Source organism: Camellia sinensis, chromosome 1, assembly GCF_055761805.1.
Source record: "Camellia sinensis isolate YWXY chromosome 1, ASM5576180v1, whole genome shotgun sequence".
Classification (NCBI taxonomy): domain Eukaryota; kingdom Viridiplantae; phylum Streptophyta; class Magnoliopsida; order Ericales; family Theaceae; genus Camellia; species Camellia sinensis.
The window spans coordinates 103,043,444-103,115,532 of NC_138961.1; positions in this window are offsets into that span (position 1 = coordinate 103,043,444).

The following is a 72,089-nucleotide window of genomic DNA, read 5'->3' on the forward strand; positions in this document are numbered from 1 at the left end:
CACCGCCTCTCCACAAGTGCTCCTAGAAGAGGACGGCTAGCGATGACCCGCGTCAGGTTGCAGCAAAAGAGGCCGAAGCCAGTCTCATCCATAATGTCGCGAACTCCAACAGGGAGCTCGTTGAACCAATCTCGTGCAGTCGTGGCTCCGTAACCCCTGAAGGCACGAGACTCGTCCTGTGGCAAAGAACAAATGAATCAGATAAGGCAGTGATGAAAGTACAATCAGATAAAAGGCAGTGCAAGAAATGCAAGTAAAGAAAAGCAGGAATGCATGAAAACGGAGCTCATACCTCAACGGCAATGGATGAAATGTGAGAAGTCGAATTCCTCAGCAGAAGGTCCTCTGGTATACTGAGAACGAAGTCGTTAAAGCACCTAATGCCACAAGCTGGCAAGATATGTATCCGAGGATGGTACCTCACTGGATCATAAGGACGTGCCCTCAATGGTGGTGGCTTCAGCTCAAGCTTAGGCTCAAACTCCGCCTCGAGGTCAGCCTCAATACCCTGAGCCACCTCGCCAGCCTCGGTAGCGATCGACTCCTTCGCCTCAGCAACAGGTGGAAATATGATGGGAATCTCTAGAGGAGCCCCCTTGTGGGTTATATCATCTGCCACCTGGAAAATGGTTGAAAAGTGGGTGAAAAATGAAGAAAATGGAAGAAAGAGGGTAAACTTGAAAAAAGTCAACCCTAGGAGAGAGAAAATGGAAGAAAAGACAAGGCCCAGAAAAGTTCACGAAACCCGAGAGAAACTCGAGGGGAACAAGCCTAGAAGGGTGAAAATGGGAAAAAAGTGTCGAAACAAAAATCCAATCAGTTCAAAATGAAGAGAATGAAGAGGGTTTAGCGAATAAAGTTTGCATGGGGCGTTGGAAAATGCATAAAAAGCTTGGATCTAGAGAGAAGAAGTGTCTAGAGAGAGAGAGAGAGGGAAGAATTTCGACCTTGGAGAAGTGAAGAAACGAGCCCTTGTCATTTATACTTAAAGACCCGAGAGTGAAATCCTCAAATTGCCCTGAACTGCCATCAGTGGCTGGCAAGGCATTTTCATGGCTGGCAGGTGGCCGGTAGCCTCCTACTGTGGCCAACAAGTGGCTGATGGCCTTCCTCTGAGTTCTGATGTTATATTGTGTCCTTATTTCCTAAGAAGTGCAAGGAAGGTCCACTGTTGGGTCCCGATTGTCTCTACGGAAGCTTAAAACTGTGTTTTGGCGCACGATGGTCATCGCTTGTCAACATGAACGAGGTGTATCCTTTTTAAACATATTGCAATCCTTCCGAGTGGTAACTTGGAGGTGCCACCGAGTTTACTCGATTTAGGCTTTTGTTTTTTTCTGTTGCATAGATTGTGCATCACATATTGCATGCGTGTCTCGCATCATTTATATTTCGCATGGAATATGCTTTAGTTGATCATTTTTCATGGAACATGCGTTCTCACTATTTCAATTTATGATCTTATTCACTTTGTGTATCTATCACACTTATTCATTTTGTGCATCTATGGCACTTATTCATTTTATGCATCTATCGCACTTATTCATTTTGTGCATCTATCGCACGCATTCACTTTGTGCATCTATCGCCCTTATTCATTTCGTGCATCTATTGCACTTGTTCACTTTGTGCATCTATCGCATTTGTTCAATTTATCTATGACCACTAAGTAAAGCTTTCACTAACAGGTAACAATATTGTATGTATGGTTCATTCAAAGGAATTCTAGGCATTCGTGTCTCAGTATGAGAACCTGCACGGCTTGGTATGTGAGATTGTTCGTGCATCTATCGCATGCCTTTCTTGTTTCGCGGGACACATGAAACGTGGCCCTGGGTTTGTTGTTACTCAGGACATGTGAAACGTGAGCCCAAGCGGTTTTCTTGGATCTTAGGGCGCGTGAAACGCGGCCCTGGCCGTGTTGTTTCTTGGGACGTACGAAGCGTGGGCCCGAGAAATTTTATCTTAGGACGCGTAAAACACAGCCCTGGGCGAATTGTTTCTCAAGACGTGCGAAGCGCGAGCCCAAGCGGTTTTATCTTCGGACGCGTGACGCGCGGCCTTGGGCGGGTTTCATCTCGGGACGTACGAAACGCGAGTATGAGCGATTTTATCTCAGGATGCGTGACGCGCGGCCCTGGACGGGTTTCATCTCAGGATGCCTGAAGCGCGAGCCCGAGCGATTTTCTTTCATCTCGGGACACGTGAAACGCAAATCCAAGCAGGTTCTCTTATATTTTGGAATGCGTGTGTAGACGCGCCCGCGTGAGGCCCTCGCTATAGTTCGGACTCAATTTGTGTCACGGTTCTTAATCTGAACCAAAGAGTCCAAATCCGGCAAATCATTTTGAGAAACAGATTTTTTGAAAAGAAGTGCCAAACATGGACTACTTTGCCAGATACAGAGTCGCCACCTAAATATTTTATTTTGGGGAATTTAGGAAACCCTGACTCGGTGCCAAAGGCCACGTGTCCGTCATCACAAAAGTTGCCTCGGCTCGGGAACTTGGGTACGATTGGGGAAGGTCAGCTATGAGCACCCCCTCTCACCCGATCCGAAGATCGGCCCCTACTAACCGTGATATCCGTTTTTGAAAACATTATGTGTTCTTATTCCAGTTATTAGCCTAGAATTACTATGTTATGCGCACAGCACAAAAGTATAGACTAGATTGCCTAATTTGGGAATAAGCATTGCATATCCGTTTGTTTTGGAAAAATGTTTTGGAATTTGCTACTCGCAAGTAGGCTAAAACACGGATTTCAATGAGCTATTCCAACTCAGACAATCCAACCTTCACCCACAAGCATTTCAAGCAGTTATATCACATAAGCAGCTAACCTCATGGTAATCATGCTATCGTGGCAACACTCACACGCATGCAAGGATGCTAAAGCATAAATACTTACATCGTACTCTGTGCCAAAACAAAGAACTTGTTAGCAATCAATGCATGATCCAAGCCCAGGTTTAAATGCCTAATGCAACGCATGCTGAATGTCACTAGAGTAGGCTCGGCTAGTCTATGAATGACATGTGAAAATGCACAAGTAGCATGTATTCAAGTTAGATTTAAAATATTAATGCAGTTAGCATGATGCGCTGAGCCCGGTGCATGCAATACTGATGAATTATGCTCGCATGCATAGCATAAGGTATGCTAATTTAAACATGTCCTATTACTAACCATCAAAGCAGGTAAGTAAAAGGGAGAAAGAAGTGGGGGGTGGAAGACATGCACATACTCACCCACACTTATTAAAAATTCGCCCTCGCTCGGAGGGACCAAAAGAATAATACAATTCGAATAATGAATTAACTAACCTAGCTAATTAATTATTACAGACCAACTAAATTAATTAGACAAATTAATCAACTTAAGAAAGCAAGGAAAAGGGCCTCGGGAAGAGGGCTCAATGCATGCGTGCTCGGGTCTTGCTCGGAAGTCTACTGCCATGCGCAAGCTGCCTCTGTTTTCCCTGCTCTGCCCCTCTGAAAACTTCCAAAGTCTCAGAATTGCTTCCCTGGACATTGGGAGACACCACCGGCTGAGGAGAATGGCCACCTGCAGTAATATGTGATCATCGGCTATTGATGAAGTTATCGGCCACGGATGGATTGCCGGTCGGCACTATGTGCAGTCGATCGGCAAAAAGTTCCTGCAGAATCTGTTTGACAGCAGCAAAGGACAGAGCTTTGCATGGCAATGCAATTCAAACAATGTATGCACCAACCATATTCCTTATCATGTTTATGACTCAAAGGGACATGGTCCTTGGTTCTCGGACCATCGATCGCGCATTTCAATGCGCGATGGCCCAAGAGACCAATTTATGCATGTTGATTTCAAATGCAATGCAAACCAACAAACAAAGGCCCAACTCCCATCACTAAATCAAAGAGCAAGGCATGCATGCTAGATGGAATGCAACCTAGGCATGTGAGCTAGCATGCAACATGGGCATACAATGCATTTATGCAAGTATGCAAGCAAACATGCAAGGTAAGCATGCAAACAAGCAAAGGATGGACTTAAGCATGGTTTAGGCAGCCCTTACTAGGTCTAAAACAGTGGCCAAGGTGCTCAAAAATGAAGGACTAATAGACACACAAACATGCATGCAAATGATCTCCAACACTTCAAGCATTAAAGAGCAATTCTCAAGCACTCTCAAGAGGATGCAATCATGGACATATAGCATGCATTAAGGTCTAAAATCATGTTACAAGATGATGCCAAATCAATTTAAACAAGACAAGCAAAACATGCCACAATGGCCTAAGTGCTTAAGACAAGCCAAGGAGGCTTAAACCAAGGTCAAGGCCACCAAACCTCACAAGGCTAAGGGGACTCAAAAAAAGTCAAATGCAAACTTAAACAAAGCCAAGGGTGCACTTAGATGGCATCTAGGTGGTCTAAAAGTGCAAGCATGCTCCGAGGCCTAAACAATGGGCATAAGGTAACAACCTTTAAACACATTGAAGGAGGATTAAATGCAAGCATATAAGCATGTCAAGTGGACTGAAATGACATGGAAAATAGTCCCAACTCACTAAATCAAAGCAAGTAATGCATGCTATACACTCACACCCTTAAGGCCAACAAACCCAAATGCAAATGGGCCATACAATGCATGCCAAAGTCGACCCAAACAACTAAGGACTGACCTTAAACATGGCAAAGTAAACACGAAAGCTTCACAAAGCTAGGCCTAAAGCATGCTTGAACAAGGGTTAAAACCTAGATCGATGTTAAGGCAACAAAATGGCATTACAAGGCATGTATGCTAAGCAAGCATGGTGTACCAAAACCAACTTAAAACAATGCTATTTCGTGGAAAAATAAGCATAAATAACAGCTAAGGCATGGTCAACAAGAGCCTAAGCTAGGTGCTCCCTCAAGAGGCAAAAAAGGTCCTTTTCAAGGACCACAAGGAGAGGGGGTGGCCCTCTCCTTCTTGAGACCTCAAGGCACCATCCTTACTACTGAAATCCCTCAAGATTTCAGTGGTGAGGAGGCCCGAACACCAAAGTCCCGGAGCTCACCCAAAATGGCACAAAATGGAGCCTTACAAGGCTTAAGTGGGGTCAAACAACCCCAAAGCTTGAAGAAACCTTAAACAACTATTTAGAGGGCCTAAAAACAGAACTTTTTTGTATTATACACTAAGCTCAAAAATAGATGCAAGATAGGCTAAAAAGCTATGCAAAAATGGGGTAAAAATGGACAAAAGTCTTACCCTTGTAGACCCTCTTCACAAATGGTGGACCAACAGTCTCCTTAGGTCCGAACCAGCCTCAAAACTCTGAAAACAATCCTTTAGAACCTCAATAGCCAAGGGAAGGTGTAATGGTAGGTGTTTGTGTGTAATACTATGAACAAACACACTTAGAACACTCAAGAGAGAGAGATATAGAGATGGAATATATATATATGCCCTAACCCTAATCCAAGACTCCCTCTGAAATTTTTTGCAACCCTAATGCCAAGAGAGGAGCCCTCTTCTTATAGGCAACTCCCTCTTGTAAGGCTTCCAAAACAAGCCATCCAAGAGGGGAATCCCTCCATACACGTGTATAGAGGGGAACAGAGTTGGTGCCAGCTTTCACAGCTGGCACAAAATATCTACTAAAAGTAGATGAACAGTGATCGGCCATTCAAAATTGCCATTTTGGCAAAATAAATGGCCGACCGGCAACAAAGAGTGCCGACCGGCAATATACATTGCCGATGGCGTAAAATCACTGGCCGGTGGCCTCAAGCCATGGCCGGTGATGTGTGGGGATGCCTCACAAGGCATTCCTTGCCCCTCCGAGGCAAAACACAAGTGTTTGGTGCAAAACCAGACACAACACGATTGAGTCGAGAGATCCTAAGGCAAGGCGCGCAACCGAGACCTCCGGGAACTCAAGATGAACACAAACAAGGGTAATCACCAAGTGTTCCAATGGTGACGTCTAAGTCTTGAGGACGGTAAAAAATGGGGTGTCTACAGTTGCCCCTCTTTGACAGAACTCGAAAGTCATAACAATGACGGGAGTGAATGTCAAAGCTCAGAGACGACCCATTTTTGACAAGGCCGAAGACTCAGACAAGCATGCAAGACAAACAAGATATGCGCCCGAAGGCGGGGGCAAGATGCAAGACAATGCACAGAGCCGGACATAACTTATGATCATGCAAAGAAAGCTATAATGAAGCACACATGCGACAGTTTTAAGCTAGCATACACTAATGCAACTATATTACAAATGCAGAAAGGATGTAAGAGAATTATGCAATTCTCGATACGTTTCACTCGGAGGATACAATACCTGTGCGGTTCGTCTGGTTGCACCAGCCTCAAATGAACCGTAAATACAATATCGTGCCTGCAAAGAAAACAAACTTAACAGGTACAATATCGTTAGCAACATGCATGACAATGCAAAAATGAATGCAAAATGATATGCAATATATACAAAACTATGTATGAACAATGCAAATGAAAATGCAATGCAATTGAATCATGATCCAACCATGAGTGGTTCGAAACCACACAAATGTCAAATAGATTGATGGAGGTAACAAGTCCGTCTACCATAGAACGATCAACTGAACTATGAGTAATGTAGATGGACATAAGAACAAGTATTGGGGGGGGGGATGGCATAAGTGGGGAAACGACCCGTTGAGAAAATGACAATGATCCTAATGCTGGATGCAAAAATTACACTACAATGTAATATATAATGAAAATGCTGGGGAAAATGGCAATGGATAAGGCACGCGGGCCAAACCAAATCTTGCCTAGGAAAGGCATGTATACATACAAGCCGTGTCTAACATAGAACGGTCTACTGAACTATGTTTCGACGTGAAAAGTATGGGCACATACCAGACCAAGCTCAACATGGAAAGGCGCAAGCCATAGGCGGAGGTGATGCAGTGGATGCATGCAAGCTACAATGCAATATACACTATATTACAATGATGCATGACAATGCAACTATTTACGATGATGCATGACAATGCAATTATATATTTTTGTTTGTTTTTGTTGAAATGCAAATGATGTATGAAATGCATGTTGCATGGAATGCGTGACAACACGCGGCTTTTGAGATGCACGTGAACTCGAATATGCGACGACGCGAGTCGCTTGAAATGCATGTATAATGCAACTTATCAAAAGTCGTTCGGGCACGACAAACACCGAAGGACTTGCACCTTCAGATCGTGGAAATTTTCGATATGGCTCACTCGGAGTATACCATACCTGTCAGGTTCGTCGGGTTGCACCGGCCTTAAATGAACCGTACATACAATATCATGCCTGCAAAGAAAACAAACTTAACAGGTACAATGTCGTTAGCAGCATGAATATTAAAGTACTTAGAAATGCGTGACAACGCAAAGCAAGTGGGAAGCATAACAATGCTGTGAAGGCACAAACATGTAAGTGGAGCACGCGGTCTACGTAGGCAACGAAATTGATCATAAGCATGCAGTCTACGCAAGTAATGAAATTGGTTTCAAACATGCGGTCAACGCAAGTAACGTAATTAATTATAAACATGCGGTCTACGCAAGCAAAACATGCGGTCTACGCAAGTAATGAAATTGGTTACAAACATGCGGTCTACGCAAGCAAAACATGCGGTCTACGCAAGTAATGAAATTGATTACAAACATGCGGTCTACGCAAGCAAAACATGCGGTCTACGCAAGTAGTGAATTTGAACATAAGAACGCGGTCCACGCAAGCAGAACATGCGGTCTACGCAGGCGAAACATGCGGTCTACGCAAGTAACGTAATTAATTATAAACATGCGGTCTACGCAAGCAAAACATGCGGTCTACGCAAGTAAAACATGCGGTCTACGCAAGCAATGAATTTGATTACAAACATGCGGTCTACGCAAGTAATGAAATTGATTACAAACATGCGGTCTACGCAAGCAAAACATGCGGTCTACGCAAGTAATGAAATTGATTACAAACATGCGATCTACGCAAGCAAAACATACGGTCTACGCAAGTAGTGAATTTGAACATAAGAACGCGATCCACGCAAGCAGAACATGCGGTCTACGCAGGCGAAACATGCGGTCTACGCAAGTAACGTAATTAATTATAAACATGCGGTCTACGCAAGCAAAACATGCGGTCTACGCAAGTAAAACATGCGGTCTACGCAAGCAATGAATTTGATTACAAACATGCGGTCTACGCAAGTAATGAAATTGATTACAAACATGCGGTCTACGCAAGCAAAACATGCGGTCTACGCAAGTAATGAAATTGATTACAAACATGCGATCTACGCAAGCAAAACATGCGGTCTACGCAAGTAGTGAATTTGAACATAAGAACGCGGTCCACGCAAGCAGAACATGCGGTCTACGCAGGCGAAACATGCGGTCTACGCAAGTAATGTAATTAATTATAAACATGTGGTCTACGCAAGCAAAACATGCGGTCTACGCAAGTAAAAACATGCGGTCTACGCAAGTAAAACATGCGGTCTACGCAAGTAGCGTGATTGAATGCATGCAAAATGCAATGAGATGCGCAAAATAGCGCGATGCGTTAGGCAACGAGAGTGCACAAGATAGTGCGATGGAATGCATGCAAAACGCAATGAGATACGCAAAATAGCGCGATGCGTTAGACAACGCGAGTGCACAAGACAGTGCGATGGAATGCATGCAAAAATGCAATAAGATGCGCAAAATAGTGCGATGCGTTTAGACAACGCGAGTGCACAAAGACAGTGCGATTGACATGTGATGCACATGGGACAACTTTTGAGTTTTGTAAAAGCTAAAAGGATATGGAAAGGATACACCTTGCACGAATTCGAGTGCCATGCACAGAAGACACGATCCGAGGTCAAAACGGAGGCCGGTTGAGCATCGGAAATGCACTGTTTTGCACTGTTTTGAGCACTAAAGGCCCTGGACCCCACAGATAACTCAAACAAGGGTGTAGGAGGCTCCAAAACCACTGTAGAAGACCACCGGATGTCCACCGGCCATCAAAATGTATCACCGGCTGTCCATCGGCCATCATACAATTTCCATCGGCACAATATTTTGCCGACCGGCAAAGAGTGTGGCCGACCGGCAAAAAGTCCCTGTATCGGGGCATTTCAGCCATTTGGCCACGGATCTTTTAAAATAAGGCTTCTAGCCCTATTTTCTTCACTTCCTCTTGCTCAAAATTTCTCCCCCTCTCTCTCTAGATCATTTTCCTCCTTTGATTTCCTCATTTTCTTGCGTTCTAGCCTCCATTTCGTCGTCCGATTCGCGAATACCTTTGCGTTTCGAACGTTTTGAACCGAACGAAACTTCGTTTCGGTGTCTTGTTTTTGATTTCTGCCACTCGGGGCTTGTTTCCCTCGAGTTTTTCTCGATATCTGTGCCTTTTCCGCACTTCGGCTTTTTCGGTCTTTTTCGACCCTCTCGGGGTTGACTTTTTGTTGACTTTTCACATTCTCGCCTAGTTTTTCGTCTTCTGGCCATTTTCACATCCTCTTCGAGATGGCGGACGATCTTCCCCAGGGTGGGACCCCTCCAGAGCTCGAGATGGATCCCGAGGCTGACCCCTTGCCACTTCATATCCGGCCGTTCGATCCGGAGACCTACAGGCCTGCGGTTCATGTGATGCTCCCCGATGGACTACGCCAGTTCCGGAGCTTCGAAAGGGGCGTGGCACCCGAGCTTCTCCTGCGTGAGCCTACCTCCCATCTGTCCTTCGGCGCTTCCGAGGTAACATTCTTTCTTCTGTTTTATTATTTTCCGCAATGTAGAACATAACTGCCATTAGTTGATTCTGTTCTCTAACTGCTTAGCCCGGATTCACCGATACACTGTACACTGTAGTTGATTGCAAACAAACTTACAACTGATATTTGTTTGAAACTTAGACGTGCACACATACTGCACTGACCCTGAATCACCCAAACACACGGCGCACACTGTATTTTACTGCATACACACTAGTACCCGGTATCTGCTTGAGTCTGAAAACATGCACACATGCCGTATTTGCCCTGAACCACTCAAACACGCTGACACATCACACGTTGTAGTTCACTGTAAGTACACCGGCACCCGATATCTGTTCGAATTTGAAAACATGCACGCATGCTGTGTACCTATATGCTTCTTAAAACTGTGTTTTGAATATTGCCTCGCAATTATTCTTTGATTACAGGGGGATTCCCATACCATCCGCGGGTATGGGAATGTCGTTGCTCGGGATTGGTACCTAGAACTTCTAGACGCGGTTCGTCATATCGTCGACGAGGCCGGTTTCGGCATCTTCTGCAGGGGGCTCTCCCGGCTTACGACCTACAGGCCCTTGCTTGCCGCTTTAGTGGAGAGGTGGTGGGATACCACCAACTCCTTCCACTTCTCCGTTGCGGGGGACATGACGATGACCCCTTATGATTTCTCGATGCTCACCGGCATCAGGGTAGGGGGTGATCCGATCCCCTTCGACACCGATATGGATGAGTGGGACGCCGCCCAGCTGTACCGGCTCGGCACTCAGCCTCCCCTCGCTCGAGCAGGGTTTGTCAGGTACTCTTGGTTTGAGAGCCATTTCCGGATTCAGCCAGCCTTGGCGAAGGAGGCGCAGATGACCCCAGAGGAGGTGGATCGGTATGCGCGGGGCTTCATCATGTTCCTCTTCGGGATGGCTCTTTTCGCCGACCGGGCGAACACCGTGCCTCTATGTCTGTTGAGCGCACTGGTGGATGTTAGGCGGATTCGGCACTATGACTGGGGTGGCGCCGGCTTGGCCACTTTGTATGGTTACATGAGCTCTTCTTCTCGCCTCAGCGGACAGCTTCTTGGCGGCTACTGGCGAGCTTGGGAGGTACATCTTCTCCCCCTTTTACATTTCTACTTCACGTTTTCTGTATTCTGTACACTGCACACACCACGGGCTGCCTCTCACTGACTATATACTGCACACGTGGCACACATATACTCTGCTTTACTTTGACTGTATACTGCACATACTGTATACTCTGTACAATACACTGCACAACACACGGCTCTGTCATTTCTGCTTTATTCTGTATTTTGCTTTATCTGATAGTCAGACTCATATCTGTTCTGTAGTTGTGAGTGTATGCCTACTTTCCCAGGCTTGCCCCAGTACCTGATGTGGAGACCCCACTCGGCGTTCCCTTTTCTCATCGCTTGGATGTGCGATGCGTGCGGAGACCACGGGAGTCTTTTATTTTCTTCCGCCGCTACTTCGACACCATCACCGTCGCGGAGGTATGTTCAACTTTAGAATTTGCTTAGGCTTCGCTTAGCACTGTATGTTTTCAATAACAGTAGATAACAAACTGCATTTCATTTTCAGATCACCTGGCGGCCTTGGGCTTCGTTGCCAGCCGTGGTGAGGGATCACTACGAGGGCGCAGAGGAGACTGCCCGTTGCCGGATTCTATTGGAGGGCCCGGTCTATCGGGCTTGGTACCTGGGTGAGCGTTTCTTGCGTCAAACCCTGGGTTTACCGGAGCAGATAGTTCTGGGTCTGCCTCCTACACACATGAGGCATACAGAGGGGTTCTCTTTTGAGCACATGAGGGACTACACCGTTGGCTGGGGTGCAGAGTGCCACAGAGGCAAGGGCAACTACGCAGAGTACGTCCGGACCTACATTATGCAACCCTTGAGCGGTGGTCATCGGGCTGAGAGAGAGAGGCCAGCGGCGCCGACAACTGGAGCGGGAGCGGGAGCGGGGGTCGGAGCAGGAGCATCGAGGAGAGCTCGAGTCCGCGGCAAAGGCGAAGTTCCGAGAGGTCGGGGGGTTAGCTGGCCTGCTCTGCCCACTATACTGACATGCCGAGGGTAGGGTGGGGCGACGTACCAGATTCCCTTTGCTCCTCCTCCGGCTGACCATGAGTTGGTCGGGTTCTATGACTTACCACCTCCGGTATGTACTACTTCCTCTTACATCTTGCATTGTCATTTTATTCTAGTTTATTTTGATATTCCGTAGAATACTGATGCCTTTGATACTTTTGTAGGCGTCCTCCGAGTACACCCGGTAGTCCCTGGAGTTGAATGCCTCCATGATGGGGATGCTACAGCGGACCTTCGACCTCCTGGCCCACTATAGTATTCTGGTATGTTCTTCTGATCACGGCCTCAAACCATACTCATAAGCTGCTTCACATAATCTGGTGCACAACACAACACTCGATAAGCTGCTCACGTCATTCATACACTGTACTCATATACTGCATTCTGCACTGATAAACTACTCACGGCATTTGCACACTGTACTCATACACTGTATTCTGCACTGGTAAACTGCTCGCGGCATTTGCACACTGTACTGCATACATTGTATCCTGTACTGATAAACTGCTCACGGCATTCGCACGTTGCATTGCATTCTGCACTGATAAACTGTTCACGGCATACTGATGCGTTTGCCTCTTATACTTTTCAGCCTCCTTTCCTGATTCCCACTGTGGGAGGTATTCCAGCAGGGCCCTCTATTCCTGCTCGAGGAGGGCGTGGAGACGCTGTACGTCCCCGTACCAGGGCGGGGTGTGTTCATGTTGGGAGTAGCTCTCGGGCGCCGACCCCTGATGATGACGATGATGATGATGACGAGTCCGAGGCAGAGGCAGAGGTCGGGTCATCTGAGGAGGTTGGAGACGACTCAGACTCAGGCTCAGATGACGATGCTGATGACGATGCCCCTGGACCTTCGTCCAGGAAGAGGGTGAGGACAGATCCCCGGGCCCGAGACTACTGATGATGATCCAGATTGCTGCTTTTCTTTTTTTTTTTTTGTACTTTTTTTTTTCTCTTTGCTTTCTTCTCTTTGCTAGTAATTAGATTACCTTGTACTGCCGTAGGCAGATTTTTGTTTTCAAAGCTATGTACTTGAAAAAGATAATGAAATGAACAAACTTCTTGTTTAAAAAGTGTTACATTCACATATCTCATGTATTGCATCGCATCACATCATGTTACACCTCAATGTAAATGAAATTGATCCGTCGTCTGAAAATTGAATACTTGCATTGTAATAATCAGATAACGAACCAGTCAACAGCAAAAACAGACCATACCAACCACTGCACATTCTGAACATTCGGCTGATACTCTACTGGGGATTAATCTGCATACAGCCCATAACACAGCGCTTGGCTCATTTTGCACACAGCGGATCCTGAACAAACAGTCCAAACCTGACAAGATGGACCATAAAGGTCGAATCCACTAAAGTCGAAGCGCACTCAGATGCGATCTGAAACCCGGGAGCTTCAAAGAGGCCCAGTGTTTTCCTGTTCACACTTATCGGGGGTGGACCCTGCAGTTGTATGAAAGAACCGAATCATGTTTTTGCACAAATGTGGAGAATGGCATAGCATTCTGAGCAAAAAACGATTAATCTTTGAAATTGAAGAAGGGTTTTCAACCGGGTATTGAGCCTACAACTGAACGCAGCATACTGTGACTCAACAAAAGGTACACGACCTAAACACATCGAGTAACACTCGGAAAAGACCCAAAACAAAGGTTGAGGTAAACAAAACAAAAGACACGACATACAGACGCGTTAACGGAGACAGGGGACCTCAGATCACGAGGAGCCAGTTTCTCTGGGTATTGTTTCCCACCCTTTTCTCATTTGTGATTCTCACATCACTCTGGCACTCAAGCTCGATTTTTCTCTCAAAACCCTTTGGCTTGCTTTTTCTCTCAACTTACACCTCTCTATTCTTTATTCTCTCATTTTTCGTCCCTCCCCAAGGTGATTGATGAATGAATAGGAAGTTACGGGTTCATGCCCAACGCCGTTAGCTCACAGCTATTTCTTCTAGTGGGTAGAGTGCCCTCCTGGCAAGTATGTTGATGACGGGGGAAAGACAGATCGCCTGACTCAACTGTGTCCCTAGGTCATCATTTTGACCATTTTTGTTTTGGTTTTCTATTAAAACAATTTTGACCAATGTGAGAGTTAGATTAACACACTTGTTCGATTTTTGATTTGAAAACCATGTAGGTCAGGCTATGAGCACTGAATATTTTCCTTTTTTGGGTCCCAGAAAATGGTCCAAGTTTTGAAAAATAAAACAATTTTCGAGAAAACTAGTCAACCTCAGTAAAAATTCTCAAAAACTATTTTTGCAAACGACGGGTGCTAAACAAGCGCGGAACTTACCCTCGAGATGCGCAACCTCGGATCGGAGGCAATGGAAAATTGCCCCTGGCTTGGAAGGGGTGGATAGCAAAGGAAAGTTGCCCCTGGTTTGAACGGCGACATCATGGCAACGGAAAGTTGCCCCTTGTCTGGATGATGCCGTAGCATTTGGTAAACAGTCTTCGTCAGTGACGATTGCAAGCGAACTCTCGGATGCTGAGAAGACGGAGATGGTCAAAACCAATATATGGACACAGTCACTTTGAAGGTGTTGAGGGCTGGACGTTGGGATGAAATCGAAACCCTTGTATGGATTGAGATGCTATGAAAGCGTTGGGGGTTGGACTTCAGAATGAAGTTGCCTACGTATCCCAAACATGGGAATCAAGCCTTACGTAGTTCCGGCTAAGGTACACTCGGGTATTTTAACCTTCACTTTTTAGGCTCTAACTTTTGCCAAGGTGCCCGATGCGGGTTTTCGACCTTGCGAGCTTCTTTTCATTTTCTTTTTTTTTTTTGTATCTTTTCATTCTCTTTTTTTCTTTTCTTTTGCATTATTTTTTTACTTTTTTTTTGTATTTTTCTCTTGCTCTAACTTTTGCTTGGGTCGCCCTTCCGGGTTTTCGGCCCAGCGAGCCTCTCAAAGGGTAAAAGTGTAACAAGTCCATGCCAAATGGTTTTAGGGTTTTGAAGCCATTCGTATCCAGAAGAGTGGCTGTTGTATTGATTTACTGAAGGATCCATCTTCGGCTCTTCGAGCATATCTGACATTTTTGCCCCTAGTTTGAGGGGGGGCTTCTGATCTAGCTTTACAAGCTTCCTTTGATCTGATCTTCTTGATCTGACTTAGGTGCCTCTTGTTCGAGGGCTGCTCCAAAATGGCCACACAGGCCTTACATGGCGGTTGACCGTTGAACATTCTGAACGGGTCCAAGGTTCAAAACAAACAGGTCGAACCTTGAGGCTGAGAGCGATCCTAGGCTGCACAATCTCAAGAGCGATTCCACACAAGCCTTCACAGGGCCGCGCAAAACATTTGTTTTTGAAAGTTTTCAAGAAAGTGACAAATCGCTCGCGCCGAAGATGGTGTGGAACCGGTCTGGATCAAGCCAGGGTCCTTCCCAGTACTCACGCTGACAAGCATGATTTCATTCATTAAGGGCTTGGCATGCCTCTCTTTCTCTCAATTAATCAAATTTTTACAAAACCGGAGGAATTCCTTCCTCTTCGTTTTTATCACAATGTTTCGAAAAAAAGTTTTGAAGAACTTAGGTCAATGCAATAATTCTCAAGGCACAGAAGGGCAGGTAGAATGCAGGGCCGTTCCATTCAAAACCCCTGGCATAACTAGCCCAAAACAATTAATAGGCACGAAAACATGATAGCCGCAGCTATTTCATTCAGGTTTCTCGGATGTAACTGGCTCCACGGCAGAGACAGACTCAAAAAGAAAGCAAAAAGGTTAAATACAAAAACGGTGTTCGAGGCAACAGCCCCAGAATCACTCGACATCCTATACAACGAGACTGGCTCGGCACCACAAGACAGACCCAAAAAAAAAACAATAAGACTGACTCAAAGCAAAGAGGCAGACTAAAAAAAAAACAGAGAACTGACTCAAAACCCAAGCCAGAAGCTACAAAACTGCATTTACAAATGCTCAAAAGTGCGTGCCAGATGCCACATCTGAAATACACCGAGCGCCGCCCGCAGGTGGTCCAACCCCTGATCACATATCCGCAGTATCCTCAAAGTCCAACAGCTCGGTGGTAACAGACTTCGCTGAGGTAGGTGGAAGAATGACATCATTATCGATCAGATCCTGCACTTCATGGTGAAGGCAGAAACAGTTGTCGGTGGCGTGACCGGTCTATTGGTGGTACGCGCAGTACAAAGCAGCATCATGTGTGAGACGGAGATTCTTCGGGAGAGGCCGGGGTTCAAGGGGTATCAGGTGCCCCCTTTCAGCAAGAATCTGAAGTGCCTTAGACAGAGGCATGTAGAGAGCATGAAAGATCCTGCGCCCTCGGGGCAGGTACTTTGAAGTCTGAGTATTCTTACTAGACGCACTAGCAAAAGGGTCGGCAGGCACTGCTTTAGTTTTCTGATCTTTCCCAGGTGCAGGGTTGGGAATAGGAGGAATTGTTCTGGCATGACGGGGCCTATCCCGATTTTCTGACTGACTTGAACTACCCTCAGGTGGAGTGGGGAAAGCATCCTCCACAGTTTTTGCCACAACTGCGGATATCTGTCGCTTGTTCATCTCCCCGATTTTCAAAGCCTCGACTGCCCGCAGCAGTTGTTGAATGGAATCGGCATTTGCCTTCATTTTGTTCTTGCCTCTGGCCTCGGCCTGATCAAGGGTTTGGGTTGCTACATCAGAGCGAAGCCCGGTTGTCGCTGACACGTCGTTGCTGTAGCTGGAAGCAACCTCTGGCCGGCTGAGCTCTATCACAATCCGCTCCAGTAGCGGGGGCTCCTATGGTATGAAATTCCTGGCATACGGTGCCGCTGGCGGTGAAGTCGACATTCCATTGGCCAGATCGGCCACGGATCTCTGGAGGTCACCAGTAGTGGGCTCGCGAGCTTGATACAACTGGGGGGTCCAGATCGGGTGCGCGACAGGTGACCTGGGTGGATGCGATACATCAACATTGGTTTCATCCCGCAGGGTGATCCCTTGATCTAGCATAGTTGTCATAACCGTAATCTCTTCTGAATTCTGCGTCATCATAAGTCCTGCCTCAGCAAAGGGGGAACACTAGCTATTCTGTATAAATTCTTTTGACACTCTGAACTGAAAGGAAAAACAAACAGCATTTCAGCCATAACAGATCAATCACAGGTGTAGCCGAACAACTGTGCTCTACTACTGATCACTGTTCCCCAGAATCACTGTTCCCAAAACTGAACTTGATACCCGCAGATAACTGATTTCACAACAACACTGATACTGGTGCCCTCGGGCCCGATACTCAAACTTGCAAACTGATATGTACGTTCTTGTAGAGGTGCACTCTAAAAGCACATAGCAGATAAATGAGAGCCAAAACACCCCTATGTTGGGGTAGGGTTTCCCTGTCCTATTTTGTCAGGAGCTAGGGTTTCACTACATACGCAGCGGTTTTAAACAACTTAGCATCGGGTAGGCAACCTGTCCTAGTTTGGAATGGTCGCTATGGATTCCGAATATGCACTAGGTCGAATGGTCAAAAAGGGTGCCCCAGAAAAACCGGGGTTTGTGTTCCCATACTGTCAAAGCCCACAACCGGTCAGCCTTATGGTCATGCCTTGACAAGACAAGCCTCCAGCAAACCGTTCAGGAATGGCAGATGGCAAACACTGTGTCCTAGGCACACCAATGCACATGCAATGCAAAGAGACATATACATGAAATCAAAACAGGATATCATGAGTTCGAGTCAAGCTCTCTAAAATCCCCAGCAGAGTCACCAGAAACTGTAGACGCGCATGCGTGAGGCCCTCGCTACAGTTCGGACTCGATTTGTGTCACGGTTCTTAATCTGAACCAAAGAGTCCAAATTCGGCAAATTGTTTGAGAAACAAATTTTTTGAAAAGAAGTGCTAAACATGGACTACTTTGCCAGATACAGAGTCGCCACCTAAATATTTTATTTTTGGGAATTTAGGAAACCCTAACTCGGTGCCAAAAGCCACGTGTCCGTCATTACAAAAGTTGCCTCGGCTCGGGAACTTGGGTACGATTGGGGAAGGTCAGCTATGAGCACCCCCTCTCGCCCGATCGGAAGATCGGCCTCTACTAACCGTGATATCCATTTTTGAAAACATTATGTGTTCTTATTCCAGTTATTAGCCTAGAATTACTATGTTATGCGCACAGCACAAAAGTATAGACTAGATTGCCTAATTTGGGAATAAGCATTGCATATCCGTTTGTTTTGGAAAAATGTTTTGGAATTTGCTACTCGCAAGTAGGCTAAAACACGGATTTCAATGAGCTATTCCAACTCAGACAATCCAATCTTCACCCACAGGCATTTCAAGCAATTATATCACATAAGCAGCTAGCCTCATGGTAATCATGCTATCGTGGCAACAGTCACACGCATGCAAGGATGCAAAAGCATAAATACTTACATCGTACTCCGTGCCAAAACAAAGAACTCGTTAGCAATCAATGCATGATCCAAGCCCAGGTTTAAATGCCTAATGCAACGCATGCGGAATGTCACTAGAGTAGGCTCGGCTAGTCTATGAATGACATGTGAAAATGCACAAGTAGCATGTATTCAAGTTAGATTTGAAATATTAATGTAGTTAGCATGATGCGCCGAGCCCGGTGCATGCAATACTGATGAATTATGCTCGCATGCATAGCATAAGGTATGCTAATTTAAACATGTCCTATTACTAACCATCAAAGCAGGTAAGTAAAAGGGAGAAAGAAGTGGAGGGTGGAAGACATGCACACACTCACCCACACTTATTACAAATTCGCCCTCGCTTGGAGGGACCAAAAGAATAATACAATTCGAATAATGAATTAACTAACCTTGCTAATTAATTATTACAGACCAACTAAATTAATTAGACAAATTAATCAACTTAAGAAAGCAAGGAAAAGGGCCTCAGGAAGAGGGCTCAATGCACGCGTGGTCGGGTCTTGCTCTGAAGTCCACTGCCATGCGCAAGCTGCCTCTGTTTTCCCTACTCTTCCCCTCTGAAAACTTCCAAAGTCTCAGAATTGCTTCCCTGGACATTGGGAGACACCACCGGCTGAGGAGCATGGCCACCGGCAGTAATATGTGATCATCGGCTGTTGATGAAGTTATCGGCCACGGATGGATTGCCGGTCGGCACTATGTGCAGTCGATCGGCAAAAAGTTCCGGCAGAATTTGTTTGACAGCAGCAGAGGACAGAGCTTTGCATGGCAATGCAATTCAAGCAATGTATGCACCAACCATATTCCTTATCATGTTTATGACTCAAAGGGACATGGTCCTTGGTTCTCGGACCATCGATCGCGCATTTCAATGCGCGATGGCCCAAGAGACCAATTTATGCATGTTGATTTCAAATGCAATGCAAACCAACAAACAAAGGCCCAACTCCCATCACTAAATCAAAGAGCAAGGCATGCATGCTAGATGGAATGCAACCTAGGCATGTGAGCTAGCATGCAACATGGGCATACAATGCATTTATGCAATTATGCAAGCAAACATGCAAGGTAAGCATGCAAACAAGCAAAGGATGGACTTAAGCACGGTTTAGGCAGCCCTTACTAGGTCTAAAACAGTGGCCAAGGTGCTAAAAAATGAAGGACTAATAGACACACAAACATGCATGCAAATGATCTCCAACACTTCAAGCATTAAAGAGCAATTCTCAAGCACTCTCACGAGGATGCAACCATGGACATATAGCATGCATTAAGCTCTAAAATCATGTAACAAGATGATGCCAAATCAATTTAAACAAGACAAGCAAAACATGCCACAATGGCCCAAGTGCTTAAGACAAGCCAAGGAGGCTTAAACCAAGGTCAAGTCCACCAAACCTCACAAGGCTAAGGGGACTCAAAACAAGTCAAATGCAGACTTAAACAAAGCCAAGGGTGCACTTAGATGGCATCTAGGTGGTCTAAAAGTGCAAGCATGCTCCGAGGCCTAAACAAGGGGCATAAGGTAACAACCTTTAAACACATTGAAGGAGGATTAAATGCAAGCATATAAGCATGTCAAGTGGACTGAAATGACACGGAAAATAGTCCCAACTCACTAAATCAAAGCAAGTAATGCATGCTATACACTTACACCCTTAAGGCCAACAAGCCAAAATGCAAAGGGGCTATACAATGCATGCCAAAGTCGACCCAAACAACTAAGGACAGACCTTAAACATGGCAAAGTAAGCACGAAAGCTTCACAAAGCTAGGCCTAAAGCATGCTTGAACAATGGTTAAAACCTAGATGCATGTTAAGGCAACAAAATGGCATTACAAGGCATGTATACTAAGCAAGCATGGTGTACCAAAACCAACTTAAAAAAATGCTATTTCATGGCAAAATAAGCATAAATAACAGCTAAGGCATGGTCAACAAGAGCCTAAGCTAGGTGCTCCCTTAAGAGGCAAAAAAGGTCCTTTTCAAGGACAACAAGGAGAGGAGGTGGCCCTCTCCTTCTTGGGATCTCAAGGCACCATCCTTACCACTGAAATCCCTCAAGATTTCAGTGGTGAGGAGACCCGAACACCAAAGTCCCGGAGCTCACCCAAAATGGCACAAAATGGAGCCTTACAAGGCTTAAGAGGGGTCAAACAACCCCAAAGCTTGAAGCAACCTTAAACAACTATTTAGAGGGCCTAAAAATAGAAATTTTTTGTGTTATACACTATGCTCAAAAATAGATGCAAGATAGGATAAAAAGCTATGCAAAAATGGGATAAAAAGGGACAAAAGTCTTACCCTTGTAGACCCTCTTCACAAATGGTGGACGAGCAGTCTCCTTAGGTCCGAACCAGCCTTAAAACTCTGAAAACAATCCCTTAGAACCTCAATAGCCAAGGGAAGGTGTAATGGTAGGTGTTTGTGTGTAATACTATGAACAAACACACCTAGAACAGTCAAGAGAGAGAGATATAGAGATGGAATATATATATATGCCCTAACCCTAATCCAAGACTCCCTTTGAAATTTTTTGTAACCCTAATGCCAAGAGAGGAGCCCTCTTCTTATAGGCAACTCCCTCTTGTAAGGCTTCCAAAACAAGCCATCCAAGAGGGGAATCCCTCCATACACGTGCATGGAGGGGAACAGAGTGGGTGCCAGCTATCACAGCTGGCACAAAATATCTAATAAAAGTAGATGAACAGTGATCGGCCATTCAAAATTGCCATTTTGGCAAAATAAATGGCCGACCGGCAACAAAGAGTGCCGATCGGCAATATACATTGCCGATGGCGTAAAATCACTGGCCGGTGGCCTCAAGCCATGGCCAGTGATGTGTGGGGATGCCTCACAAGGCATTCCCTGCCCCTCCGAGGCAAAACATAAGTGTTTGGCGCAAAACCAGACACAACATGGTTGAGTCGAGAGATCCTGAGGCAAGGCGCGCAACCGAGACCTCCGGGAACTCAAGATGAACACAAACAAGGGTAATCACCAAGTGTTCCAATGGTGACGTCCAAGTCTTGAGGACGGTCAAAAATGGGGTGTCTACAGCGTGAAATGTGAATCCGAGCGGTCTTTCTGTTTCTCGAGATGTGTGAAACATGATCCCGAGCAATATTCGTTCTTCAGTTTCTTGGGACGTATGAAGCACGACCTCAAGCGATTTTTGTTTCTCAGTTTCTCAAGATGCATGAAACACAACCCTATGCGATGTTTTCATTCCTCGTCTCTTGTTTTGGCGTAGTTAAAGTGTGGTCTTATCTTTTTGCATGGAACCTATTTTGGTTTTAAGCTTGAAGCTGCTCCTTTATTTGTTTGTTATCTCGTTATTTTGCTCATTGCATCTATTATTGCTTATTGCATCATCTCGCATGATCATAAGTTTTCAAAATTGCCGGCTTCGTGAAGTGTGTGAGTCTGGCTTTCAAAGTTGCATCGTGCATATCATTTGTATCTTGCCCTAGAACTACGCTAGTTTGATTCTTTACAAAGGGACACGTAGGCTGCTTGCAGACGCAACCATTTGTTTCTGTCTTGAATGTTTGTCCAAGTCTTACGGCCTTGTCAAAATGGGTCGTCTCCTGCCTTTGACATTCACTTATGTCATTTCATGACTCCGAGTTCTGTCAGAGAGGGGCAACTGTAGACACCCCATTTTTAACGGCCCTTACGACTTGGACACCATTGCATTCACACCTGATGATGAGTTTATATGCTCGTCAAGTGCTCGAAGTCCTTAGCAAAATGCCACAGCTTTGAGCCCTTCAAATCCTGGACCCTTGTTGTGTCATTCTTGAATCAAGCCTTGGTTCTTCAAGCTTGCAGCTTCTGGTGGCCTACCGGCCATCATTTTTTGGTTGCCGGCCAACGATGTGGCCTACCGACCACCAGTGATGGCCGGCTAGCCACTAGTTTCTTTTGTAGATATTTTGTGACAGCTGTGCCAGCTATTTGCACAGATGCATGCATCTGCCCCCACGTGTAGGGCTGGATATACTTAAGGATAATTCATGTTTTCTATATATAGAGGGCCTCCCTCTCATGTTTTAAGGTTGGAAATATTTTAGACCAAAATTTTTCTTCATTTAGTTTAGATATTTGTTGTAATTAATTAGTTGTAGCTAGTTAATTTTTTAAAGTGTTGTAATTAATTAGTTAGTTAACCAGTTATTTGATTCCGTTTTGTAATTATTTTAATTAGCTAAAATAGTTAATTAATTTGTTGTAATAATTAGTTAAGTAATTTAGCTAATTATTCATTTCGGTTTGTAATAGTTAGCTTAATTAGCTTAACTTTAATTAGTTAGCTAGTTAGCTGGTTTATTCATTTGGACTCTCCTTGGTAAGAACGCAATGTAATAATGTGTATGTCTTCCAACCCCATATCTTTCTCCCTTTTATTTACTAGCTTATGATGGTTAGTTTAGGGACATCATGTTTTGTTTAGCATACTTCATATTTGCATCCACTTGTATTGTATGCACTGGGTCTCGGTTCATCATTCTAACTTACATTGTTAGTTTAGATACTTTTTTAAATACGTGCTTAGACCATGCTACTTAATTGATTCATATGCCATGTTAGTAACCGAGCCTATTAATTGCATGTTGCATGCGTTGCATTAGTCATCTTGCATAAATTAGGATCATGCATTTTTCTAACTCATTTCTCTTTTGGCTTAGAGTACTAGGTAAACCTTTACTCGCTTTAGCATCTTGCATGAATGTTGATATTGCCATGTTTAGCATGCTTGCCATGAGGCAAATTGCTTAAGTGATAAACTGCTTGAATGCTTGTGGATGAAGACTAATTGCTTGAATTGGAATAATTTGAGTAATATTTTTATGCGATCACCTTTTCAAGTGGTACATATTCGAAACAATTTTCAAAACAAACATGAATCGAGATGTTCTAATTCTTGCAAAATTAGTCTATACTTGTGTCTGTGCGCATCACATAGTAATGCTAGTCTAATAATTGGAATACAAGCATATAATGTACATAAGATTCATATCATGATTAGCAGAGGCCGATCTTTGATCGGGCAAGCGGGGGTGCTCAATTCATTCATGACTTTCCCCTCTCGTACCTAAGTTCCCGAGCCAAGACAATCTTGGTGATGATGGACATGTAGCCTTTAGCACGAGTCATGGGTTTTCTAAATTTTTTCAAAATAAAATGTTTAGGTGGTGACTTTGTATCTGGCAAAAAAGTCAATTTTGACAATTTGATTCAAAATCGATTTTTCAAAAAATTTGCCGGATTGGAAGTCTTTGGTGTTTATCTATTTCACATTGCACTTGTGGAATCAGATTTAGGACCGTTGGAGTCCGATAATATAGGGCTTATTTGCCTTTCGAAAGGGGGCGCAAAAAAGTAGCGGTACAAACCCCCAATCTCTGCCACAACTGGTCAAGCCTTAATTCCTCATAGCAGTGACCTCCTTAATCACTCTCAAACCATGATGGAAGTGGCGTAAGAACAACACCAAGATGAGTCACATGAAGCTACATGGTCAAATCAGGAATCCAATCAACTACGCTGAAATAGCATACAAGGCCTATAGTAGACAAAATAAGCTCCATCGTAGTTGCAAAAACACTTGTAAGAACAAGCTTAGCCAAACGTATCCCTGCAACTATCCATGCAACCCCCTGTCTCTAATAGTTGTAATTTTGTTGCCCCATTTGACCCCACTTTAACAAGAACCTTTTTTTAAGAGATAATTTGTGAAAAGTCCACACCTATGGAGTCAAGTTTAACCTATTTTGGTAATAAAACGTGTTTAATGAAATTATTTGGCGAAAAGGAGAAATTATTATTTTGATTTTTTTTTTCTAATTATACCTCACCATTAGACTATTGTTGGACCACCGGCAGCGGATCTTCGAAAATTCCTCCGGAGGTGGCCGAAAGCAGTGAGTGATGTTATGGTGGTGATATAGACAAATAGGTAGAATAGGTGAACAAATAAGTGACACATAGACAAATAAGGGAATAACACCTGGATAGATAGATGGACAGATACGTTATGTGTACAGATAAGTGGATAGATAAGTGATGTGGACAAATAGGTGAACAATGGACAAATAGACAAATAGATAGGGGTAATATGGTCTTTCAAATTATTATTTCGTTTCTAGCCCCCAAAGAATAGAGTTTGGAGCTATTACTCCAAAAGTTTTGAAATTGGACCTTTGGCTCGAGTACCTTTTATTAATAACTAGAAGTCCTAGTATATATTATGTGTGTGAATTAAGCCAGTTATCAATTAAAACAGTTAGATAAAAACAGTTACTAGTGTGATTCGACTTCATTTACACCAACTACCGCCTTCGCTTTGTATATTAGTATAGATATTTCCTTTCACTAGCTAGGCAGTAAATATTCTTTAATTTTACAGTTGTATTACAGAAATTGGGTCCAGATTTGTGCCCATAATTTTAGTGGTGGAGATTGAATGGATGTATTGTAGGGTCCATGTGTAGAATGAATCTAGATCTCATATGATATTTTTGGATAAAGTTTTTGGATATGTAGTACGTAGTATTGTAATTTTATGTTTATAACCTAGAAAATGCTACTTTCAAATAATTAGATACAGTTGCTCTATGAGTAAATGGTAGGCTCAGGAAAATGATATACAAATCCATAATTTATACTTATCTTTTAGATCGATGATATGTAAGTGATATTATTGGTTGATAAATAGAAAAGATATGAGAGAAAGTGTTGCCTTTAACATTCCAGTTGATTGTCATATCATTGAATTTTAAAATTGGATCTAATTTTTGATTTTGAACAGTAATGCTCTTAGGTATAAGGGTGATACCATGTGGGGTATCACCAATGAATAATCTTATATTTGGTAGTGGAAGCTACTCAAGTAATGCTAAAAATACTAAATAAGATACTAAAAAAACATATCAACTAAGACAAAAGCCATATATAGGAGGTTTATCATTTAAAATGGAACCCACTAAATATTGTGTTTAGTTAATACATTTGTTGGTACATCGATTACTTGTTTATTTCATCAATAAAGTTTTCTTTTACCGATAAAAAAAAAAACATTATTGTTTTTGTTGGATTAGATAACCATAGAAAATGTTAACAAGCAGTATCTTCATTCTAAAGAATAGATGATGAGTAATATATAAGAGGCTCATGATTCTCATTTCCTGCAACTAATAAAACAATCTCAACCCATTGCTTTGCTTCCATTGTTTTCATATCAACAGCTAAATCCCAACCTCCAGAAATTCTAAAATCGATGTTTAATTGTGATGACCCAATTAGCTTTCAATAGAATGAAGGAAATCCAAGTTTGAAGATACCACAATGGTATGAAATTGTAGGATATGCCATGCGTTGCGTTACATTAGTATATATAAAACCAGCTTAATTTTTTATTTTTTATTTTCTTGACCAAAATCATTTTTCTTATTTTATTTTGATGAACTTACCGGTAGAAAATTTTGTGATCTCTGAATCAGTATGACTTTGATGAAGTGGACAACTGGCAATCATATATCAATCATTGTGCAATTCCCCACTCTGATTAGCTATTTCATAATTTAAGAGCAAAAACATGATTTGAGTATTGAAATTAACAACTAATTTTCTTTGACAGATTGCATTTATATATGTATTAAATTATAGGGTGGGAATATAAAATTAAAATAAAAAAAGATCTTCCGCGTGGCCATCCTAATGAAGATACAAAGAAATTCCTAATTAATCAGAGTAAACTAATATCAATATGTCAACACAATTTCCCATTTGTTCAAGAAAAATAAACAAAATTTAATCCACTTAAATAATCAATAATGCTCCTTCTCGTTTCGACTATATTAAAATTTGTTACTTAATTAATCTAAAATTTAAATTATGTCAATCAATTTTTATTTTTTTATTACACATGCCGACAATGGAATGGCTTAGCTTGACAACTAAAATATTTTACTATCTGCAACAACTGCATTTCAAACTTCATACCCACCTAAAACATTCAAAATTGCATATAAACTCCCTGAAATAACAAAGGTTTATATATCTTTGAATTTTGAATCTATGTCTTTAATAAAGCTATTCAGACCCTCACAATAACTTCAAGATCAATCAAGAAATCACCTAAAACATTTTATTTTTGTAGACTTAGAGGAAGGGTATTGACAATTTGAAAAATTTTAACCACTAATTTTTTGTAGGTCAGAATTTTTATTTTTATTCCCATTGTAACCTTTTGTCAAAGGTTGTTGAGTCAATGAGAGATGATTATTGGTTAATTTGGCAACTTGACTTGGAGGTCACATTGGTGAAATTTTTATGCAAAAATATTCTTATTACAGCACGAGGTATGCAATATTTGATATAAAAAGAAAAGCAATGTTGAACAAGTGTGACATTTAATTGAAATGTTTTTCTTTTTCCTCTTTTTGTTTTAAAATTGGGACATGCTAATATTTTTTTATTTTTTATTTTTTTATTTTTGTATTTTTTTGTGTGGGTACATGGAGCTATTCCTACTCCACTTTTGCACAAATATAACTCCCTCTTGTACATATGGGCGGCCTGACAAATAAACATCCACACGAATTTGCTTATTGACTAAGACCTCGTTTGGGAACAAATTATTTTAGTAATTTTTTGACTTTTTACGAAAAGATGTGCAGAAAAGTAGAGAGGTGATGTGACAATTTTTAATAACTTTTTGACTTTTTAGCTAAAATAGCCACTCCTCAAACGAGGTCTAAGTGTTAAGAATTAGTATTTATGACCGTCCCTTCTATAAAAGTAAATTTTTTTTTTTTCTTTTTGAGGAAAATTCTCAATAAATGAAAATTTCATGGGAAAACTATACAGCTTTGCTTGATATTTTCCCTCCCCCTATTTAAAGGACAAAAAGAATCTTATTGCAACATTGTATAATAAAAACAAAAAAAATGAATATGTTACTACAAAAATGGAATGGGATTAGCGTCACCTTTTTAGTTATTATTATTATTATTTTTTTATTGAAAATTCATCATCACAGTTTTTTTAAGGGATCTATTCTATATCCAGTTTAAGTAGAGTAACTTCAAAATAAAAAATAAAAATAATGCTCTCTCTCTCTCTCTCTCTCTCTCTCTCTTTGTGAAGGGAATGACGTCCCCATTTACTCATACTCAATGGATCAACTATAATCTTCAATCGAAATTTGGGATTGAAACACAGTGAAATGAATCATTTAATACCCTAAAAATGAAGAAGTTATAGCATTAAAGCAGTACAAGTGAATTTAGAGGAAGTTGTGCACAATACCTTGATGTCAGGTATCTTCTAGAAGATGTGATTACACTTCTGAGAAGACCAATGTGCTAAGAGTATTATTAGAATGTGAATATGTTGAAAATAAAATTATTCCACCAACTTAATGTTAAGATATTTTAATAAAACAAAATTATTTATTTTGTTTACTCTTATAGAATTAAGTTAATGATTCTATTTATTGTTTTGCTAAACTAACACTTTATTCTAAATACATGAAGTAGAGAGCAAGCTAAATTTCTTTATTTGGAGAAACATCTCAATGCTTTGTCACATTTTTCTTTTTATTTTCAATTTATTATCAATATTTGTTTGTTTAGAGGAATAGTTTGAATCTTCGTTATGGGTAATTTAGCATTAAGGGAATCAGTATCCTTTTTATCATTATAGAATATCCAGTTTGAAGAAACAACACTTTGCTTGCTTTTGGTTTTCCAATAATATTTTTCAGAAAATTCCACCTTCTTATTTTTCGTGTTTTTTTTACCTAATTTTTTAATATTTTAAGAAATATATATATTTTTTAATTTGTAGATACATCTAACATAAATACACATAAAAAGTATAATTTTGTGAAAAAAATTCATTAAATACCAAAAATATAAAAAAAAATACGAGAATTCAAATATATATTTTTTATTTTTATGTATTTATTAATTTTTAAAAATATTTTTTATAATTTTTTTACTTTTTAGATACATCTAAATAAGGTGTATCTAAAAAAGTAAAAAATGATTAAAATTTTAAAAATATGCATTAAAAACAAAAAAAATACAAAAATAAAATATTCAATTATTAAAAAATTTAATTCAAAAAACTCAAACCAAACGCATATATTGAAATTGAAGCCACCAACCACTGAGATATATGAAAACACTTCTTTCAATACTATAATCTTGTGAAACAAGCTAACGTATGAAGCCAAGGTCTTGTCACAATTCGGCATTTAGTTGCAGCTTAGGATGTAGTGGAAAAAGGTTAAAGGTTTGAGGTTTGACATATATTGGAATTGAAGCCACCAACCACTGAGATATATGAAAACACTTCTTTCAATACTATAATCTTGTGAAACAAGCTAACGTATGAAGCCAAGGTCTTGTCACAATTCGGCATTTAGTTGCAACTTAGGATGCAGTGGAAAAAGGTTAAAGGTTTGAGGTTTTGGTCCAACGATAACCTCTTTATGTGGTATACTTTTCAGAAGTGATTAGTATAGCTCGAATTTATCCTTTTCGAATTATTCTGAAATCAAAATGACGTCGTTTCGTCATTTTGATTAATTAATTAATTAATTTATTTATGTTTTTTTCAAAAGAAGAAAATTAGAAAAGAAGAAGAAGAAGAAGAAGAAGAAGAAGAAGAAGAGGAGAAGGAAGAAGAAGAACTGGAGGGGCCATCAACCAGGGGCGGAGGCGCGGCGATCGGCGACGGAGGCGGAGGCCGAACTGCGACGATCGGCTGGGCGATCAACGACGAGCTGCGACGATCGACAGAGGCAGAGGAGGCTCTCTCTTTCTCTCTCTCCATTCCCTCTTCTCTCTCTCTCTCTGTTTCCCTCTCTACTCTCCTCTCTCTCTCTCTTGCCTTCTCCCTCTTCATTTTTCGGGGGATTCGGGAAAAGATTTTTCGGGAGAAAAATCTTTATTCTATACTTTTATACATTAACTTTATTAAGAAATCTAATCACTTAAAATGTTGACAAAAATTAACATGTGAAATTCAAATCGTTTCGTTCACTATATAAATAATTAGATAAATTATATCGATTGTCCTTATATTTTACTTTTTATGTTATTTTGGTCTCTATACTTTCAATTGGATTGATTTTGACTCTTAATTTTAAATTTTGTGTCAATTTGCTCTAGTTGAGAATATCGTCAACGTTTTTTAATTCTTTGAGTTGAAATTCATAGTTTTACTTTTAAAAATATAATACATGACAATTATGTACGTATTTTCTATAAAGAAATGCTAAAAGTTGTAATCAATTAGATCAAATTGAGACAAAATCATAAATTTGTGGTCAAAATCGTGCTAATTTAACTTATAAAAATTAAAATGACATAATGATTAAGTATAAAAATTACGATCATAATTTGTCCTTAGTAATTTTATTCTGAAACAAATAAAAAATACAGAAAGAAATTAAAAGGACGGAGCCAATGGCAATGATTAGAAAATGCTACTCTTCACAAACATTCCTGTCTCAAACACGAACATCAATTGACAACGATATTTTGAATTGTTTGGGATGTCCTAAATTAGTGAATTTTTTGTCTTTTTATGAAAAGATGTGTAAAAAAATAGAGAGGTGATGTAATGAAAAAAAGATTAAAAAATAAAAAGATGGATTATTTTTGAATTGCCAAATTTGACCTTTGTACCTAAAAGAAAAAAATGTTCAAAAAATAATTGATCCAGTCGTACTCAAGACTATTCTTTTATTTATTTATTTAAAATTAAGGCATAGTTTGGAAAGACTAAATAAGTGTACTTTTTAACTTTTTATGAAATATGAGTTGAGTTTGGGTTGAGTTTGAAGTGATGTGTTAGAGGGGTGATGTGACTTAAATAAAATGATGTGACTTAAATAGGATAGTGACTTTTTGACTTTTTATTTTTTTTCAATCATGACAAACTTAACCTAAATATTCAGACCAGTTTATGAACATATCAACTTATTTCGGAATATTAATCCTATCGCTCACTTGCCAGAGCCCCATTTAAAATCAGAAAAGGCACCCTGTATGCACGGGCCTCAAGGAACTTATCTGGGACTAATAAATATTGAATTCGACACCTGAAAAGAGCATATGCCAAACCCAAATTATGTCCACTAAACCACTCTGTGAAGTTAACATACAGCATCCAGCTATTAATTCAGTTGCTAATATTGTTTCAACAATGATTCATCCCATTAAAAATATCACCACTAATAGCATTAATACATTAAAAAAAAAAATACAATTCTAATACCAAAACATCACATCATTAATGGCGAGACCCACTGCCACCTAATTAGTGGGAGCACTAATTAGTGCTCCCAAGCATTTTTCATATTGTTTCATCCACAACCATATCGTACGTGCGGTAATTGGAACCATCAATGACACTTGTCATTCAACACAACTATTAGAAAGTCATTCCCCCCTGAAATTGAGCTGTAATTTAGTTGTAACACTTTGAAATAACATGCATCCTATAGTTTTAAATCGCGGTATTGAGTAACAGTATTAATCGCAGAATATCGGTATCTGTAGTATCAATTAGTACGTATCAAAAATCAGGTGTTTTGGCTGTGAAAATTTAAAAATCATTAGCAATTCCTCAAAAATTGAATTTTATGCATTTTTTGTGTGTGACTATTTTAGCCTTAATTTGTTACATTTTAATCAAAATTTTGATATGTAGGAACACTTTTGACTCATTTTCAGTTAAATGATATGCATTTATTATAGTCTCAAGCTGTTTTCGGCATATGTTTAACTTTTAATCAAAAAAGTGATGTGGAAATATTTTTTTTACTTATTTTTAACAATGAAATACTTCTAAATGCACAGGTGGCGTTTGGTAACACTTACGTTTTCTGTTTATATTTACAAAAATTTAAAAAACTCAAATAAAAACTTGTTTGGTAAAATTTTTGATTTATAAATCAGTGGTCTCAGTTTATAAATTTGGCAAAAAAATGAAAACACAAAAAATGTGTTTCCATTTTGAGTTTTTAGTTTTTTTTTTTTTTTTTTATTACCCAACACTAGCCACCATCCGCCACCATTTTCCACCACCGTCTTCCGCCACCACCACCCACCACCCACCCCCACCACCACCTGCCACCACCACTCACCACCCACTTGCCACCACCACCCACCACCCACTCGCCACCACCATCCACCCCTCGCCACCACCACCACCGCCACTACTACCCACCACCCACCACCCACCTGCCATCCACACGCCACCACCCACCACCCGCCACTACCATCCATCGCCCGCCACCACCACCACCCGCCACCTACTTGCCACCACCACTCACCACCCACCTACCACCACCAGCCACTCACCACCACCAGCCACCAGCACCCGCCCGCCACCCACCTGCCACCACCCACTCGCTACCACCTACCACCCGCCACCGTTACCCACCCATCCACCCACCACCACCACAACCACCACTACCACCCGCCACCACCCACCACCACCCGCCACCTGCCACCACCACCTACCACCACTCGCCACCGTTACCCACCCACCCACCTACCACCCGCTACCACCACCCACTCGTTACCACCCACCACCCGCCATCGTCACCCACCTACCCACCCACCACTACCACCACCCGCCATCTGCCACCCACCGGCCACCACCACCTACCACCCGCCACCACCACCACCACCACCTTCTCGCTACCACCCACCACCCGCCACCGTCACCCACCCACCCACCCACCCACCCACTACCACCACCACCCACCACCACCAGCTACCCATCACCCACCGTCACCACTTTCCACCACCGTCTTCCGCCGCCACTTGCCATCACTTGCCATTTCTCACTCTTTTTTATATTTTTAAATTTTGTAAACATTTTGTTAATTACCAAACGCTTTTGTAGTTTATGTTTTTCTAAAAATAAACAAAAAATAAACAAAAACCAGTTTATAAAATTTATGTAAATATAAACTGAAAATGTAAACGTTACCAAACACACCCACAACAAATCAATAGAGAAACAGAGACATGAAAATAAATCATTTGTTTCAGTCATAGTCGCATACAACCAATCTACCATACATTAACAACTCTGAAACTTAGTAATAAAAAGAATTACGTGGTGGTACAGAAGAATCTCCATATCTCACGTCACTTTGATCATCACTATGAATTGGTTGTCCTATTTCCCTATATTGATATTCTTAGTTGTAGTTATTGAAAGTGCATTGATCATATAAGGTGTTGTGCTACCATTGCTACTTGATTGTTGTTGTATCATTGCAAGCCTCCCTCTACCATAATTGAAACCCTCTGTATATGGATATTGATGAGGTTGTTGAGAGTAGTTCCAATTAGTACCACGAAACAAAAAACAGAGCATAACAAAACTCACAACAACTCACCAAAAACAGAGCACAACAACACAACACAAATTACAACTTGCAACTCAGGGAGACAAACCTTCTTTGAAGAAGCTTGAAAGTTGAAGTGAACTCCACAGCCCAAATAAGCTTAGATCTATGGAGCCAAGCCACAAAGAAGTTTGATTGTGAACTGCAAATCTGTAAACAAAAGCAAATTTATGGTCTGTGAAAGTGTGAAATTGCTTGAAGAAGACAAAGCACTTGAAGTGAAAGGTCTGAGTGATGTATGTGATGGGTTATTCTTTTCTTTTCTGCAATTACTTTTGCTTTTGCAGGTTCTCTGTGCTGATTCATCCATACCGACGAATATGAAACAGTATCGGACTATATCGCCCTATGTATCGGATTTAGGCCGCTACGTATCGGGATTCGGATGCTACGATTGCAAATTTCATTCTTATTGGTATACTGGTCCATAGCCGAATCGGCGCTCTGATTTTTCGATATGAATCAGCCGATACGGTACGTACCGGCAGATATTTAGATCTATGATGCATCCCAAAATGATTGCGGAGGATGAGACCAACCTTTCTATTAAGTTTTACAAATCGTTATTTTGTATGCAAATTGTACTTTATTTTTTTATTGTTTTCCATATTTACCTCATTGAATGAAATAGTATGTTTATAATATGGAGAAGGCAATGTCCTAGTGGGGATATTTTGGCATAGAGATTTTGATGGCACTAAAACAAATTATGAGATGGGTCAAGCCCACCCCTGTCGATGACCTATTGTTACTGAGCTCCTGACAATGAATGGAGTTGACACATACCTCACCTTGATGCCGATTTAGGATGCTGGTGCATGGCTCTCACGACCTCTAGCATACATGTACAAGAGTTATAACTAACATGGTGGATAAGAACACATGGCGGCACAACAGTTGTGAAGAATCTTAGACCACCAGGGACACTTGATAGAAAGTGAAGGCCAAGCTATAAAAAGCTAGGCATGTCCATTTTATAAGGCCAATACAAAAATCCTAATTTCTTTAGCCTGTGTCGCTGAGTCTTATTCTCTAACTTGATCATTATGGAATCTTTAATCTACACCGTATCTATGCCATTTAAGATTCAGTGTTTCTTCATCCTTGTTAGGTCGTTTGGAGACTCGAACTCATAAAACCAGTTTCAAGCTTCATCAGTTTGGCGTCATTTGTGGGAATCGTGTTCTGATTAACTTTTCCTAACAAAAATTGGTGAGACACAAAATAACAACAAAGAAAGATAAATGAATCAAAGAAATCAAATACACACACAAAGAACACAAGGATTTACGTGGTTCACTCCATAATGGGGCTATGTTGACGGCTGCTGCAGTTTTTACTATGATAAAAAAATAATACAACCCTCTTAACCTACAAGAGTCGATCTTCATCTATTTATAAGTATATAACTAGGGCAACACAGAAACAACACAGAAATTACCAAAGTACCCAAATCTGCTATTGGACCTAGGGCTAAGTCAATAGTACTTATCAAAGTCCATAAACCCAACAATCTCCCACTTGGAACCTGATAACACAAATTCTCCATCTTCTTTATCACATAGAAAAACACTGCACAACTTGATCTTCCTTCTTCAACCTTGAAGACCAATTGAAATTGAACACAACTTCAATTTCTTTATGGTGACTATCTTGGTCAGCATATCTGTTGGATTCTTATTGTCTTGGATCTCCTCAAGAGACAATACTCCATCATCTACAAGCGAACGAATGAAATGGTATCGCAACTGAATGTGTTTTGTCCTAGAATAAAAAGCCGAATTCTTTGCAAGATGAGTAGCATTTTGACTGTCACCGTGTAAAACACTCATCTCTTGCTTCTTACCCAACTCTTTTAGGAAATTCTGCAACCAAGTCATCTCCTTCCCAACTTCAGTAATAGCAACATACTTAGCCTCTGTTGTAGAAAGGGCCATAATTTGATGTAACTGCAAAATCCAACTCATAATTGTACCACCCAATGTGTAAACATAACCGGTAGTTCTCTTCATGCCATCTACATCACCAGCTAAATCTGCATTAATATAACATGTTACCCAATGCCCGTTCGTTTGAAACAAAGTGCCATATCTGTAGTACCACTCAAGTATCTAAGGATCCATTTCATTGCCTCCCAATGCTACTTGCCTAGATTATTTATGTGCTTACTAACCACTCCCACTGCATGTGCAATGTCTGGCCTAGTACAAACCATGACATACATTATGTTACCAATAGCGTTGAAGCATATGGAACACGTTCCATGTAAACTTGCTCTTCTTTGGCCTTTGGTGGCTGCTCTTTGTTTTTGCACCATCCATACTAAACCTTTTGAGAACCTTATTGACATACTCAGCTTGTGACAACTTCAAAGTACCATTAGCCTTGTTCTTGTGAATCCTCATACCAAGGATTTTGTTTACAGCTCCAAGATCCTTTATCTCAAATTGGCTGGACAAAAGTTTCTTCAATCTTTTTATCTCTTCAATGCTAAATCCTGTAATACGCATATCATCAACATATAAGAGCTTTAATAATATAAATTTTGTCAAATCTCTTGAAATAACAACAATGATCTATTTGACATCATGTAAAATCATTGTTAGACATAAACCCATCAAATTTCTTGTACTACTGCCTTGGGGCCTGCTTCAAACCATACAAACTCTTTTGAAGCTTGCATACTAACCTCTCTTTGCCACATGCCAAGAAACCTTGTGGTTGCTTTATGTAAATTTCCTCCTCCATGGAGAAAATATGTATTCACATCCATTTGCTTAAGATACAAATCCTCAGCAGCTACAATTCCCAACACCAATCTGATAGTTGTCAACTTCATAATTGGAGAGAAAATTTTACTGTAGTCAACTCTCCTCCTTTTTTTTTCTTTTTTTTTTTCTGAAACTCTTTTGCTGTAACGCCCCACTTTTTATTACTCGGATAACATTCCAAGCCATTATTATAAACAATTTCAGAGATATCAGACAAATTTTTCAGTATCTTAATAAAGATAAGTAAATGAAGATTTTCTCATTCGTATACATAGCAAATACAACATGTAACATGATTACAGTAAATTGCCCGTAGGCTTACATCATTACATAAAAGAGAAAATGTTAAACCCTTTTTACAACAACGACATTTAGCCAACAAATAAAAGGCCACGTGGCCAACAGGTAATGAAGATCTTCGATCTTGAATCACTTCTTGACATTCACCTGAAAAATGATTAGCAACGTGGGATGAATATAAAGTCTAGTAGGGATCCCAACATGATCCTAAACAATAATAACTTACAGATAATTATGATCATGAATACTTTAATTCATACTATCTATACACGTGCCGGTTTATACTTGAAGATACACTTATATAGGTATTTTTCTCAAAATCATTCAATTTGCCCAACAATACAAAACCGTCCGCTTTCCTTTTTTCGTGTTACTTCTTTATTTTAAACTTGCCAGACAATAATGGGTGTTTGAAAACAACTCACGAAATCCAAATATTTTTCCCCATTACTGAACTCACACCCAACTCCAAATTACACTTTTCAAATAGAAACATCCTAACAAATATGAAGACAATACATATAAATACTCCTCACGTAACCAAATAAGACAATTGACATCCTCTACAAATAATCATCATCATGCATGAAACACAAAAATGGAATTGAGATGATAATGAGAAAACCCAACATCGCTCTACCTGCCTCAAGCACGGTAAGCTAAGGATACACCTTTCCAATGCTCACGCCAATTTACTAGTCAGCAATTGAAAGGTAATGATACCTCTGCCAAGCTCTTTAGGCACTAGCTAGAAGGTACTGGCACCCCACATTTTCAGCACAACTAATTCTCTAGTTGCTAGTTGGAAGGTAATGGTACCTCCTTATCCTCAGTGCATGCATATTTCCAACCACCACAAAACTCAAATAAATATAAATGACCCGAGTGTAATACATACACAAAATCTATTCAACATCACAGTGTCATTCTCCACCGATGACCAAGGACAAAAGCTTCAAGCATAAATATTTAAACTCGCAATTCGACAATCTAATGCTCACTTGACCTTAAATTCAACAACAATGATAATGACAACAATATTCAATGGTTTCAAATCTAACCTCAAGTTCAAATTTTGAATCTACAATACATCATGGTTTCGTTCTCTTTTCAAAATCAACCCTTTTGTTCTTCCAAGTTACATTGCCCAAATCCTTTTTTTTCAAAAGACCAATTTCCACATTTTCGATAAAACCACATCTATGGATTCCAAGCCATAACCCAACTCAACTTAACATGATTAATCAAATAAATTCCATTATCAACGTTGATTCTCCCTTTATACTTTTAACACAATAACACAACTCAATGTTAACAAGACACAAACATTATTTAACTTTACCCCTTTTTAGTTCATTAGGTCGACTTATAAAATTAGGGCTTTTTTTTTTTCCTCCTTTTTTTTAACACAAAGAAGTTAAGCTACCCTCCAATTCACCTAACAACAATCAATTTCACAAATCCTACTCCAGATATTCAAACCATAGATTCTCTTTATGATTTTCAAAGAAATCCATAATGGATATGAATTTTATGCAATAAAATCTACCACATGTCTATCTATAGACGAGGTATTGAAAAGGAACAAAGAAATCCCTACCTCTTGAAGCGATGAGGAGAAAATTGAAAAAAATCCACGGCGACGAAAACACGATCCGCTTAGAATAAAATGAGGCTCTCGCGACCCTCTACGTTTATGTCTAAGGGACTAAGGGTTAAAGATTGGTAGGAGTAGATGAAAACCAAGTGGGAGAAGCTTAAAAGCTAAAAAATGACGGAATGAGAGAGAAGAGAAAGAGAGAGAGAGAGAAAAAAGTGATCCAGATGTAACCAAAAGTGACTTTTATAGCTACTGAAAATGGACAAACAGCTTGGGCAAACAAAACACTGCTCGAGCGACTAGACACAACAAGTGGCACCGCTCGAGCAAACAAAGTGACCACTCGAGGGCACAATGACATCTCCCAGAAGTTTAGACCACACAAGGCAGATCGCTCAAGTGAACAAACCTGCGCTCGAGCGAAGATCAACAACTCTCAGAATCACATACCTACAAATGTACTGGAAGACTTGAAATATCGCTTGAGCAACTGATCCATCGCTCGAGCAATGAAGAAAAATTCAAAGTGCTACATTTGCAATCAATCTGGCCTTGTAGCGTTTACTCACATTATGCTCCTGTTTGACTCACTTGTTGTGCAAAGTTTTCTTACCTATTGGTAATTTAGTCAACTCCCATGTTTGGTTTTCCATGAGTGAGTCCATCTTATCCTGCGTAGTTGACCCCCACTTAGTTGAATCGTCAACCTACAAAGCCTCATCATAACTTTTGGGTTCGCCCCCATCAAACAATAACAAATAATGTAAAGATGAAGAATAATGCTGTGTAGGTTTAGACTTTCTTTCTAACCATCTCAACTTAGGAGTAGGAGTATGTGGCTTAGTTTGTGGAATAAGATTTTCAAAATTATTCTGAACCCTACTGTTCAAATTAGTCTCAACAATCTCCTCTAACTCAACATGCTCATGACAAGTAACAGATTTAGATTCAGATGCAGGCTCTCCCTATCTTTATACATTACTTTCTCATTAAATAAGACATCTTTACTACTGATTAATTTTTAATTTTTATCATCTCAAAATCGATAACCAAATTAATCAATGCCATACCCAATAAAAGTACACTTAATAGATTTTGGATCAAGTTACCTTTTATTAGCAAAATCTATATGCACATATGAAACACAACTAAAAACCATTAAAAAAGAAAGGTTTATCTCTTAACCACCCCAAACTTCTTCTAGTAACTCTTCGTCTAATGGAATGAATGAACCATGGTTAATTAAATATGCTGCAGTGTTAACTGCATCTATCCAAAATATCTTTGGCAATCCAACAAGTATCCTCATACTTCTAACACATTTATTTAGAGTTCTATTCATATGTTCTGCAATGCCATTCTTCTGAGGTGTCTTTCGAATAGTCTTCTCCATTCTGATTCCACTTTCTGCACAATATTTCTTTAACTCATTATTCTCTTACTTCTCTCCATTATCTGATTTTAAGCACTTAATTTTGAGACCTTTTTCAATATCCACCAAGGCTTTCTACTTATTAAAAGCAATATAAACTTTAGATTTATTTTTTACAAAATAAACTCATACCTTTCGCATTGAATTGTTGATGAAGTTAACATAGTATGATGATCCTTCAAGTGACAAAACTAGTGCAGGTCTCCCACACATCTGTATGAACCAATTTTAGCTTTTTTTACTTCAATTTTTTGCTATCCTTCGAAAAACTGACCATCTTTTACTTGTTGAAGATGTAATCCTCACAAAAGTCAATGTCTATTGATTTCAAATATAACAGTTTCTCCTTAGATGTAGTGTCGAGATCGAATACCAAGGGCCCAATGATATCGCGTACAGATTATAGTAATTTTTTTTTAAGTGATCTATAAAACCCTACAAGGCATAGTTCGGGTTCATACCTTCGAAATCTATTTGGTTTGATTTCGTTTAATTCACAAATAGAATATTGTAGTTGATAAACTCTAAACTCAACTGCACTTTACAATTTTCCACCGTATTCCTTCCTGATACCTGATCACTAAGTGTTGCTCCAAAAATGTTGATAACCTTACTCTCTCTCTAAACCTGAAAATTGTATGTTTTCTTAGAGAGCTACAAGGACACATATATATAGGCTATGAAACGGGCCATTAGAAGTATATTAAGATTAGAATTCCTATGGAATTAGGAAAACTTAACTCCACTTGAATTATAATGCCTATTATAATTCATACCACTAAAGAATTATAATTGCATTTCCATCTTAATCTCCAAATTCTATTTAAATGCTTATTTATCTTGCCACATTAAGATAACTAATACCTGTCAATTAAATAAATTATTGACAATTAAATTTAATTAAAACCTTCCACTTGACTTATTTGATATGTTGGATACAAAATCTACCTACAAGGTTTGACATAATCAAAACTTATAAGTTTCTTCAAGGGGAAATTATTAATACCTAAATCAGGATATGGATTCTGTTAATAATCAATATCCACCATATTGCTAAAATGATCGCCCAACTCACCTAGCTTATTGACCCGTAAAGGATTTCACTCTTCTATGAATCAAAATGACCAACACTAAATGCACGTGCTTATTAATTATTTTCACATTAAAAGTATAAGCACTCATAATAACTATGGGATATAGACTGTCTCATTTAATCAGTATGTAAACAATTATCCCAAGACGGTCATGTTTAATACACACAAAGTAATACTAGCACAATGTGTTGAAACTTTACCATTTCCTGTGGTCAAGACAAACCTACTCAAACACCATGCTACAATCGTATCGATGGTGTGTCCAAATCCATCTTAGACTGTGAACCACTTATATTCTACAAGAACTAATGATCTGATCTTTCGTGTATAAGTCGAACTCTATGCACCAGATTACATACTTCATAGAATAAAAGACACACATGCAGAATATTAGACAAATAAATAATGCAAAATTACTCAATGATTCTCACTAGAATAACTGAAACAAATACTAAGTCCCATTACACAAAAACATTGGCTTTTAGTGTACTTTTCTAATAGCAAGTACCTTCATCCCTTTTTGACTCAGATGCCCAAGCCTTTGGTGCCACAAATTTGAGTCCCCTTTCTCATTAGCAACTACTATTCTTTATTGTTTGTAGTCTTGTAGAGAGTGCATTCTTTTTGTCCACGAGCAACAACCATGACTCCTTTGGTGATTTTCAACAAACCACGAGAAATCATGATTCTTTTCAAACTAGGCACATGTCTGACATTTTGTATCTTCAAAACAGATGTGTTTGGCAACTTGATCATCATATCTCCTTTGCCACAATCTTCAGAGGTCCATCACTAGCCAGATGAACCTTCCGGAAATCACCGCCAATGTAATTGTCTATGATTTCCCTCTGTGAAGTAGAATGGAATGATGCCCCAAAATCAAAAATCCAAGATTCAAAAGGGCTGTCAACACTCAAGATCAAAGCATCACAAATCTCCTTTATTGTACAATTAGTAGACTTCTCATTTTGATCACCTTTGTTTTTATTAAGTACTGGGCAATCTCGTTTTAGATTTTCATTTTTTCCATAGTTCTAGCACCTCGTCTCTCTCCAGTTCTTGACTTGCTTTTGTGTTTGGATTTGATTTGTTACGGTTTGGGTTTGTTCTTGCTAATCTTCTTTTGGCTTCTATATTCAAGGTAGAACCAGCTACTTCTCTTAATTCCCTCATGTGAATTTCTTCACTCAGAATTAAATCTCAAATATCATTATAATTCAACTTTTCTTTTCTTGAAGAATTACTCACTACCATTACAGTACCATTCTAGTTTTCTAGTAAACATGATAGAAGAATATAAACCCTCATCTCATTATCAAATTTGATATGTACAGAACTCAATTAGATTACGACTATATTGAATTTTTTCTTGTCAACCTGTAGGTTTAAAGCTGTAACCGGCTAGTAATCCTAGGATTAACGAAGGCCTCTAAATAGAGTAAACGAATTAAGGGGCTAGCGGAAGTAAATATAAACATACAACGCCAATAGAGTTGTGCAGATATATATGGGGAAAAAAACTTAAAACATAATTGACATAATTATGACGTCATCCCTACGTCACCATATATATATATATAGATAAACAAAAGACATGTTCAGATCTAAGCAAAAGGAATACAAAAAGGTCTTAAACATTGTTCACAAAACTGGACCATTCCTCAAATGAGAACCCCCTCGGGAGGCACAGTGGCTAGTTGACAGAATGAAGTTCCAGGAAATCAACTCTGAGCTTGGTCACGAGCCTGGTCACCTGCATACATATATAATGCGGTGAGATAGAGCCCAATGAATAACAACAGAGTAAAGGGGTTTAAGAATGATGTCCAAACAGATTCAAAGTTCATATAAAAAACAAATTCAGATTCACATACTTATACAGATTTCATAAACAATTATATGTGGTACATCCATTAGCTATCAGATGAAATTGGTCTTTGGACCTACATGTAAAGTCCGTACCGGTGACTCTAAAGGTCAATATTTTGTGCACAATTAGCCATGGTATTGTATCTCCCAAGCGAGGGCCACGCGAACATAGACCTCGGTATCGTTTCCCCTGGGCAAGGGCCATATAATCATAAGCCACGGTATTGTTTCCCCCGAGCGAGGGCCATATAATCATAAGCCACGTTATTGTTTCCCCCGGATTCATTTGTTATTCACAAAATAGAATTTCATAAACCAAATCATATCTTATCATTATGAAATTACTTGTAATCAATTATAGCTTTACAGAGTTGTTACTTACAGATAACTCCGGTAGTAGAATAGTTAGAACAATCGGATCAAACAATCTATGGCGCGTGACCTACACAAACACATATTGGATACATATTGAAACACACGCTCGAAAAACACTTAACTCATTACTTTTCTATCTTAGTGTGCTTATAATCCTTATCCTCATTATTATGTCTTAAATAGGGCTTAAGAATGCCTAAGATGCAGTGAGAATACAAAAATGTAAGTTGAACACTTAGTCAAATTAGCTAAAAACAGGGTCTTCGCTTGAGTGCAACTTTGGTTGCTCGAGCAGTTTGCAAAACTCTACAAAACATCTGGGAGCTCTCATTTTACGCTCGAGCGCAACTCTCTATTCTCGGGCGGAGGATAAAAAATAAGGGTGGTCTCTTGAGCGCAGGTTTCGTTGCTCAAGCCCTAGCCCATGTTTGTAAAAGTATTAGGAGCTCGAATTTTATGCTTGAGCCCACTTTTTGGTTGCTCAATCCAAGGTGAAAAAGAAAGAGTGGTCGCTCGAGAGCAGGTTCGGGCGCTTGAGTCAAGATGTAGAATCTGAAATTTCTAGATTTGCTCTTCAAGGTCGAAACTCAATTTCAAAGCTGCAAAACACTTCCTTTTGGGCCAAAACTTGAGAAAATGTGTCTAAACTAATATAACATCATGAATTGAAAGTCATTTTGCAAAACCAAGGCCCAAACTCAAGTCAATTGTGCAAAACCAAACTTGAAATATATATGTATAACGTGCATGCAATAATTTAAATTCAAAGCTTCCAAACACATACATAATGAAGTGTTTTGAGGTAAAAGCATGGTGAGCTCCCAAGAAATAGCAAATATATGCTTTTGCATGTAAAAATTGAGTGAAAATGAAACTCATAGTTCATGAATTATACATGCAAGCATGTATAGAGCTTAAATTCTTTAATCCTAGCTTCATTCTTGTATTAAAGCACCTAACTCACTTGAATTCATGCATTAACCAACTCAATTACAACCTTAAGGGCTTGAAATCTTACCTTAGGTGTTCAATTATGCTCTCGATGTCCAATTCTTTGAGCTAGGATGCCAATTTCCCATGCCAATTTCCCAATTTTCTTCTTAATCTCAAGCTTTGATCTCAATTCCGTCTCTCTCCCTCTCTCTCTCTCTCTCTCTAATGTTTAGGAGCTCAAAGATGACAAAATGAGAGTGTATTGTAATCTAGAAGCCTTATATAGGCTTTATTAATGAGGCTTAATTATGTTGAGTTAAGAATACTCAATTGTGATTATTTTATTCTAATTATTTGAATCCGAATCGAATTTTAATTAAACCTACCCTAAAATTCAAAAAATTCTAAATAACACGTTAACCAAGGCAATTTCATGATCGGATGTCGATAAGGCGTTCAATTCACATATTGAGTTAGAAAGTTAGACAAATATTTCTTTGCCAAACATATATAAGCGCAAATAACGCTATATATGCAATTTAATGTAGAATTTCCTCTTAATTACTTATTAGACATTCTTAATTGTAGTTATTAGCTAATCACAGATCGGGGTTGTTACAATCTTCCTCCCTTAAAGAGTTTGGTCCTTTAAACTCGAATTACATTCATTTTGGAAGAATATCGGATGCAGAGGGAACAACTCTGGGTATCTGTTCACCATATCTTCTTCTGTTTTCCATGTTGTGTAAGTTCCTCCATGATTTTCCCAATCTACTTTCACCAATGTAATCTTTTTGTTCCTCAGTCTTTTAATTTGACGATTTACAATCTGAATTGGTCGTTCTTCATATGTATAATCATCGTTCAAGAGTACATGTGTCGGCTCAATAACATGCTGCGGATCTCATAAATATGCCCGAAGCATCGAAACATGAAAAACAATATTCATGTTCTCTACAACCGGAGGTAAAGCCACCTGACACGTCACCGGATTGATTTTGTCAATAATTTCATATGGCCCAATATACCGCGGTGCCAACTTGCCTTTAACCCCAAACCGTTCTGCCCTTTCATAGGAGTCACTTTGATAAACACGTGGTCACTAACTTCATATTCTTTGTCTCTCCTTCGGACATTCGCATAACTCTTTTGGTGACTTTGGGCTGTTTTCAAACGTTGTTGAATCAATTTCACTTTCTCAGTTGTTTCTTGAACAAGTTCTGGTCCCAACAACAGTCTATCGCTTACTTTGGCCAAACAGATCAGAGATCAGCATTTTTTTTGGTACAAAGCCTCATAAGGAGCCATTCCAGTACTCGAGTGATAGTTGTTATTATACATAGTGATAGCTATTATTATACACAAATTCAGCCAGTGGCAAATAAGCTTCCCAATTTCCTTGGAAGTCCAACACACACATTCGTAACATATCTTCCAAGGTCTGTATCGTTCTTTTTGATTAGCCGTCTGTTTGTAGATGATAAACACTGCTAAGTCTCAATTCAGTCTCTATAGCTTATTGCAAACTCTGCCAGAATCTCGAAGTAAACTTGGGATCTCTGTTAGATACAATAGATACTGGTACTCCATGCAATCTCACAATCTCATTTGTATACATATTAGCCAATTTGTTTACGTTATAAAAGGTTTTAACGGACAGAAAATGTGCAGATTTAGTTAAACGATCAACAGTGATCCAGATAGAATCCATACCTCTTGAAGAACGAGGTAGGCCAACAATAAAGTCCATCGTGATATGCTTCCATTTCCATTCCAGTATTGGAAGTGGCTGAAGTAATCCAGCGGGCCATTGATGTTCGACTTTCATTTGTTGGCATTGTAAGCATGTAGCTACAAATTCAGTAATATGCTTTTTCATTATAGGCCTCCAGAAATTCTGTTTCAAATCATGATACATCTTCGTGTTTCTTGGATATATAGCAAATTTCAAATTATTAGCTTCGGGCATAATGCACTTTCTTAATTCTGAAGAATTCGGTACACAAAGTCTTCCTTGAATGTTCTGGACATTGTCTTCGTACACAAATCCGAGCCTCGATTTTGAACTAATCTCATCAACAATCTTTTTCAAAAACTTATCTCGCAGTTGCTTTTCTTTAACTTCCTTAAGTATAGCTAGTTTTGCGGTTATGACCTAAAACTCCACTTTGTTCACGTGACACAATTTCAATTTCATTTCTTTCTAGATCACACAACAACTCTTGCTGGCCAATGAGCAAACATGACAAATTTCCAATGGATTTTCGGCTCAACGCATCCAAAATTGTATTTGCCTTTCCTGGGTGGTGCAGAATCTGCAAGTCATAATCTTTAATCAACTCGAGCCATCTTCTTTGTCTCATGTTCAATTCTTTATGAGTAAAGAAATATTTCAGACTTTTATGGTCAGTATACACTTCACAAGTCACTCCATACAAATAATGGTGCTAGATTTTCAGAGCAAAAACCACAGCTGTGAGTTCAAGGTCATGTGTTGGATAGTTCTTGTCATGTGGTCGTAGTTATCATGAAGCATATGCAATTACATTCCCATTCAGCATTAACACGCATCCTAAACCTTTGTACAATGCATCACTGTAAATCTGAAACCCATCCGTACCATTAGGTAGAGTCAGAATTAGTGTAGTCACCAGTATAGTCTTCAATTCTTGATAAGAGGACTTCTTTTGAACATTCTAATCATACGACACATTTTTCTGCGTTAACTGTGTCAATGGCATGGCAAGTTTGGAGAAGCCTTTCACAAATCTTTTATAATAGCCAGCAAGCCCCAGCAAATTTCTAACTTCTGACACATTTGTTAGTCTTGGCCAATTTCCAATAGCTTCAATTTTTGGCAGGTCAGTCGATATGTCATCCTTGTTGATTACATGCCCAGAAAGGTCACGTTGTCAAGGCAAAATTCACATTTGGATAGTTTTGCATACAATTTCTTTTGGCTCAAAGTTTGTAACATAATGCTCAAATGATATTCATGCTATTCCCTGCTTTTAGAATATATTAGTATATCATTAATAAACATAACAAAAAATTCATCTAGATACGATTTGAAAACCCTGTTCATGAGGTCCATGAAGGCAGCAGGTGCATTAGTTACCCCAAACGACTTACGCAATTCATAGTGTCCATATCTAGTTCGGAATGCAATTTTCTCTACGTTTTCTACCTTAACGTTTAGTTGGTGATACCCGAACCTAAGGTCAATTTTAGAGAATACCTGGGCTTCCTGGAGTTGATCAAATAAATCTTCTATTTGAGGCAATGGATATTTATTCTTGACAGTTACTCTATTCAATTCTTGGTAATCTATATATAACCTCAAGGACCCTTATTTCTTTTTAACAAACAGAACTGGAGCACTCCAAGGTGAAGTACTCGGACGAATGAACTTTTTATCTAACAGTTCTTGAAGTTGGACTTTCAATTCTTTCAGTTCAGAGGTGGACATTCCGTAAGGGGTTTTGGAAATTGGTTGTGTTCCAGGCACTACATCCATGATGAATTCAATTTCTCAATCAATTATGTCCCCGGGTAATTCATTAGGAAATGCATCAGGGAATTCATTCACTATAGGGATATTCTCTATGTTCATGCTATTAGTAAGCATAGCCAATAAGCAACACAAATAACCTCAGCAACCCTTTCTCAATAATTTTTTAGCTTTCATTGTTGAGATCAAATATGGAAGAGGAACTACACCATTCCCACCAAACACAAATTTAGGTAACCCCAGTGGTCGAAACACAACAGATTTAGCAACATAATCAATGGTAGTGTGATATTTTGTCAACCAATTCGTACCTAATATGTAGTCAAAATGATCTATATCCAATGGCAGCAAATCAACATATAAAAGTGCTTCTCCAATTATAACATCACATGCAGGATACACATAAGCACATATCATAGAACCCCCAGATGGTGCAGATACCGATAACAAATAGTTCATAGTTTCTAAGGGTCTAGTCAATTTTTGAGAAAAAGCATGCGACACAAACGAATGGGTAGATCTAGAGTCTATTAAGACATATGCATTCTGAGCACAAATAGGAAGTATAACTGACACCCCAAAGTCGGTGTTCTGGATGTCCCCAGGCACAAGCACAAAAACTTGGCCTTGTCTCAAACTTTCCTTCCTAGTGTTGGCTCTAGTATTCTTGGTGCAGGAGTGGATCTGGTTTAACTTGCCGCAGGACGATTGGCTTTTTCAGCTATGAGTGGACAATCTTTCATCATGTGGCCAATCTTGCCACATCGGAAGCAAGCACTAGATGCACGATAACAGACACCCCTATGTTTTCTTCCATAGTCAAAACAAACAGGTGTAGATCCACTGCTCTGACTTGAGCTGCTAGTAGACCCCATGTTTTGCTTCTTGTTCGTAGCAAATGAACGGCCCTTTCTGAAATTGTACCTAGATCTTTTGCCTTTCCATTTAGCTGTTAGGGCTTTCGTTTGTTTCATTGCAACTAAGTTAGCTTTTGTCATTCGAACTCGGTCAAGTGCATCTACATATTTAGGCAGCCTTAACACACCAATCGAATCAAATACATCTAGATTTAACCCTCCTTCAAATTTCCAAGATTTTTTTATAATCCGTGTCCACCATGTGAGGAGCAAATTGGGCTAACTCAGTGAATTTAGCTTCATACTCGGCTATAGACATATTGCCTTGCTTCAACTGCTCGAACTCTGACACCTTTATATCTCTATAGCACTGATGGAAGTATTTCTCATAGAAGATTTCTTTAAATTGATCCCAGGTCATGGCCCCATTGTCATGTCAAATAAGCATGCACCAATGGCGAGCTTCTTCCTTTAGAGTATAAGTAGCCAACAGTACTTTTTGAGTTTCAGAGCACCGAAACACTTCAAATAACTTTTCAATCTCTACCATCCACGTCTCCACTTTTAGTGGTTTAATACCACCCAGAAAAGTTGGTGGCTTCATCTTGTTAAATTTTTTAGTCAAACTGAGTATGTCATTGTCAACTAGCTTTACTGGGACTGAAGGGCGCGAGGGAGGCAGAGGTTGTTGTCCTTGTTGTCTCAGTGATTCTATTAAGGCCTCTAGCATCTATTCCATGCTATTCATTCGGGCCTCAAAAGATTCAGCTGTACCATCACTTGTATTTTCCATTTGCTATAGAAAAATAAAGCACTAATAAACACAAGAATAATCTTTTCACATTAATCAATTTTAGTTCATTTCAATTCCGTGTCAATGCCGTATCCCTAATTCTTTTCTAGGACATCTTATAGCTTATTTAGACTCGTGTGTGTCGTATAACGAGTGCTTTGATACTACTTTGTCACGGACTAAACCTGCCTTGGTAGGTTTAGAGCCGTAACCGGCTAGTAATCCTAGGAAAGCTGAAGGCCTCTGAACAGATTAAACGAATTAAGGGGCTAGCGGAAACAAATACAAACATACAACGTCCATAGAGCTGTGCAAACATATATGTGACAGAAAATTTATAACTTAATTTACATAATTATGACGTCATCCCCACGTTACCATACATATGTATATATATAGATAAACAAAAGACATGTTCAGATCTAAACAAAAAGAATACAAAAAGGTCTTAAACATTGTTCACAAAACTGGACCATTCCTCAACCCCCTCGGGAGGCACAGTAGCTGGCTGACAGAATGGAGTTCCAAGCAGTCAACTCTGAACCTGGTCACGTGTCTGGTCACCTACATACATAAATAATACGATGAGATGGAGCCTAGTGAATAACAACAGGGTAAAGGGGTTTAACAATGATGTCCAAACAGATTCAGAGTTCATAAGAAAAATGGATTTAGATTCACATACTTATATAGATTTCATAAACAGTTATATGTGGTACATCCATTAGCTATCAGATAAAATTGGTCTTGGGACCCACATGCAAAGTCGGTACTGATGACCTTAAAGGTCAATATCTTGTACACAAGTAGCCATGGTATTGTATCCCACAAGCAAGGGCCACGCGAACATAGACCTCGGTATTGTTTCCCCTGGGAAAGGGCCTTATAATCATAAGCCACGGTATTGTTTCCCCTGAGTGAGGGCCATATAATCATAAGCCACGGTATTGTTTCCCCTGAGTGAGGGCCATATAATCATAAGCCACGGTATTGTTTCCTATGAGTGAGGGCCATATAAACTAAGGATGCCACAAATACATTTCAAAAAACTGGACATTCATTCGTTATTCACAAAATAGTATTTCATAAATTAAATCATATCTTATCATTATGAAATTACTTGTAATCAAATATAGCTTTACAGAGCTGTTACTCACAGATAACTATAGACACCCTATTTTTGACTGTCCTCAAGACTTGGACGTCATCATTTGAACACTCGATGATCATCCATGTTTGTGTTCGTCTTGAGTTCTCGGAGGTTTCAGTCGTGCGCCTTGCCTCAAGATCTCTCGACTTGTTTGTTTTGGGCTTGGTTGTACACCAAACACTTGTGTTTTTGCTTCTGAGGGCAGGGAATGGCTTGTTGGCTATCCCCACACCTCACCGGCCTTGGCTTGAGGCCACCGGTCTAGTTTTCTTGCTACCGGCCAAATATTTTGGTCGATCGGCAATGTTTTTGGTCAGCTGGCCATTTTTATTGGTCAATCGACCATATTTTCCAGCCGACCCCTGTTCATTTGCTTTATGCAGATATTTAGTGCCAGCTGGCACTCACAATTTACCCCATCCATACATGTGTATGGAGGGATTTGTCTCTTGCTTAGCTTGTTTTGGAAGCTTTGCAAGATTGGGATTCTATAAAGAGGGAGCTTCTCCTCCCTCCTCAAGGCTGCCATAGGTTTGAAATTAGGGTTAGGAGAGAGTTGTATCTGTCTATCTCTATATCTCCCTCTCTTTACATATTTGTGTGTATATAAGGTTGTTTTGTTCATATTTTTGCACTAGAACACCTAGTAATACACCATCCTTGGTAGCTGAGGTCCTTGGAGGTTGATTTTGGTGTTCTTGGGTTGCTTTGGACTCAAAAAACCTGCTAGACCATTGTTCTTGAAGAAGGTCTACAAGGGTGAGTGTTCTTGCTTTAGTTTCCTCATTTTTGCATAAGCTTTTAACCTATCTTGCATCTATTTTTAAGCTTCCACTATAACTAATAAAAGTTCTATTTTTAAGTGCTTAAAATAGTTGTTTAAGATCACTTTGGTGTTTGGTGTTGTTTACCCCCTCTTAGACCTTGTTTGGTCTCATTTTTGTGCCTTTTTTGTGAGTTCCGGGACCACCTTGTATTGGCCTTCTCAACACTAAAATCCAGAGGAATTTAAGTGGTGGGGATGGTGTTTTGAGGTCCTAAGAAGGAGAGGGCCATCCCGTCTCCTTGTTGTCTTTAATACTTGTCATATTTGCTTCATGTGTGAGCACATTGTTTAAGTTCATGTTGGCCATGTCTTAGCTGGTATTTGTGGTTGTTTTGCCATGATATACCTCTATTTTAAGTTGGTTTAGACGTTCCATACATGCTATGTATACTTGTCTTGTAATCCCTCGATTTTGCTTTAACATGCACCTAGCATTTAGACCACTATGCTTACTTGTTTTGGCCTAACTCCATGAAGCTTTTGGCCTTCTCTTGCCATGCTTAAGGTTTGATTTTGGTTGTTTGGGTCATCCATGACTTGCTTTGTATAGCTACCACGCAACCTAGCTTGTATGCTTTGAGTGTTGGCTCCATTACCATGTTCTATTTGCATCATTTCAGTGGTTTGGCACCATTAGTTATGATATTTCAGTCCTTGTTTCATGCTCGTATGCTTGCATTTATAACCCCTTTAATGCTTTAAAGAGTTAGGGTTGTATGCCTCATAGATGTGTCATTGTGTATGCCATCATGTCTAGGCACTTGGGATACCATCTAAGCGGGTTTTTGGGCTCCTTTTGACATGTCATACCTCTATTTTTGATCACCTAAATCATGCCATGTTTGGTTGTATTAGGTGTAGAATAATGCCTCTTTTGTGGTCTTGTATGCCTCATGCCTTGCCCTCTTTGTTTTGACTTGTTTTGGCTTGGTTCATTGCATGTTTTAGGCTTACTTTGCCATGATTTAGGACTGTTTTGGGTCATACTTGTCATATGCTTTTTGTTATGTGTAGCTTTGGTCCAAGTCCCTTGCCTAGTTTCAAGCCTTAAGCCTTAATCATGCATGCTTGGCTTATTCATGTGATTTGGCATCACCTTTAGCATCATTTCAGAGCATGTAATGTTGTCACATTTTCATGCTTATCGTCCCTTTTAAGTGTGCTCAAAAGTTGCCCCTTCGATGTTTAAGTGTTAGGCCAATTGGCATGCATGTTTGTATGTATTTTTGTCCTTATCTCCATAGCATCTTGGCCGTTGATTTGGGCTTATTTGAGAACTGCCCAAATTGGTTTAGGACCAATCCCGCATGTTGTTGCATGCTTGCCTTGTATGTTGTTGCATACTTGGCCCATTGACATGTTGGTGCATGTTTAAGTGGTGTTGCATTTGGCATGCATCTTGTGTTAAATTGCTTTGCATATTTGCATGAGTTTGTCCCTTACATGTTATTCTATGCTTGCCTAACCATAAATATTTTCACATGCCTTGCATGTTTGCATATTAGTTTAGGTTGCATTACATTTGGCATGTTTATTATACATTGCTTGTTGGCATGCCCATGTTGCACTAGTGTGATTGCATGTTTAGGATTGCATAGCATTGAGCATACATCCCTTGCCTCTTGATCAACCATGATTGAGGTTGGGGGTCCCTTGGTATGTTTCGTGTTTTGTGCATTTAATATTGAAGTTACATACATGACTCATTTGGCCATCACGCATTGAAATGCGCGATTGGTGGCCCGAGGGTCGAGAACCATACTCCTTTGAGTCGTAAACATGATGAGGAGTGTGGTGGTGCAAACATTGCTTTGAAAATGCTTTGCCATACTCTGTCTGTCCTCTGTTGCAACAAACCAATATTTTGCAGGAAGAAATGGCCGGCCGGCAATTTTCAGTGCTGGCCGACTATCAAAACCCAGCCGGTGGTATAATTTTTGGTCGATGACCAGTTCTCCAAGCCGGTGGTGTTCCTCCTTGGTTGGTGACCTCCCACAGTGCTCAGGGAGTAGTCTAGAAGTAACCTTGAGACTTATGTAGTCCTCAGAGGTGTAGAGCAGTGCAAATAGAGGCAGCATGAGTATGGCGTCAGATTTCCGAGAGAAACCGGGCGTGCACGCATTCATCCCTCTTCCCGAGGCCTCTTTACTACTTTCTTAGCTTAATTAATTCTTTTAATTAGTTAAGTGTGATGTAACATTTAATTAGCTTGTTACTTAATTAATTTGTATTATTCTTTCAGTCCCTCCCTCGAGAGGGCAAATTATGTAATAAATGTGCGTGTGTGTGATGCATGTCTTCCAACCCCTACTTCTTTCTCCCTTTTATTTAACCGCTTATGATGGTTAGTTTGAGGGCATATTTGATTTAGCATACCTTATGCTATGCATGCGTGCATCCATTCATCTGTATTGCATGGATCGGGCTCGGCGCATCATACTAACCGCATAGTATTTCAATTCCAATTTGAAAACGTGCATCGAGTTGTTGCATTTCACATGCCATCCTTAGATTAGCCGAGCCTATTATAGTGACATTTTGTATGCGATGCATTGGCCATTTTAACATGGACTCGGATCATACATTGATTGCTAACATGTTCTTTATTTTGGCTCGGAGTACACTGTGAGTGTTTATGCTTTAGCATATTGCATGTATGTGAGTGTTAACATGAAAGCATGCTTGCCATGAGGCTAATTGCTTAGTTGATTTACTGCCTGAATGCCTGTGGGTGAAGGTTGGGTTGCTTGAATTGGAATAATTCGTCGAAACCCGTGTTTTAGCCTACTTGCGAGTAGCAAACCTCAAACCATTTTCCAAACAAAATGGATATGTGATGCTTTGTTCCAAATTAGGCGATCTAGTCTATACTTGTGTGTTGTGCACATCACATAGTAAATTCTAGCTAATTAATTGGAATAAGAACACATATATTTTCAAAACAAAATATCATGCTTAGTATAGGCCGATCTTCGGATCGGGCGAGTGGGGGTGTTCATAACTGACCTTCCCCAATCGTACCCAAGTTCCTGAGCCGAGGCAACTTCGGTGATGACGGACATGTGGCCTTAGGCAACGAGTCAGGATTTTCTAAATTTTTCAAAAATAAAACATTTAGGTGGCGACTCTGTATCTGGCAAAGCAGTCCACGTTTGGCACTTCTTTCTAAAAATCAGTTTTTCAAAACATTTTGCTAGATTTGGACTCTTTGGTGATTTATCGATCTTGCATTGCGCTTTGCGAGATCAGATTAAGAACCGTGACAATTTGAGGCCGAACTGTAGTGAGCCCAAATGAACAAAACAGGGATTCCCTCCCGGGACGTTCGGGGACGTCTATAATAACTCCGGTAGCAAAATAGTCAGAACAGTCAGATCAGACCATCTATGGCGCATGACCTACACAAACACATAGTGGATACATAATGAAGAACACGCTCGAAAAACACTTAACTAATTACATTTCTATCTTGGTGTGTTTCTAATCCTTATCCTCCTTATTATGTCCTAATTAGGGCTTAGGAATGCCTAAGATGCAGTGAGGATGCAAAAATGGAAGTTGAACACTTGGTCAAAATTACTGAAAATAGGGTCTTCGCTCGAGTGCAACTTTGGTCGCTCAGGCGGTCTATAAAACCCTGCAAAACTTCTGGGAGCTATCATTTTACAATTGAGCGCAACTTTCTATGCTCGAGGGGAGGATAAAAAATAAGGATGGTCACTCGAGCGCAGGTTCTGTTGCCTAAGCCTAGGCCCATGTCTGCAAAAGTACTGGGAGCTCAAATTTTATGCTTGAGCCAATGGTTTGGTCGCTCTAGCCAATGTGGAAATGAAAGGGTGGTCACGTGAGAGCAGGTTTGGGGGGTCAAGTGAAGATGCATAAATATGGAATTTCCAGATTTGTTCTTCAAAGTTGAAACTCAATTTCAAAGCTGCGAAACACTTCCTTTTGGGCCAAATTTTGAGAAAACATGTCTAGACTAGTATAACATCATGAATTGAAAGTTATTTTGCAAAATCAAGGCCCAAACTCAAGTCAATTGTGCAAAACCAAACTTGAAATATATATGCATAACATGCATGCAATAATTTAAATTCAAAGTTTCGAAAACATGCATAAATGAAGTGCTTTGAGGTAAAGCATGGTGAGAAATAGCAAATATATATTTGCATGTAAAAATTGAGTGAAAATGAAACTCGTAGTTCATGAATTATGCATGCAAGCATGTATAGATTTTAAATTCTTTAATCCTAGCTTCATTCTTGTATTAAACCACCTAACTCACTTGAATTCATGCATTAACCAACTCAATTACAACCTTAAGGGCTTGAAGTCTTACCTTTGTGTTCAATTGTGCTCTAGATGTCCAATTCTTTGAGCTAGGAGGCCAATTTCCAAATTTTCTTCTAAATCTCAAGCTTTGATCTCAATTCTCTCTCTCTCTCTCTCTCTCTCTCTCTCTCTCTCTCTCTCTCTCTCATGTTTGGGAGCTCAAAGTTCACAAAATGAGTGCGTTTTGTAATCTAGAAGCCTTATATAGGCTTCATTAATGAGGCATAATTAAGTTGAGTTATGAATAGTCAATTGTGATTATTTTATTCTAATTATTTGATTCTGAATTGAATTTCTATTAAACCTACCATAAAATTTTAAAAATTCTAAATGACACATTAACCAAGGCAATTTTGTCATTGGATGCCGATACGGATTTCAATTTGCATATTGAGTCAAAAAGTCAGACAGACATTTCTTCGCCAAGCATATATAAACACAAATAACACAATACACATGCAATTTAATGTAGAATTTCCTCTTAATTACATATTAGGCATTCTTAATCGTACTTATTAGACAGGTCGGGATTGTTACATTCTTTTGCCTGTAAAGAGTTTGGTCCTCCAAACTCGAATTACCTTCATTTTGGAAGAATATCGGATCCAGAGAGAACAACTCTGTGTATCTTTTCATCACATATTCTTCTGTTTCCCATGTTACGTATGTTCCTCTATGATTCTGCCAATTTACTTTCACCAATGAAATCTCTTTGTTCCTCAGTCTTTTAATTTAGCGGCTTACAATTTGAATTGGCCGTTCTTTGTATGTATAATCATCCTTCAGGAGTACATATGTCAGCTCAATAACATGTTGCAGATCTCATAAATATGCCCAAAGCATCAAAACATGAAAAACATTATGCATGTTCTCCATAACCGGAGGTAAAGCCACCTGATATGTCACCAGATTGATTTTGTCAATATTTCATATGGTCCAATATACTGTGGTGCCAACTTGCCTTTAACCCCAAACCGCGTCTGCCTTTTCATAGGAGCCACTTTGATAAACACGTGGTCACTGACTTCAAATTCTCTATCTCTCCTCTAGACATTCACATAACTCTTTTGGCGATTTTGGGCAATTTTCAAACGTTGTTGAATCAATTTCACTTTCTCAGTTGTTTCTTACACAAGTTCTGGTCCCAACAACAGTCTATCACCTGCTTCGGCTGAACAGATTGGAGATTGGCATTTTTTTCCATACAAAGCCTCATAAGGAGCCATTCCAATACTCGAGTGATAGCTGTTATTATACACAAATTCAGCCAGTGGTAAATAAGCTTCCCAATATCATTTGAAGTCCAACACACACATTCGTGACATATCTTCCAAGGTTTGTATTGTTCTTTCTGATTGGCTATCTGTTTGTGGATGATAAGCACTGCTCAGTCTCGATTTAGTCCCTAAAGTTTGTTATAGACTCTGTCAGAATCTCGAAGTAAACTTGGGATCTCTGTCAGATACAATAGATATTGGTACTCTGTGCAATCTCACAATCTCATTCGTATATATATTAGCCAATTTGTCTGCATTATAAAAGGTTTTCACAGACAGAAAATGAGCAGATTTAATTAAACGATCAATAATGACCCAGATAGAATCCATACCTCTAGAAGAATGAGGTAGGCCAACAATAAAGTCCATCGTGATATGCTCCCATTTCCATTCTAGTATTAGAAGCGGTTGAAGTAATCCAACGGGTCGTTGATGTTCGCCTTTCACTTGTTGGCATTGCAAGCATTTAGCTACAAATTCTACAATATACTTTTTCATTCCAGGCCACAAGAAATTATATTTCAAATCATGATACATCTTCGTGTTTCTTGGATTCATAGCAAATTTCGAATTATGAGCTTCGGTCATAATGCACTTTCTCAATTCTGAACAATCCGGTACACAAAGTCTTCATTGAAAGTTCAGGACATTGTTTTCATACACAAATTCGGGCCTCGGTTTTGAACCAATCTCAATAACAATCTTCTTTAAAAACTCATCTTGTAGTTGCTGTTCTTTAAATTCATCAAGTATAGCTGGTTTTACAGTTATGGTGGCTGAAACTCCAACTTATTTACGCGACACAATTTCAATTTCATTTCTTTCCAGATCACACAACAACTCTTCCCTGCCAGTGAGCAAACATGACAAATTTCCAATGGATTTTTCACTCAACGCATTTGCAACTGTATTTGCCTTTCCCGGGTGGTACAAAATCTACAAGTCATAATCTCTAATCAACTCAAACCATCTTGTTTGTCTCATGTTTAATTCTCTCTAAGTAAAGAAATATTTCAGACATTATGGTCAGTATACACATCACAAGTCACTCCATACAGAAAATGGTGCCAGATTTTCAGAGCAGAAACCACAGCTACGAGTTTAAGGTCATGGATCGGATAGTTCTTTTCAAGTGATCGGAGTTGTCGTGAAGCATATGCAATTACTTTCCCATTCTGCATTAAGACACATCCCAAACCTTTGTACGATGCATTACTGTAAATTTGAAACCCATCTGTACTATTAGGTGGAGGCAGAATTGGTGCAGTCACCAGTCTAGTCTTTAATTCTTGATAAGCAGACTCTTTTTTATCATTCCAATCATACGATACATTTTTGTATGTTAATTGTGTCGATGGCATGGCAAGTTTGGAGAAGTTTTTCACAAATCTTCTATAATAGCCAGCAAGCCCCATAAAACTTCTAACTTCTGACACATTTGTTAGTCTTAGCCAATTTCTAATAGCTTCAATTTTCTGCGTGTCGACCGATATGCCATTCTTGTTGATTACATGCATCAGAAAGGTCACATTGTCAAGCCATAATTGGATAGTTTTTCATACAATTTCCTTTCCCTCAAAGTTTGTAACACAGTTCTCGAATGATATCCATGCCCTTCCCTACTTTTAGAATATATTAGTATATTATCAATAAACATAACAATAAATTCATCTAGATACGATTTGAAAACCCTGTTCATGAGGTCCATGAAGGCAGTAGGTGCATTAGTTATCCCAAACGACATTACTAAAAATTCATAGTACCCATATCTTGTTCAGAATGCAGTTTTCTTTATGTCTTCTGCCTTAAGTTTTAGTTGGTGATACCCGGACCTAAGGTCAATTTTAGAGAATACTTCGGCTCCTTGGAGTTAATCAAATAAATCATCCATTCGGGGTAGTGGATAGTTGTTCTTGACAGTTACACTAATCAATTCTCAGTAATCTATACATAACCTCAAGGCCCCTTATTTCTTTTTAACAAACAGGATTACAGCACCCCAAGGTGAAGTACTCGGAGGAATGAACTTTTTATCTAACAGTTCTTGAAGTTGGACTTTCAATTCTTTCTGTTTAGAGGTTGACATTCTGTAAGGGGTTTTGGAAATTGGTTGTGTTCCAGGCACTACATCCATGATGAATTCAATTTCCCTATCAATTATGTCCCCAGGTAATTCATTTGGAAACACATCAGGGAATTTGTTCACTACAAGGATATTCTCTACGTTCATACTATCAGTAGACATAGCCAATACGCAACACAAATAACCTCGACAACCCTTTCTCAATAATTTATTGGCTTTCATTGCAGAGATCAAATGTGGGGGAGGAACTATACCATTCCCAACAAACATAAATTCAGGTAACCCCGGTGGCCAAAACACAACAGATTTAGAAACACAATTAATGGTAGCATGATATTTTGTCAACCAATCCATACCCAATATGCAGTCAAAATGATCTATATCTAATGGCATCAAATCAACATATAAAAGTGTTACTCCAATTATAACATCACATGTAGGATACACATAAGAACATATCATAGAACCCCAGATGGTGTAGATACCGATAACAAAAAGTTCAAAGTTTCTAAGGGTCTAGTCAATTTTTGAGAAAAAATATGCGACACAAACGAATGGGTAGATCCAGAGTCTATTAAGATATATGCATTTTGAGCACATATAGGAAGTATGCCTGATACCATAGAGTCGGTGTTTTGGACGTCCCCAGGCACAAGTGCAAAACTAGGTCTTGTCTCAAACTTTCCTTTCCAGTGTTAGCTCTGGTATTAGTTCTTGGTGCAGGATTGGATCCGGTTGAATTTGCCGTAGGGTGGTTGGCATTTTCAGCTATGAGTGGACAATCTTGCCACACCGGAAACTAGCACTAGATGCACGATAACAAACACACTCATGTTTTCTTCCACATTCAGAACAAACAGGTGTAGATCCACTATTCCGACTTGAGCTACTAGTAGACCCCGTGTTTTGCTTCTTGTTCATAACAAATGAATGACCCTTTCTGAAATTGCACCTAGATCTTTTGCCTTTCCATTTAGTTGTTAGGGATTTCATTTGTTTCATTGCAGTTAAGTCAGCTTCTGTCATTAGCTCAATCAACTACATCCACATATTTAGGCAGCTTTAACACCAATCCGATCAAATACATCTAGATTCAACCCTCTTTCACATTTCTGAGCTTTTTTATAATCCGTATCCGCCACGTGAGGAGCAAATCAGGCAAACTCAGCGAATTTAGCTTCATACTTGGCTATAGACATGTTGCCTTGCTTCAACTGCTCAAACTCTAACATCTTTCTATCTCTAAATCACCGAAGGAAGTATTTCTCATAGGACATTTGTTTAAATCAATCCCAGGTCATGGCCTCATTTTCATATCGAATAAGCATCCACCAACGGCGAGCTTCTTCCGTTAGAGTATAAGTAGCCAACAGTACTTTCTGAGTTTCGGAGCACGGAAACACTGCAAATAACTTTTCAGTCTCTAACATCCACGTCTCGGCTTATAGTGGTTCAATACCACCCAAAAAAGTTGGTGGCTTCCTCTTGTTAAATTTTTGAGTCAAATTGAGAATGTCATTGTTGACTGGCTCTACTTGGATTAGAGGGGGCAGGGGAGGCAGAGGTTGTTGTCCTTCTTGTTGTCTCAGTGATTTTGTTAAGGCCTCTAGCATTCGTTCCATGCGATTCATTCGAGTCTCAGAAGATTCAACTGTACCGTCATTTCTTGTATTTTCCATTTGTTATAGGCAAACATAGCACTAATAAACACAGGAATAATCTTTTCACAATAATTAATTTCAGTTCATTTCATTTTCATGACAATGTATATTAGTACAGATATGTTCACATGATGTCACACACTCACACGTGCAAATATAATGTCCCTAATTCTTTTCTAGGACATCCTACAGCTCATTTGGACTCGTGTATACTATATAACACGAGCTCTAATACCGCTCTATTACGGCCCAAACCTATCCCTGTAAGTTTAGAGCCGTAACCAGCCAGTAATCCTAGGATTACCAAAGGCTTCTGAATAGATTAAATGAATTAAGGGGCTACCAGAAGCAAATAAAAACATACAACGTCCATAGAGCTGTGCAGACATATATGGGACAAAAAATTTATAACTTAATTTACATAATTATGACATCATCCCCATGTCACCATATACACACACACACACACACATATATATATATATATATATACAAATAAACAAAAGACATGTTCAAATCTAAACAAAAGGAATACAAAAAGGTCTTAAACATTGTTCACAAAATTTGACCATTCCTCAAATGGGAACCCTCTCGGGAGGCACAATGGCTGGTTGATAGAACGGAGTTTCGAGCAATCAACTTTGAGCCTAGTTATGCGCCTGGTCACCTATATAGATAAATAATACGGTGAGCTAGAGCATAGTGAATAATAACAAAGTAAAATGGTTTAAGAAGGATGTCCAAACAGATTTAGAATTCATATAAAAAACGGATTCAGATTCACATATTATATAGATTTCATAAACAGTTATCTGTGGTACATCCATTAGCTATCAGATCAAATTGGTCCTAGGACCCACACGCATAGTCGGTACCTAAGCAAGGGCCACGCGAACATGGACCTTGCCATTGTTTCCCCCGAGCAAGGGCCATATAATCATAAGTCACGGTATTGTTTCCCATGGGCGAGGGCCACGTGAATTGAGGATGCCACAAATACATTTCAAAAAATTGGACATTCATTCATTATCCACAAAATAACATTTCATAAACCAAATCATATCTTATCATTATGAAATTACTTGTAATCAATTTAGCTTCACAGAGTTGTTACTCATAGATAGCTCCGGCAGCAAAATAGTCAGAATAGTCGGATCAGACAATCTATGACGCATGACCTACGCAAACACATAGTGGATACATATTGAAACACGCGCTTGAAAAACACTTAACTCATTACTTTCATATCGTGGTGTGTTTCTAATCCTTATCCTAATTATTATGTCTTAATTAGGGCTTAGACATGCCTAAGATGCAGCGAGGATGCCAAAATGTAAGTTGAACACTTGGTCAAATTTGCTAAAAACAGGGTCTTTGCTCGAGCGCAAATTTGGTTGCTCGAGCGGCCTACAAAACTCTACAAAACATCTGGGAGCTTTCATTTTACGCTCGAGTGCAATTTTCTATGCTCGAGCAGATGATCAAAAATAAGGGTGGTCACTCAAGCGCAGGCATCGTCCCTCGAGCCTAGGCCCATGTTTGCAAAAGTACTGGGAGCTAGAATTTTTCGTTGGAGCTAACTCTTTGGTCGCTCGAGCCAAGGTGCAAAACGAAGGGCTACAAAACACTTCCTTTTGGTCCAAAACTTAAGGAAACGTGTCTAAACTAATATAACATCATGAATTAAAAGTCATTTCACAAAATTAAGGCCCAAACTCAAATCAATTGTGCAAAACCAAACTTGAAATATATATGTAGAACATGAATGCAATAATATAAATTCAAAGCTTCCAAAACATGCATAAATGAAGTGTTTTGAGTTAAAAGCATAGTGAGCTCCCAAGAGATAGCAAATATATGCATTTGCATGTAAAAATTAAGTGAAAATGAAACTCATAGTTCATGAATTATACATGCAAGCATGTATAGAACTTAAATTCTTTAATCCTAGCTTGTGGTTTTGCTTCTGAGGGAAGGGGGGTGGCTTGTTGGCCAGCCCCACAGCCCATCGGCTAGGCCTCATGCCTATCGGCATTTCCTTCTTTCCATCGGCCATCAATGTTGGCCAGTCGGCACTCTTTTTGGTCAGTCGGCACTTTTTTTTACCGATCGACCTTTTTTTTTGGCCGAGACCACTTTTTCTGCTTTTACAGATATTTTTTTTTCCAGCTGGTGCCAGCTGTTGGTCACTTGGTGTATCCTCCATACACGTGTATGAAGGGATTTGAACCAAGTCCTAGCTTGTTCAAGAAGCTTAGGACTTGGATTTCTATAAGAAGGGAGGCCCCTCTCCCTTTCCAGAGGTTTTGAAAATTGATATACAAGATATATATATCTCTCTACATATATATATATATATATATATATTTCCCCCTCTCTCTCTCTCTCTCTCTCTCTCTCTCTATATTTGCCCTTGTTTGTGCCTTAAAGTGAGTGTTCTTCACACATTTTGCCTAGAACCCCTTAGCCAAACCTCTTGACCTTGGAGCTGAGGTTCCATAGGACTTGTTTTAGCATCCTAAGGTTGGTTTTGGCTCAGAAAACCTGCTGGTTTTGTTGTTCTTCAAGGGTGAGTCCCATATCCTCTTTTAAGCTTTGTGTTGCTTGAGTACTTAGCCATCTTTTCATGCTTCTTTTGGCTTGATTTTCAACTATAAAAAGTTTCTTTTTTAAGTGCTTAACATGTTTGTTTAAGGCCTCTTTGGTGTTGGGGGTGGTCTACCCCCTTTAGAGCCTTGTTTGGCCTTGTTTTGAACCATCTCTTTAGGCCTTCGAGATCACCTTTATTTGGCCTATTCTCCACTAAATTCCAGAGGAATTTCAGTGGTGGAAAGTGTGTTTTGAGGTCTTAAGTAGGAGGGGGTTATCCCCCCTCCTCTTTTCTTGTATGCTTGTGTTCATGGCTCATCAAAGTAGCATGTTTTTCTACCTCTTTGTGCCTTCATTTCAGCATGTCTTAGGCTTTGTTTTGCCATGATATAACACTGTTTTGGCTTGGTTTGATCACATCATGCATGCAACTTGCACTTGTAGTGCAAATCCTCTCACTAGCCTAACATGCATCATGCTTTTGACCACCATTCCAGCATGTTTTTAGCTCCACTCCAGCAATCATTTCTTCATGTTTTTCCATGCTTAACCTCTGTTTTATGTTGTCTTGGTCATGTATGCCTTGCTTTGTATAGCCATAGTGCATTCTAGCTCACTAGCTTTGAGTTTCCAAGTCACTAACATGCATTGCTTGGGCTATTTGCATGATTTGGCATCATTTGATATGTGATTTCAGTGCATGTAGTATGGCCGTACACTCACATGTGTCACTCTTTTAATGCCTTGGAGGGGTTGTGCTTTATGCCTTAAATATGAGCCTATATGCATGCCTTATTGTCTAAGCTTTTGAGCTGCCATATCAGTGCATTTTTGGTGTTATTTTGACATGCCACAACTCTGATTTTTGTTGGTGAAGTCATCTCATGCTTGGTTTTGGGGGGTGTAGTGTAATCCTCTTTGTTAGCCTTGTGTGCGTCATGTTCAGTGTTCACCATTCTAGCATGTGTTAGCTCTAGTCCATGCATGTTTTGGCCTGCCTTGGGACTATTTTGAGTCACTTTGGCCCTTTGGGGCTTGCTTGATATGGCTATGGTACAAGTCCCTTTGCTAGCCTTAAGCTTTGAGCCTCCTAGCTTGCTATGCTTGTGTTATGTGCATGATTTGGCATCATTCCTTACATGATTTCAGAGCTTACTTCATTGCTACACTCTCACATTTGTCACTTCTTCATCTTGTTTGAGAGTTGTGCTATTATGCTTAGTTCATGGGCCAATGCATGAGCATGTATTTTCTTGCTTTTTATGCCATCATTTCAGCATTTTGGCCACTGTTTTGGACCTTTTTAGGTCTGTCCATATGCGGTTTAGTCCATTAAGTGTTGCATTACATAGCCCTTGCCATTGCATTGTTATTTGCATGTTGTTGCATGACATTGTTGTTTGCATGTGCTTGCATGCTCATGTTGCTTGCATATTGTTGTTGCATGCTCATGTTGTTTGCATGTTGCATGTTGCATTATCTTTGCATGTTTGTTGCATTGCATTGTGTTTGGATCGGATGTTGATCCAAACACGGGAAACGAGGGGCGTTTCATACTTGAAGTGATGAAACGTACCTCATTCCTTAGGTAACCGACACCTTTGATCATGTATGATAAGGTGGAGGTTCATCGAGTCTTATGTGGTATTTGTGTGCATTCATTGACATTGATTTGTGCAACTTGGCTTCTTTGGCCATCATGCATTGAGATGTGTGATTGGTGGCTCGAGAGCCGAGCACTACACTCCTTTGAGCATGTGACATGATAAGGAGTGTGGTTGCACACTGTAGCACGCGCCCGCGGAGGGGGCCCTCGCTACTACAGTTCAGACTCGCGATTTTTTGTTGTCGCGGTTCTTAATCTGAACCAAAGAGTCCAAATCTGGCAAATCGTTTTGAGAAACAGATTTTTGAAAAAGTAGTGCCAAACGTGGATTGCTTTGCCAGATACAGAGTCGCCACCTAAATATTTTTAAAATGGGGAAATTTAGGAAACCCTGACTCGGTGCCGAAGGCCACATGTCCGTTATCACCGGAGTTGTCTCGGCTCGGGAGGTTGGGTACGATCGGGGAAGGTCAGCTATGAGCACCCCCTTTCGCCCGGTCCGAAGACCGGCCTCTACTAACCATGATATCCGATTTTGAAAACGTTATGTGTTCGTATTCCATTTATTAGCCTAGAATTACTATGTTATGCGCACAGCAAACAAGTATAGACTAGATTGCCTAATTTGGAAAGAAACATTGCATATCCGTTTGTTTTGAAAATGCTTTGGAATTTGCTACTCGCAAGTAGGCTAAAACACGGATTTCAATGAGTTTTTCCAACTCAAACAATCCAACCTTCACCCACAGGCATTTCAAACAGTTTAACACATAAGCACTTAGCCGTATGGCAAGCATACTGTCATGTTAACATTCACACACATGCGAGATGCTAAAGCATAAATACTTACATCGTACTCCGTGCCAAAACAGTAAACTAGTTAGCAAACATGCGTGTCCTAGTTCATGTTAAATTGCCTAATGCAACACATACAGGATGCAATTTAGATAGGCTCGGTTAACCTAAGCATAGCATATGTAATGCGATCAATTATCACATATTCAATTTTTGAATTGAAGTACAAATGCAGTTAGCGTGATGTACCGAGCCTAATGCATGCAATACAAATGCATGGATGCACACATGCATAGCATATGGTATGCTAAATTAAACGTGCCCTAATCTACCATCATAAGCAGGTAAATAAAAGGGAAGAAAGACGTGAGGTTGGAAGACATACACACACTCACGCACACTTATTACAGATTTGCTCTCGCTCGGAGGGATCCAATAAATATTACAAATTAATTAACTATGCAAGCTAATTAAATATTACAAATTGCCTAATCAACTAAGAAAATTAACTAAAACTAAGAAAACAGGAAAAATGCCTCGGGAAACGTGCCGCCATGCATAGGCTGCCTCTGTTTTCCCTTCCTTCACTCCTCTGGGGGTTACCAAAACCTCAGGACTGCTTCCTTGGGCATGTGTTTGAACAGCCCTCAAACACATTTGAAAGGGGGTAATCATGGACACATAGCATGCAACATAAGCATTAAAATCATGCTAAAACATGGTGCCAAACCAAGCAATAAATCAAGCCAAGCATGCAACAAATGGCCTAAGTGCTCAAAACAAACCAATGGAGTATTGAACTACACTTAGCAAGACCAAACATGGCATGCATTAAGCAACTAAAAACAGGTTTTTAGCATGTTAGAACAAGGCTAAAGGGCTACTTAGATGGCATCTAAGTGGCTCTAATTTAGAGGCATGCACAAGTGCCAAAACAAGGAGCATTGCTACACAAGCTTATGAGGCATTAAAGATGCATTCAAGGCAAACACATAGGCATGAAAATGGGACTGAAATAACATATAAGGTGACCCCAAATCACCAAATCAATGCAAAGATGTCATGCTATACATTCATATGCTCAAGGCCAACAAGCCCAAATACAAAGGAGCTACACCAAGCATGCCAAAATCAACCCAAACACTTATGGACAGACCTAAAACATGTCAAGATAAGCACAAAATCTTCACAAATGTAAGCCTAAAACATGCTAGAAACAAAGGCACACAACCTAAGACATGTTAAGGCATAATAGGGCATTACACGGCAACTATGCTAAGCATGCATGGAGTACCAAAACCAAGTAAAAACAGAGGCATAACATGACATATTAAGCATAAAAAGCAGCCAAGTCATGGTCAATACACCCTCTAACATGGTGCTCCCTCAAGAGGGCAAAACATGCCCTTTTCAAGGACAACAAGGAGAGGGGGTGGCCCTCTCCTTCTTGGGACTTCAAGGCATCACCTTCACCACTGAAATCCCTCAAGATTTCAGTAGTGAAGAGACCCCAACACCGAAATCCCGGAGTTCACACAAAAGGGCACAAAATGAGGCCTTTCAAGGCCTAAGGGTATTCAAACTTACCCAAACCACAAAACACTCTTAACAAACAACCAAGAGGGCTTAAAAACAGAACTTTTTTGTATTATACACTAAGCTCAAAAACGAATTTAAGATAGGTAGAAATACAATGCAAAAATGGGGTAAAAAGGGGTAAGATTCTTACCCTTGAAGACTTCTTCAACAAAGATGCTCCAATGGCCCTCCTTGGCTTGAAATCAGCTTCAAAACCTCAAAATCAGTCCCTTAGAACCTCAGTTCCAAGAGGAAGGTGAAACACTAGGTGCTTGTGTGCAATAGTATGGACTAAAACACACACAAGAGCACAAAAGAGAGGGAAAGAGAGATAGAATGTGTATCTAACCCTAACCCTAGAACTCAAACCCTAACAATGGCTGTCTAAGCTCTCAAAATATCTTAAGTGTCTAACCTCCCAAGCCAAGAGACCAACCCCTCCCTTTGTGGCACTTCTTGTCTTGTAAAGCTTACAAGACAAGCTTCATAAGAGGGAGATCCCTCCATACACGTGTATGGAGGGGAGCAAAAGCAAGACAGCTGTCTTAAAATATCTGCAAAAGCAGATGCACAGTAATCGGCCGGCCAAAAATGCCATCTTCGCCAAAAAGAGTGCCGACCGGCACTAAAAAGTGCCGACCAGCAAAAAACTATGCCGACCGGCAAACTACAGTGCCGGTGGAGGCAAAAACCAGCCGGTGGCCTCTAGCCACTGCCGGTGGTGGGTGGGGATGGTCTACAAGCCCTACCTTGCCTCTCCAAGGCAAAACACAAGTGTTCGGTGTGAAACCAGACACTAAACGGTGGAGTTCGGAGATCCTGAGGCAAGGCACGCGAGCCGAGGCCTCCGGGAACTCCAAACGAACACAAACATGGATAATCACCGAGTGTTCAAACGGTGACGTCCAAGTCTTGAGGACGGTCAAAAATGGGGTGTCTACAGTTGCCCCTCTTTGACAGAACTCGAAAATCATAACAATGACGGGAGTGAATGTCAAAGCCCAGAGACAACCCATTTTTGACAAGGCCGAAGACTTAGACAAACATGCAAGACAATCAAGATATGCGCCCGAAGGCAGGGGCAAAATGCAAGACAATGCACGAAGCGGAGCATAACTTATGATCATGCAAAGAAAGCTGTAACGAAGCATACATGCGACAGTTTTAAGCTAGCATACACCAAACTACACTACAATGCAGAAAGGATGCAAGAGAATTATGCAATTCTCAATACGTCTCACTCGGGAGATACAATACCTGTGCGGCTCATCTGGTTGCACCAGCCTCAAATGAACCGTACATACAATATCGTGCCTGAAAAGAAAACAAACTTAACAGGTACAATATCGTTAGCAACATGCATAGTAGTATACTCGAAATGCGTGACAGCGCAAAGAAAGTGGGGAGCATAACAATGCTGTGGAAATACAAACATGTAAGTGGAGCATGCGGTCTACGCCGGCAATGAGATTGATTATGAGCATGCGGTCTACGCAGGCAGTGAAATTGACAAGTATGCGGTCTACGCAAGCAAAACATGCGGTCTACGCAGGTAATGAATTTAACAATTATGTGGTCTACGCAAGCAATACATGCGGTCTACGCAGGTAATGAAATTGAACAATAATGCGGTCTGCGCAGGCAATACATGCGGTCTACGCAGGTAATGAAATTAATATGCGGTCTACGCAATCAAAACATGCGGTCTACGCAAGTAATGAAAATAGTAATGTGGTCTACGCAGCCAAAACATGCGGTCTACGCAGGTAATGAAATTGAACAATCATGCGGTCTACGCAGGTAAAACGTGCGGTCTACACAGGTAAAGAATTTAAACGATAAATATGCGGTCTACGCAATCAAAACATACGGTCTACGCAGGTAATGAAATTAATAATGCGGTCTACGCAGTCAAAACATGCGGTCTACGCAGGTAATGAAATTAACCAATATGCGGTCTACGCAATCAAAACATGCGGTCTACGCAAGTAATGAAAATAGTAATGCGGTCTACACAGTCAAAACATGCGGTCTACGCAGGTAATGAATTAATATGCGGTCTACGCAAGGAAAGAAATTGAACAATTATGCGGTCTATGCAAGCAATACATGCGGTCTACGCAGGTAAAGAAATTGAACAATAAATATGCGGTCTACGCAAGGAAAGAAATTGAACAATTATGCGGTCTACGCAAGCAATACATGCGGTCTACGCAGGTAAAGAAATTGAACAATAAATATGCGGTCTACGCAAGCAATACATGCGGTCTACGCAAGTAATGAAATTGAACAATAAATATGCGGTCTACGCAAGGAAAGAAATTGAACAATTATGCGGTCTACGCAAACAATACATGCGGTCTACGCAGGTAAAGAAATTGAACAATAAATATGCGGTCTACGCAAGTAATGAAATTGAACAATAAATATGCGGTCTACGCAAGGAAAGAAATTGAACAATTATACGGTCTACGCAAACAATACATGCGGTCTACGCAGGTAAAGAAATTGAACAATAAATATGCGGTCTACGCAAGGAAAGAAATTGAACAATTATGCGGTCTACGCAAGCAATACATGCGGTCTACGCAGGTAAAGAAATTGAACAATAAATATGCGGTCTACGCAAGCAATACATGCGGTCAACGCAAGTAATGAAATTGAACAATAAATATGCGGTCTACGCAAGGAAAGAAATTGAACAATTATGCGGTCTACGCAAACAATACATGCGGTCTACGCAGGTAAAGAAATTGAACAATAAATATGCGGTCTACGCAAGGAAAGAAATGATTACAAACATGCGGTCTACGCAAGTAACGTAATTAGATGCGCAAAACCGCGCAACGGAATGCAATGCACAAAACAGCGTGACGGTTTGAAATGCACAAAACAGTGCGACGGTTTGAAATGCACAAAACAGTGCGTCGGTTTGAAATGCACAAAACAGTGCGACGATTTGAAATGCACAAAACAGTGCGACGATTTGAAATGCACAAAACAGTGCGACGATTTGAAATGCACAAAACAGTGCGTCGGTTTGAAATGCACAAAACAGTGCGCCGGTTTGAAATGCACAAAACAGTGCGACGATTTGAAATGCACAAAACAGTGCGACGATTTGAAATGCACAAAACAGTGCGACGATTTGAAATGCACAAAACAGTGCGACGATTTGAAATGCACAAAACAGTGCGATTGATATGCGATACACATGGGGCAACTTTTGGACCTTGTAAAAGTCAAAAGGATATGAAAAGGATACACCTTGTATGAATTGGAGTGCCACGCACGGAAGCCGCAGTCCGAGGTCAAAACGGAGGCCGGTTGAGCATCGGAGATGCCCTTTCTTGCACTTTCTTGAGCTATGAAGACCAAAAACTTCTCATATGGCCTAAACAAGGTTGTGGGAACACCACCGGCCGGAAGGGGAGGCCACCGGCTGCAAAATAACTCCATTGGCACAAAATACTGTCGGCCGGCACAAAATACTGCCGACCGGCAAAGAGTTGCTGATTCGGGGCAGTTTCGACTTTTCACTTCGGGTGTTTTAAAATAGGGCTTCAAACCCTATTTCCTCACTTCTCCACTGCCGAAAACTCTCACCCTCTCTCTCTAGAGCGTTTTTCTCTCATTTTTCGCCCGTTTCTTCGCGTTCTACGCCCGTTTCGTCGTCGGATTCGCGATTTTCTTCCCGTTTCGGACATTTTCAACCGATCATATTTTTGTTTCGGTGCCTCGTTTGGCGTTCCCGCCTTTTCGGGGTTTGTTCCCCTCATTTTCCTCTTCATTCCCGTGCCTTTTCACATTCCGGCCTTCCTGGCCATTTTTGACCTTCTCGGGAGTTGACTTTCCGGTTGACTCTTCGTATTCCGGCCCGGTTTTCCTTCCTCCGGCCATTTTCACATCATTCCTGACATGGCAGACGACATTCCACGTGGCGGGACTCCCCCGGACCACGAGATGGATCCCGGGGTCGAGCTCCTACCATTGAGCGAGTGCCCGTTCGACCTGGCGACCTACCGACCGGCGATCCATGTTTTGCCCCCCGACAGCCTGCGTCAGTTCCGGAGCTTCGAGAGGCACGTGACACCTGAGCTACTACTGCGCGAGCCTACCTCCCTCCTTTCATTCGGCACTTAGGAGGTAACTCTCTTTCTTCTGCTTTACTTTCCGCAATGTAGGATACAAAACTGTCATAGTTAGCTATATTCTTTAACTGCTTGAACTTGATATACCGTAGACTGTAGTTGACTGTAAACATACAACTGATATCTGTTTGAGACTGACACATGCACACACACTGCACTAGCCCTGAATCACTCAAACACACTGCACTCACTGTATTTCACTGCATACACACTGGCACCCAGTATTTGTCTGAATCTGTTAAATTTGCACACATGCTATATCCGTTCTGAAACACCCAAACACGCTGACACATCACACGTTGTAGTTCACTGTAAACACACCGGCACCCGGTATTTGTTTAAATCTGACAAACTTGCACACATGCTTTATCTGCTTTTTCAAAACTGCATTTTGAATGTTGTCTTGCAATTGTTATTTTCTGTTTACAGGCGGGTTCCCATACCATTCGCGGGTATGGGAATACTGGCGCTCGGGAGTGGTACGATGAGCTCCCTGACGCGGTCCGACGCATCGTGGATCGAGCGGGTTTCGGCGCCTTCTGCCGAGGACTCTCCAGGCTCTCCACATGCAGACCTCTCCTTGCCGCTTTGGCGGAGAGGTGGTGGGACACCACGGATTCTTTTCACTTTTCCACTGCAGGGGACATGACGATGACCCCTTACGACTTCTCGATGCTCATTGGCATCGGGGTAGGGGGGGATCCGATCCCTTTTGACATCGACATGGATGAGTGGACTGCCGCTCAGGTCCATCTACTGGGGGAGGCCCCACCTCTTGCTCGTCCGGGCTTCGTCCGATACTCTTGGTTCGAGGTCCAGTTTAGGGTCCAGCCTGTGTTGGAGGAGGAGGCGCAGATGACCCAGGAGGACGTGGAGAGGTATGCTCGCGGCTTCCTCATGTTCCTGTTCGGGACTACCATCTTCGCCGACCGGGCGAACACCGTGCCTCTCTGTCTTCTCAGCGCACTGGTGGACGTCCGGGACATCCTGCATTATGACTGGGGTGGCGCCGCTCTGTCCACTCTCTACGGGTACATGAGCTCAGCTTCTCGCGGCAGCGGCCAGCTACTCGGGGGCTACTGGCGGGCTTGGGAGGTACACTTCTTCTCCGCTTTTCATTTCTGTCCGATATTTTCTGTACTTTGTACACTGCACACACTGTTGTCTGCTTTATTCTTGCTGTATACTGTACACACGGCACACACATACATTCTGCTTCACACTGACTGTACACTGCTCACACTGTACACTGCACACAATACACTGTACAACACACGGCTTTGCCATTTCTGCTTTATTCCGTATATTCTGCTTTTTCTGATAAATGCACTGGTATTTACCTTGTAGTTGTGGGTTTACGCCTACTTCCCTAGGCATGCTCCTGTACCTGTCGCGGAGACCCCTCTGGTTGTCCCCTTTTCACGCCGCTTTGACGAGAGATGCACCCGGCGGCCGCGAGAGACTTTCGGCTTTTTCCGCCGATACTTCGACACCATTACCCTGACCGAGGTATGTTTTACTTGCAGTTCATTTAAGCTTCGCTTTCGCACTGTATATTTCAGTAACAGTAGATAACAAAGTGTCTGTCACTTCCAGATCACTTGGCGGCCGTGGGCTCCGTTGCCAGCTGTGACTCGAGATCGGTTCGCCGGTGCCGATGAGACCTCACACTTTCGGATCTTGCTAGAGGGCCCGGTCTGTCGGGCTTGGTACCTGGGGGAGCGTTTCCTACGCCAGACCCT